The 53,729-nt window shown below is 37.5% G+C and overlaps 3 protein-coding genes across 5 annotated transcripts; all 3 read left to right on the plus strand.

Annotated features, from left to right (window-relative positions):
* The first annotated feature begins 25,228 nt into the window (after positions 1-25,228).
* On the plus strand, positions 25,229-26,506 carry LOC125218320 (putative carbohydrate esterase At4g34215). The gene is made up of 2 exons (XM_048119969.2): positions 25,229-25,955; positions 26,130-26,506. The coding sequence occupies exons 1-2, from the start codon at positions 25,374-25,376 to the stop codon at positions 26,400-26,402; spliced, it is 855 nt and encodes a 284-aa protein (XP_047975926.1). The 5' UTR covers positions 25,229-25,373; the 3' UTR covers positions 26,403-26,506.
* A 3,442-nt stretch (positions 26,507-29,948) lies between these two features.
* Positions 29,949-30,993, plus strand: LOC125201536 (putative carbohydrate esterase At4g34215). The gene is made up of 2 exons (XM_048099697.2): positions 29,949-30,614; positions 30,697-30,993. Exons 1-2 carry the CDS (start codon positions 30,045-30,047, stop codon positions 30,883-30,885), a joined length of 759 nt encoding a protein of 252 aa, XP_047955654.1. The 5' UTR covers positions 29,949-30,044; the 3' UTR covers positions 30,886-30,993.
* Positions 30,994-43,401: 12,408 nt separating this feature from the next.
* On the plus strand, positions 43,402-48,558 carry LOC125218394 (wall-associated receptor kinase-like 1). 3 transcript variants are annotated; one of them, XM_048120054.2, is made up of 6 exons: positions 43,402-43,956; positions 44,479-44,859; positions 44,991-45,509; positions 46,520-46,735; positions 46,840-47,016; positions 47,139-48,558. In XM_048120054.2, exons 1-6 carry the CDS (start codon positions 43,446-43,448, stop codon positions 48,338-48,340), a joined length of 3,006 nt encoding a protein of 1,001 aa, XP_047976011.2. In that variant the 5' UTR covers positions 43,402-43,445; the 3' UTR covers positions 48,341-48,558. The 3 variants fall into 3 exon arrangements, with proteins under 3 accessions (XP_047976011.2, XP_088921990.1, XP_088921991.1); XM_089065864.1 differs by having other exon boundaries at positions 46,361-46,735; positions 47,139-48,557; XM_089065865.1 differs by having other exon boundaries at positions 43,829-43,956; positions 44,558-44,859; positions 46,361-46,735; positions 47,139-48,556.
* The last annotated feature ends 5,171 nt before the right edge of the window (positions 48,559-53,729 follow it).

The raw sequence follows: 53,729 nt of genomic DNA on the forward strand, positions 1-53,729 counted from the left end.
GTTAAGTCATCAAATCATCGGCCACTAGCTATAGAATAGGTCCTCCAATTCTCTTCCGACCATCGTATCTTCTCACTTCACCCAAATTCCCTCTCATTTGTCTTGATATATAAAAAAAAATTGGACCCCAATTTCATTTTTCTAAAAACAACTTTATTTCTAAGTACCCAAATTGACAAAGATATTACATAGAAGAGATAGCTCTATATCTACTTGTCGGAACTTCCAAACTAATGCATTCATCCAAGAAATGAAGCAATAGACCAGGCCCTTCTTCCACCTTAGTGTGAATATCTCGTTTTATTATTACAATTGTAACTAAAAGAGTAATATTGAGTGATTAATAGAAGAATAAATCATGGATGAATAAAAAATAATTCAAATGAATACGTGGCAAATTCGGTCATCTCCTATATATTTTGCGCACGAACATTTTGTTGCCTCATCACGTGACCGCTACTGATCCACACGTGTATTTTCATTTAACCCTGTGAAATTGCGGTTTCCATTTATCAATTTCCTTTCTTTTATAAATTGCATTACATGATTTTTAGTAGTATAATTTTATTGCTAGATTCTATAATTTCATCGTCTATATAAAATTGAAAATACCTGTTGAATATGAAGTCTGAAAACAAGTTCATTTGTCCACGACCATGACAATCGTATAATTTATAAGTATTTAGGATTAATTCAATTCCTATTATGAATTGGACTAGAGTTCGTACGTAAGGTATGGGACTATGGGTATTGTTTTTAAAATTGAAACTAATTATGATTTATGGGTTTGGTTTACAAATTACAATTGGTAACTTTCAGTTATCTTAATCAATTTGTTACGGATTTCACATAAATATAGATTCAGTACAAAATCGAAAAGCATGAAATTTAATTAACGGTCAATCGATAACATATCGGCTATCATTTTCGATTCAGTTATCGTTAATCAAGTTACTCATTTAATCATCACAAAGGACATCCACAGTTTAGTGCCTTTTAGTTTTAAGCAATTAATTGTGTAGGTGCTTATCTCCATTTCCTGCATTCTTATACCCTAAAAAAACTTAAATTTAAGCACATAACATTGCTCTATTATTCTTATATTATTTTTTTATTATATATTAAATTGAAGATTTATGGATATAATGAATATAATTCATTATACAACTAAAATAAAAATACAGAATTAAAATTACACATTTTATTACTCCTTTTTAGCTATTTAATAGTTATTTATTTATTTTAAATTAGTTTTACTAATAGAACTTTATTTAAACTAGTTTACTAATAGAAAATAAAAAATTAAATAAGAATTAAAAGGTGTCCACATTTTCACCCTAAAATGTTTGTCGTAAATTGTATCGACTGGGTGCTTTTGCACGCATGGACGCTAAAGTGTGCGTGTTGAGAGCAATTGCAACGCCGTGCTTAAGCGTGGGGCATACTGATCCGGATGCTCTAATAATAGATATTGTGTGACATATTAAATTCGATTACTTTAATTTACGTATTTACGGTAGTTTGTACCTTTCAATCTCTTTCTACCAAGTACCAGCCTTACTAATAAATGCTTTTCCCCTTCAAATTAAAATTATTGGTTTGATTTCATTTGCACAAGTAGAAGTATAAAATATTCTCTCTATTCTTTTGATAAGCTGCAAAGAAAAGAATAATTCCATTTATTCTCGAAAACATAGTTTATTCTTAAAAAGATTCGTATGCTGATTTTTGGACATATTTAATATATATTAAATAAATGATTCACCTGTTGTGGATGGATAGACGATGCTTCCTCGCAACTCCATTTTATTTGGAAAATTGTTTAGAGCAGCTTTGTCTTTTTTTTAATCACCAATAGATAAACTTAGATCCACATGAAGCCAATTATTTCAGAGATATCAAGTACTATAATATTTGGATCTAATAACAATTAATATAATACTACTAGATTAAGTATTCAATTATTTTGTTGCTTTATTGGGCACACAAAAACATTGTGCTCCACTTAGTTTTAATATTTTATTTGTATTTTTCTTTGTTTTTTTAATTATTCCAAACGGCCACTATAGTTAAAGTGTGTTATTTTTGGAATAAAAATCTAAGTGCAATTAATCAAGATTGTAATAGAGCATCGTTAATAGGCAAATCGAAACTACACTTTATTTTCCCCTCATCAAATTCTCAGTCTCCGAAATTACCAATAATGTAAGATATTCAATCCATCGTTAAACATGATTAACAAAAATTAAAGTGTGCTCTCAGTGCAAGAAATACCGCATACTCGTCTCTAAAAATTTGTCACAATTGGACCCGACACAAAATTTTAAGAAATTTAATAGAAAATGAATTTAAAAAATTGATAGAATGCGGTCCTGTTTTTCTATATTAGTTTTATATTAATAAAACATGAATGAAAACGAGTTAATCAAATGTGGGGTGCATTATCAACAATGGTAAAATTAAAAGGTAATCCCTCCATCCTTGAAAATTTGTCACCTATTTCCTTTTTCGTCCGTCTCTAAAAATTTATCATCTTTCACTTTTACCATTTTTGGTAATGGACCCCACATTCCACTAACGCATTCTCACTCACATTTTATTTTAAAACTAATATATAAAAATAGGACCCACATGTCACTAACTTTTTCAATCCACTTTCTATTACATTTTTTAAAATCTGTACCAGATCAAATGGTGACGAATTTTGGGAGACGGATAAATTTTGAATACAGATAAAAATAAAAATAAAAATAAATAACAAATTTTCAGAGATAGAAGAAGAAGTAGTAGCATTTATTGAAAAACCTAAAATATTAATGACACGTGTTGCCTCAACTTTTATTAATCATTAGAAAAAATGAAAACGATATACTAGGTCCTTTGTTATTTATGATGAATTTAAATTATTTAATAGTACTCCATATTTCAAACTTTAATCATCCCAAAATCAAAATCTTAACCATGCTAAAATCAAAACCTTGTCAATCCTAAATCAAAACCTGAACTACCTAGTGAAATTTAAGGTCCAAGAAATAGCAATATTATTATTATTATTATTATTATTATTATTATTATTATTATTATTATTATTTTTATTACAAAAACTGGTAGCCCTATACAAAGTGCAATATATTATTATTATTATTATTATTATTATTATTATTATTATTATTATTACAAAAACTGGTAGCCGTATACAAAGTGCAATGAAAGGATATCAATCAAAATAACATTTTTTTACAAAAAGAAAACACCATTTTTTTCCTATTAATAGTTTTTGAATATTATCATTATAGGTTAAAATAGTGACGGGGCGCCCGGACAAAGGAGACGCGCATGTTAGCAAGTGCCACGCAGGCAGGTTAGTGAAGTTCCGACAAGCTCGCAGCTCAATGATGACCCATATCCAACCACGTCATAGGTTGTTAGGCGGGCCCCAGCAAAGCCGATTTGTCGGTTTGTTGCTCTAACTAGCCTAACCGCAGCTTTGAAAATTCCTACTCTCTCTCAATTATGTCTCGGACAGCTATAACGCACTCTTCTCACCACTAATTTCAAATCCCAATAAAATTCCCCATCTCTCATTATCTCTAGATATTTTTCTCATAAAAAAATAAAATTTTAATTGTTGGGACATTTTTGTACGAGCATTTGATCATGTTATTAATGTTCATACTATATTTCCTTTTAAACTTGTAAGAATGTGCATATATTTATTTATATAAATATATTTTCATTGTTGGTTATAGTAGGCATAATTAGATACTACTCCCTCCGTCCCACTTTAGGAGTTTCGGTTGAATTCGACACGGGTATTAAAAATGTAAAGGAAAGTTGGTGAAAAAAGATTGTGGAATGTGGGTCCTACCTTTTTATATTAGTTTTATACTCCCTCCGTCCCGCGTTACTTGTACTAGTTTCTTTTTTGGGCGTCCCAAGTTATTTGCACTATTTCCTTTTTTAACAAAAGACAAAACATCTAATCACGCTTTTTTTATTCTATCATTTACTTTACCCTCTCTTATCTTTCCTACTTTTTTCATCTCTCCTATTTATTTAATATAATTTCTTAACCTCCGTGCCCAACAGTAAACGTGCAAGTAACCTGGGACGGAGGGAGTAATAAAATATGAGTGGAAAAAGGTTAGTGGAATGTGGGGCCTAATATCATTTATGAAATATTCCAACCGGGACTCCTAAAGTGGAACGGAAGGAGTAGTTTTTTCACCAGTATGTATAAGTTCTGATTTATAACTTAAGAATAAATTAGATTTATCAAAAGTGGATTATTTTGCTAATGTAATACTCCTCGTATTTCATTAGCTGACATTTTTCAATAAAAACTCCATTTGATTAATACCAAACAAAAGACATGTCTTTGTTGGGATTATCGACGACATATTAGTTTAATATTGTCTATTTTCTGTCCATTTAAATTTATTTTTGAGTTAGTTCCATAAAAATCTCAAATTAATTGGGATTTTTAACACCATTTATATACTCTTAATAATTTCAAACACTATAAATAAATAAATCTATTTTTTGTCAAATAAATTAAATTTTGATTGTACAAAATTTGCAACCTACAAATTTATAACCCAACAGTCTTATCCAAACACTATAAATTTAAGTACAATATATATACAGCAGAGAGTTCAATGATTTGCATAATATTTAAGACTAATTGTTGCTCATGATGTGCCATACAATGATTGTTTGGTTTTCGACAGTTGTTAGTAATTGATGGGAGTTTTTATGGCTCATTCAATACTAGAAAGTGACATCAAATGTCATATATTGCATATAATAGCATTCCACTAACAATCTAACAATGACTCAAAAATCGGTGGGTGATGATTTATTTCTTCCATTATAATATTTTATTCACATTATATTTATTAGTGGATGATTGTCAATCATATACATATATGAATTCAATCTTTTATGATGATGGATGGCGATATTTTATTTTGTATTTCGACGGGTACTTAGTTTGAATTGATGCTTAATTTTCGTGAATTAGTCAAAACTTTATAACTAATGGATAAAACTAGTTATAATATTTAATAAAATGGGTATGTAGAAAATACTCACTTAATAAATATTTATTGCAAAAAAAACTAGGACTTTTAATATTATATTATATATTGATTAAGTATAAATAAATATAACAAATCTTTTTATAATTTTTAATTATAAATTGTGTGCATAATTTCCCTAGGTCTAAACCTACAACCAAAATAACTGTTTAGTAGATCCAATAATAGACATTTTTCCACCTTTCACATTGGTTGGTAATGATAAAAGTTGCACCACAATTTTCAAAAGTTGAGAGTTCCCAACTAAACCTAACCTTAAAAAAGGCAAACATGTCAATATCTGTATTGGTCTAAAGACTTTGAGGATAAGAACAAGTTGAGTAATCTTAACTGTGAAGTTGTTTTTAACTTTACTCTTTCCTTGATTTCACAAAAATCACAAGGTTTGCTTTCTCTACACCATCATATTAAGAAAAAAACGTAGATAATTATAATTATAAATGAAATAAGTATAAAAATTGTTTGTCCAGTTCGATATGATTGTATCTACGTCTAGACGTGAGGCAAAACCAAAGATTTTTTGCTACATTTGTCGTGGATTGATTATTTGGTAAATTGTTGACATGATCGGGAATTAATTAACTTCCTTTCATGCCCATACTCAACATACCAAACAACAAGGCCATAATTGAGTGTACGAGGATGATGAATAACGTAAGAATATTTGTTACTCATTTGTTTCTGGTTTCATGTATTCGTGGATTAATTTTTTTCCGACGATGATTTTAGATATAACATTTGTTTGTCTATTCACTAATTTCGTTGTTTTTTTTATAATGAATAGTCTACTTCTATGCACTTAATCCGCTCACCAATTTTCGGGGGCATTTCTTTTGTATAGAAAACAAGGCCATAACTCAATATCTAAGTAATCATTACTTATATCTAACAATTTAACTAATCATTAATCCCCAAATACCCAATAAATTCTACTTGTCCACGACTTTTTTGGCCTTTCTATATAAATTGGAACCATTCGAATTTTGGCTGTATAGCTGGAAGAAGTGTATTCTATCGAGATTATATGTTGATAAGATTGTTACCAAATAGAATTGTTTTGCTCTTGGGGCTATAAATTGACACCTAATTAAATTATTTCTGAAAATGTGTGTGATCCACGAGTGTGATTGAATCAATGATTAACCAGCCATCAAATTGATCAAAATATCTTGTGCCTCTTATAACGAGTTACCTAATTTAACACTATTACATAGGAGTATTAATTTTTTTTTTAAAATTACAGTGCTTATAAACATTTTAACAAAAAATATTACTCCCTATTGATCATTACAATAATTTTTTTTTAATCAAAAAACTAATACAATTCTCTCAAATTAATTTATAATAACAATATACACAAATTATTTCAACGAGTTATTTCTGACACCTCATTTAATATTTTTAATCGATATACCATGTTAAAATATTAGAATAAAAATTCCATGTTGAAGGTTGAAGAGTTGATTTTCTTGCTTGCTGTATCCTATCAATTTCTAATTACACACTTCCTAGATCCAGTAAATCAACTAGATCACAAGGTCTAGAGACTCACAAGACTGGAAGTCTGGTCGTTGGTACGCAAGCAAACCTTCAAAACCCTCAACCTCAGATACTAAACTAGCACAGGGAAGTAGGGATCGATCCCACAGAGATGGACTCGTAAAATACATGCGTAGAGAATTGGAAACTATTTTTGGGTTGGCTGCTGCCACGCATATTTTGGGTTGAGGAATTTAACTAAGTGAATTTGGAAATAAAGTATGCTATGCTAACTGCTAGATCTAGGCAAAAAATGAATTATGTATAAGAACTAAATCAAATCAACTACTAGATCTGGGACTTCTACGAACATCTCTAGACCAAGGAGATTAAAACAAGTGGGGACCAAACTCTGAAAAAGGTAAGTACGGACAGAATCGAATCTGCAGCCTAACTAACTAAAGCATCAACTGAAAATGACTTCATCTTCTTCAACGAACACAAATAAATGCAGAGATCGAGAAAAACAAACTCAGATGTAGATTGGAAACATAATTTTAACGGTAAACGAAACAACGACGGAAATCACACTACTAGACGAAGCAAACCAAGCAGAACAAAATCCCCATAATCTCATGCACAAATTTCACCTCCCCTGTTCAGATCCACACTTCGGATGCTAAATCCACTCCGGATCCAAGCATCCGAACAAAAATCCAACCGAACACAACTTCAATACCACGATTCTCGAATCTCCTAAAATATTCAGCAACAAATTCAAGAGAACATCTCAAATAAACAAACCAAAATAGCAAGCGTCATAATAATCAACACGAAATCCAACTTCATCAGGGCAAATCAAACGTAAACAGAACGGATAAACTGATTCAGCAACAAAACAACAAGCTCGACTTCCAAACGTGAAGTTCGAGACGGAACAGAGTAGTAAACAGAAATTAAGAGAACAATTGTTTCTTCGCCCTCAAGGGACGGTGGTGCACTGATACGTAATTCACGAAAACGAAAACCACCCCAAATTTCCCATTTCCCTAGTGTGTGTGCTAAGAGCGTGACTGTGTGTGGAGTGTAACCGATCTGCCATTCTTGTTGCGCACTCCTTTATTTATAAGCTTCGAGGTGGGGCCCAGCGAGGTATTGATTGACTTGATTGCCCTCAGCTTTTGGCTTCCTTCCTCTAGCTTTTCCTCGTGATTCCGTTCCTGCTCCTCGCTAGATATCCTCCTCCAGCATCTCCTGGATCTAGCGCTACACACACACCTGGCTTAACAAAACTTGTTAGATCCAGCAGAAATGTGATGTTTTTCACTACATAACCAATGCATGAAATTAGCCTTATCAAACTGCTCACACTTAAACCATACTTGTCCTCAAGTATAAAGACAAGAAGAAAAGAAGAATAAGGCGAATTTCAAGCATGGTTATCCCCTTGACCGACTCTACAGACTCTAGACAAAACTCCTACACCTAGACACAACTGAGGCAAAGCTAGACACTAAAACAAAGAGTACATAATCACATAGGATGAAAACATATAAACACATATGCATGAACTGGTTTCAACTTTTAGGCAACCGTCCCCACAAGATTAAGATCAATCCAACAGGCTGCACTCCTCCAAATAGGCCCTTTTCTCCCCTCTACCTAGCCAATCTGTCAGCTCGTCAAGATAGCCTTTTACTTCCCCAATTGTTAGATTCACTCGATCGCTCATTCCTTACCAGGGATGTTAGGACCGATTCTCTCTTAAGTTATTGCCAAACCACTGAAACCTCGGGTTATGAGAATTCCTCCTTCTATCCTCCGTCACTATCCCCCTTTTTTTCTTTTTTTTTTTTTTTTTTTTTCTTTCTGGACTTCGTCCAGCTTATACCTCCTTGATTTCCTGGACTTCGTCCAGCTTATACCTCCTTGATTTCCTGGACTTCGTCCAGCTTATACCTCCTTGATTTTTTTCTCTCTTTTTATTTCCTCCTCTGGACTTCGTCCAGCTTATACCTCCAAATTTTTGCGATTATATATTTTCTCCTTTCCCTTTTTTTTTATTATTTTTTTCTTTTCTCTTTTCCTTCAGCATTCAGTGGCAGACTTTTGACATGTGTTAGCTCTAAGTGTTATCACAGGCTTATAACTCACCTCTAGAGTAGGGCTTCACAACTAGGCAAGTAAAGGCATTTACTATCGTTCTTGCTTCATTCAGATTGGTTCGGCTTACTAAAGAATCAGGCTTCTAAGTTGGAATACCTCCTATTTTCAATTACTCTCCCTAAGGGAATCTGCCGTATTATATCCACTAGTTCATGCGATACAATCCTAGACCTACAACTCCTCAAAGCATAATAACACTGCATTGATTCCTCTCCCCCTCCCACTTCACTCAAGCTTGTCCTCAAGCCATCGTCGTGAAGGGGGGAAAACAGAGAATTCAATGCAGAATTAAACAACAATTTCACTTCTCACACTTAGACCGAGCAACGGGCTAAGTGGGAGAAGAATAAACCAACAGAAAACATAGAACTTCTCACACTTAGACCAAGCATTGGGCTAAGTGGGAGAAGATAGCATAAAACACAGCAACGCATGGAAATAAAACACAGAAAAAGAAACACAAAAACTAAAATTTACTTGGTCTGGGGAAATTGCTCATTTCTGGGGCTGGCTCCCGCGAGAGCCAGACGGTGGTGGAACACTGGGGCGGTTTGTTTTCACTTTCTTCTTCGCTGGTTGCTCCAGCTCTTCCTTTCCTTCTGCAGCTTGATCGAGTCCTGGTTTCCTCATTAGCATTTTCGTCCTCGGTGGATTTGGAACTTTCTCGGGAATAGTCGGGGTGGTCAACTGCTGGAATGGCTTGATCGAGGGACTGCTGTGGATGATCTTCTGTGCCTCGCCACTTGACCCAGGAGTCGACTTCGACTGGGTCAAGGGAAGCGTCTGATGCAGCCATTTCAACATCCGCGTAGATATCTCCACAGCTTCCGCCACTCTTTCACTTTGTTTGGCACATTTCGTGGCCAAATCTGCTACGTTGCTGCTCAGAACTTTTACTTCTTCCCGACTCCCATTGAGTTCCTTCCGTATTCCCCCGAGTTCCTTCATCATCTCCTTTTTCATCAGTTGCATTTCCTTTTTCATGTCCTGCACCTCCTTCCTAAGCTCTTCCACCTCTTCACTTGGCATGGCCTCCTCAGCTTCCTCCGGCTCCGCCTTCGCTTTATCTCCCAGCGAATAGAAGTAAGTCTTGTTGCCTTGAGTTTGCAACAAGCCCTTGTTGAAGAAGTAGTCTACGCTGAAAACCTCTGGGCGGTCGCACATCACGACCTCGGGAGCAAGCTCGGCGATCTTCACCTCAATGTTTCGTTGCAGGTAGGCGCCGATGAGGTGGCAAGTATACATGTGGCGTGAGGGATTGCTCGTCATCTGGTGACAGGCCTGAGCCAGCCAATATCCCAAATGTACCTTGATGCCATTGGCCATGCACCAAGTGAAATATAGGTCGGTGGTTGTAAGAGCGGCATTTGCTGTCCCCATCAGATTGTAGCTGATAAAAGTTTGGGCGAAACGAAGGATGCGGTCTTGGATATGAGAGGCCTTCGAGTAGCTTGACTTGAATGCACCCGCTTGAGAGTGAGTGAGCGACTCCCATGCTGACTGCACATTGAAACCGGGTGTGTGCTTTGGTAGCCCAATCATCCTCTCGTTCCACTCCCCTTCATCATCCTCCTCTGGAGTGAGCACCCCCATACGGAGTGACCATTCTCTGATGCTAATCTCATGTTCTTCGTTGAACATCCGGAAGGTAATGGAGTCTGCATCCAAGTCAGTAGTGTTTTTAAACCGAAAGGTGGAGAAAAACTCCCTCGCCAGATCCACCGGAACCTTTACTCTGCTATGCTGCAGCAGCCACTCAAAACCAATTGAGGAAATGCAAGCACAGAACTCTTCGTCGCTTGCAATCTTTACTAGTTCCTTCGGCCGATATTGCTTCCCAGACTTCGTCATCTTTCCCGTGCCACACCTTTCCTTGTAAATAGCGGCCCTCTTCGGATCGTCGAACTTCCTCATAGCTTGCAACAATTTTTTCGTTAACAACACCTTCGGGCGTCCAGCGATAGGCTCCTCCTCCACTTCCTCAGAGTCAGACTCCGGCAGGGGAGTCTGTTCGTCTTGATGCTCCGTGGAGGGTTCCTCGACCACTGGGGAAAAAGGTTCCTCGACCTCCTTGACGGAGGTAGCTTTCCTCGATCGGGTAGTTGCATGGCCTTTCCCTTTCTGTTTCTTCTCGTTTTCCAGACGGCTCTCCTCAGCCGTTGAGTCCTCTTGTGCCACTTCGTCAACTTCATCCAGTAAGCTTCTCCTGGTGCGCCTTCGCTCAGCCCTTTCGTCTACAGCGGGCTCATCTTTCTCTTCCGGTTCATCTACCAAATCCACAATTAAATGGAGCCCCTCCACGTCGGGCTCCTGTACATCAGTCTGCTGCATCTCCGCAGCATCCTCAAACTTCTCAGGGGTTGCCCCCTCACCTTCAACCATCGGGGTTGCCCCCTCAATGTAAACGGGGCTTCCCCCCCCAATATCGAGTAGAGTACCCTCCTCGTCGGCAGGGGTACCCCCTTCCTTCCCCTTATCACCCTCAAGATTAGGGTCCTCGAATTTTCCTATCTCTGTCTCGTCACCCTCAAGATTAGGGTTCTCAAAATTACCTGTCTCTGTATCGTCACCGTCCCCGCCTTCCTTTCCGTCCCTTTTTCCGCCGTCCTTTTGCCTACCTCCGACATCATCCGCCTCCTCTGGGACTATTTCTGTGTTTGTCGGTTCAGATCTACACGCTTCCGCCTCTCCTTGCAGCGCTTTCTCATGAGAGACGGAAGGTCGGGCTGACGAATCGTCTGGTACCGACGTCGGCACAGTGATCGCCGCGGATGGCATCATATTGGCAAAGAATAGGGCGTAGACCTCCTTCGCCTTTTCGACGCACCCTACCTTCTGCGTCAGATCGGCCAGCAAGGCCGGGTCGTAGACTATTTGTGGAGAATTTCCGGCGGGATTAGTGGATTCCATTACTCAGATCTGCAATTCAAACAAAAACTCGGCCGATTTGGTTAGGGTTTGTAAGCTTAGAGAGAGAATGACAGTAGAGAGAGGGAGGAGCAAGTTGTGAAATTATTATGTGGAGAGAGAAGGTCGGTTCGCATCTTTTACACAGAAGAGAGAGACGGTTGCAGGCATGACATCAGCGACCGTACTCCTCCATAATTGTCGGCATTTTGAATTTCAAATTATAACTTCCCTCCTCAACTGCTCCTTCATGCACTCTTCCTCTAATTGATTCCCTTGACCGCGACCTAAAAAAAATATGAAGACCCCAGACTCCTGGGTCAAGGTTAAAGTACGAGACATAAATCCCCTTTGAGTTTGGGTCTTCGAAAATATTTTTGGAAATTTTTGAATTTTTATTTTGTTTGGATTTTCTTTGTCTTCTAAAGCAATTAAACTATGTACAATTACCTTTGAATATTCTCGAATCCCCTGGATCAGTGTGTAAAAACATAACATTTCCCTTGACCCAGGAGTTCATCGAGAATATTCCTTTGTCTGGCTAAGTGATAACTGAGAGCGCACGTAGTGGTATTTCCTCCACTACGCATAGCTCAGAATTATCCCTATAGACTTTCAATCTATGGCCATTAACAAGAAAAGGGACCGAGTTAGGAGCACTTCCCTGGATTTCCACTGCTCCGTGTGCGCGGAGGCCAACGATGGTATATGGACCTACCCACTTTGACTTCAACTTCCCTGGCATTAGCTTGAGTCTGGACTGAAATAGAAGTACTTTCTGCCCCACCTGAAGTTCCTTGACCCGGAGGTTCTTGTCGTGCCAGAGCTTCGTTCTTTCCTTGTACCACATTGCTGAATCGAATGCCTCTAGCCGTAGTTCCTCCAGCTCCTGTAATTGCAGCTTCCTTTCTTCTTCACATGCCACAGACTTCATATTCATTTCCTTAATGGCCCAGTATGCCTTGTGCTCCACTTCCACGGGTAAGTGACACATTTTCCCAAACACCAACCTATAAGGTGACATCCCGATTGGTGTCTTGTAAGCAGTTCTATACGCCCACAAAGCATCGTCAAGGCGTTTACTCCAATCCTTCCTTGTGGTGTTAACTGATTTTTCCAAAATACTCTTTATCTCCCTATTAGAGACTTCAGCTTGCCCATTCGATTGGGGGTGATATGGTGTAGACAATCTATGATGCACGCCGTATTTCCTCATGAGCGCTTCTATAGTGCGGTTGCAGAAGTGTGTTCCTTGATCTGAGATAATCGCTCTAGGAACTCCATATCTGCTGAAAATGTTTGACTTCAGAAACTTGGCCACCTCTTTAGACTCACAAGTGGGCGTAGCCTTCGCCTCTATCCATTTGGAAACGTAGTCTACAGCGACCAATATGTAAGCATTTCCGTACGACGACGGAAATGGGCCCATAAAATCCATCCCCCAAACATCGAAAATTTCGCAGATCACTATGGGCACTTGGGGCATCTCATCTCGTCTCGAGATTCCCCCTGTCTGTTGACACCTTTCGCAGCATTGACAGTATTCAAAGGCATCCTTGTTCAATGTAGGCCAGTAGAATCCACTGTCTAGAACTTTCCTTGCGGTTCTCCTTGGTCCGAAATGCCCTCCACACGCCAAGGAGTGACAATGATGGAGTACATCTCTTTGTTCCCATTCAGGAATGCAACGTCGAATTATCTGATCTGCACACATCTTCCAAAGATAAGGATCATCCCAGAAGTAATATTTGGCTTCGCTTTTAAGCTTCATCTTCTGGGCCCGGGAGGCTTCCCCTGAACTTGGCACCTCTCCCGTGACCAAGTAATTTGCCAGGTCTGCGTACCATGGTTCTGCGTTACGTACGCGCTTTCCTCGATCAGATTCTCCTGGACCTGTTAAAACTAAGACAGATTCCCAGCTTATCGGTCTAGGTGGTTCGTCCATATAGTACAAATGTTCTTCGGGAAAAACATCGGGAATAGCCTCGTCCGTATCTCCTTGATGAATTCTACTCAAGTGGTCAGCCACTCGATTCTCTGTTCCTCTTTTGTCTCTTACTTCCCAATCAAACTCCTGTAGAAGTAGGACCCATCGAATTAGCCTTGGCTTTGATTCTTTCTTAGCTAGCAAGTACTTTATTGCTGCATGATCAGTGAAAACAATAACCTTTGACCCAAGAAGATAAGGGCGGAATTTTTCGAACGAGTAGACGACAGCCAACATTTCCTTCTCCGTAGTATCGTAATTCTTCTGAGCTTGATTTAGTGTCTTGGACGCATAGAAAATTACGTAGTTTTTCCCATCTATCTTCTGCCCTAGGACGGCTCCCACAGCGAAATCGCTCGCGTCGCACATTATCTCAAAAGGGTGATTCCAGTCCGGTGCCCTGATAATTGGTGCGGACACTAGTCTCTCCTTGAGCAATTGAAATGCCCTCTTGCATCCCTCATCAAACTCGAACTCCACATCGTTGTGCAGCAAATGAGTGAGTGGTTGCGCAATTTTTGCAAAGTCCTTGATAAACCTTCGATAAAACCCTGCGTGACCGAGGAATCCTCTAACTTCCTTTTGATTTGTAGGGTAAGGTAGCTTTGCAATCACTTCCACCTTTGCCTTGTCCACTTGTATTCCTCTTTCAGAGACCACATGACCTAAAACAATCCCCTCAGTTACCATGAAGTGACATTTTTCAAAATTCAGGACTAGATGTTTCTCTTGACATCTTTGCAGCACTAGGTCAAGGCTGGCTAAACAAGTATCAAATGAGCCTCCATATACAGTGAAATCATCCATGAATATCTCGATGCATACCTCTAGTAGATCCGAAAAAATACTCATCATACAACGTTGGAATGTACCTGGTGCATTACATAGACCAAATGGCATCCTTCGGTAGGCATAAGTTCCAAAAGGGCATGTAAATGTGGTCTTTTCCTGGTCCTCTGGGTTCACGAAAATCTGGAAATAACCGCTATATCCGTCGAGGAAACAGAAATACTGTTTGCCAGCCAGCCTCTCTAGCATCTGGTCAATGAATGGTAAAGGAAAATGATCCTTTTTGGTGGCTTCATTTAGTTTCCTATAGTCGATGCACATCCTCCATCCAGTGACCAGTCGAGTAGGCACCAACTCATTCTTGTCATTCTTCACCACTTGTATTCCAGATTTCTTCGGTACCATGTGAACCGGACTGACCCACTCGCTATCTGGAATAGAGTATATGATTCCAAGGGACAGTAGTTTCAGAACTTCCTTGAGCACTTCCTCCCTCATGTTTGGATTCAGTTTCCTTTGTGGATCACGCCGAGCCTTTGCCCCTTCCTCTAGTCTGATGTGGTGCATGCAAAGATCAGGGCTAATTCCAACTAGGTCAGAAAGTGTCCACCCTATGGCCTTCTTGTTCCTCCTTATTACTTCCAGCAGCGCACTCTCTTGGTCTTCAGTCAAGCGGCTGTTAATTATCACTGGACAAGTTTCTCCTTCCTCCAGGTATGCATACTTTAAATTTTCAGGCAAAGTTTTCAACTCCTTCTTCGGTGTGATGGCTTCCTGAGGTAAAGGGTTCTCCGCCTTACTTCTTGGCGCCATTTCCTCTAGATTCGCTCCCTCGTCTGGGCTCTTCTCCTGAACAGATCTGGCTGATTGGAATGATAGTGGCTGGTGGCAGAATGCCATGATCGCTTCATTGATCTGATCATCTGTCAAGTCCTGTGTGAAAAAAGTTTCACACCATCCTGTCACCTCCTTTTCTACAGTCTGGCTCAGCTCCGAATTGTCAAACTGTTCCTGCATTAGTTCAGTCTCAAGATATTCTTGGACTAGGGGGTTAATTACATCTACAACATGCAAGTTTTCAACATCAAGCGGTTTTTTCATAGCTTCTTCAATGTTGAAGGTGTATTTCTCCCCATGATAGTCCAGGCATATGGTTCCATCAAACACATCAATAACAGTCTTCGCGGTGCGAAGGAAAGGTCTCCCCAGTAACACCCCACTAGACTCAGCAGATTCATTACCCCTCATTTTTATCACATGAAAATCAGCTGGGTATAGGAAATCATGCACTCTGACTATGACATTTTCCAATACTCCCTCAGGCGATATGCATGTTCTATCGGCCAACTGAATCACTACTTTAGTATCGACCAAACTGACTCCCACCAATTTTTTATATATTGACAGCGGTAGGACATTTATCGAAGCACCTAGATCACACATGGCATGCTCAATTTTAATATCACCTATAGAAATAGGAAGAGTGAACATACCTGGATCTGTACACTTTGACGGCATCCTCCTCTTTTGTATCACGGCGGATACATTTTCTCCTATAACAATCTTCCCATCAGGTTTGGTTTTTCCTGCTATGAATTCCTTGATGAACTTGCTGAAGGTGGGTATTTTCAGAGCCTGCAAAAAGGGTAGGTTAATCTCCAGCTTACTAAATATTTCCACAAGGTCCTCAGTATCATCTTTCTTTTTCTTGGCTTCTCCTCGATATGGGAATGGTTTGGGTCGCTTTACTGCATTCGTGGAACTCCCTGCTGGGGCTGCACCTGTCTCCCTGCTTCCCTCTTTAAGTTCCAACTCAGGTTCTGGATCAAGGAAAAATGGGTCACTTAGTCGAGGCATAGATCCCCTTAAATCTCCCTCCTGGAGGTCATCCTGTATAGGAATTTCTCTGAGTCCAGGATCATCTCCTCGAGACTTCTGATTCCCCTTTTCTCCGTTCATCTGTGAGGGTGTCTCCTCGTTTATCACTTGCTTCGGTCCTTCATAGCCTTTCCCCGATCTCAAGGTAATTTGACTAATATTTGCTCGGTCTGGTGGTTTGACAGTGGCAGGCAATTTCCCTTCATTTCCCCGCATTTCGTTCAGCGACGTGGCCAACTGGGACATCTGCTTTGCCAACATGTCCATGGCAGACTTCTGCTCCTGCTGGGCATCTTGAATTTTGTGCACCACGTCATTGTTAGCCTGCATGTTATTCTGCATGTGTTGTTGGAAATTTACCAGGTCATGCACCATGTCATCAAGATTCCGCTGTGGTCGGAAACCTTGAATTGAACTGGGATTAAATCCTTGATTTTGATTGGTTCCAACCACCTGGTTCTGGCGAAAATTTCCCTGACCTCCTTGATTATTGTTGTACTGGGTTGCTGGACCTGGGTGACTCTGTTGGAAATTTTGATTGTTTCCTGAATTGTTCCTCTGATGCGGTGGCACATAAGAATTCCCTTGGTTGCTCTGGTTCCTGTTGTTCCAGTTATGCTGATCCCCTTGGTTACGGAAATTCCAGTTGTTCAGCCCCTCTTGCTGCTTCCCTGCCCAGTTAGAATTATGCTGTGGTCCTTCCTGATTCCGGCTGGGCCATGTCTGCTGGTTCTCCGCTGGACCTGGGTGTTGTGACTGTGGTTGTTGGTTCCCTTCAGCCCATCTGAAACAAGGATTGTCCCTCCATGGTGCCTCCTTAATCTTCCACTGGTTCCAGTTGGTATTTTGATTACTTTGATTCCAATTCCCCATTGCATTCACTTGAGCTTGGAAATCTCCATCGAGTGAGGGATTATTGTAAAATTGAAGCTGATGTTCCTCTTGACCTGGGTTTTTTTCCTTATCAGTCGACCCAGGGGTATTTTTCTTTTCAATGGCATTTAGCAGTGCCTTCTCCAGTCGATCTATTCTGTCTCTAACCTCTTCTCCTTCTCGTTCCTTAACTGTGTTCGCGGAGCTTCTCCTCATGATAGCACGCGGGCAGTCATACGCCTTCTTCGCGTCGATTAATCTTCCCAGAATCTCGCGTGCCTCGCTTGCCTTATTCTTGGTGAAATTCCCCCCGCTCGAGGAATTCATTAAGTCCTTGGACTCAGGATTTGCCCCTTCGTAGAATAGATAAAATGTTTCAGCCTCCGTCATCCTGTGATTTGGGCAAGCGTCAAGCAGGCCTTTAAACCGAGACCAATATTGGCTTAAAGATTCATCGTAGTCCTGCTTACACTCTTGAATTTCTTTTTTCAAAGCGTTTGTCTTATTGGACGGAAAGAAATAGTCCAGGAACTCCAATTTGAAATCCCTCCATGTGGTGATCGAGTCAGGTGGAAGCCTCAGCAACCAAGTGTTTGCCTCTCCTTTCAATGCAAATGGAATCGCTCGCAGGCGATAGTCCTCCTCGGTAGTTTCGTTAGGCCTTTTCTGGATGCTACATAGCTTACTAAACTCGTTCAAAAACTCATAAGGACACTCATTCCTCCGTCCAGAGAATGTAGGTAAAACGCCCAGCACATTCGTCTTGATCTCAATAGACCGCTGACGTTGATTTGACACTATGGCATGAGCTGGCTCTCCGTCGAGATGTGCAGTTAGCGAACCAATCTCTGGGTCTAGGTCCACTAAGTTTGCCATTACAGACTCCTCTTCCTCCCTTTCCGAATGCTCAGTTTCTGACGACGACCGTGAATCCTCTTTCCCCGATGAATTCCACTCTTCTTCACTCCCTGATTCAAACGGAAATGGATCTACAGTTGACAACCCCGATCTGGTAGTTATGGCGGATGTTGATTCCTTAACTTGCCACTTCAACTGCACGTTCCTTGACCAAGATGGGTTGCTCCAGATTCCTGACCTTGAGCCCTTGCTCATAAACTGCCAAAAGCGAAATTCAAAAGATTAAAACTATTTACACCAAATCTCTAAACACATAAACAAACTACGCCATCCATCCCCGGCAACGGCGCCATTTGAAGAGTTGATTTTCTTGCTTGCTGTATCCTATCAATTTCTAATTACACACTTCCTAGATCCAGTAAATCAACTAGATCACAAGGTCTAGAGACTCACAAGACTGGAAGTCTGGTCGTTGGTACGCAAGCAAACCTTCAAAACCCTCAACCTCAGATACTAAACTAGCACAGGGAAGTAGGGATCGATCCCACAGAGATGGACTCGTAAAATACATGCGTAGAGAATTGGAAACTATTTTTGGGTTGGCTGCTGCCACGCATATTTTGGGTTGAGGAATTTAACTAAGTGAATTTGGAAATAAAGTATGCTATGCTAACTGCTAGATCTAGGCAAAAAATGAATTATGTATAAGAACTAAATCAAATCAACTACTAGATCTGGGACTTCTACGAACATCTCTAGACCAAGGAGATTAAAACAAGTGGGGACCAAACTCTGAAAAAGGTAAGTACGGACAGAATCGAATCTGCAGCCTAACTAACTAAAGCATCAACTGAAAATGACTTCATCTTCTTCAACGAACACAAATAAATGCAGAGATCGAGAAAAACAAACTCAGATGTAGATTGGAAACATAATTTTAACGGTAAACGAAACAACGACGGAAATCACACTACTAGACGAAGCAAACCAAGCAGAACAAAATCCCCATAATCTCATGCACAAATTTCACCTCCCCTGTTCAGATCCACACTTCGGATGCTAAATCCACTCCGGATCCAAGCATCCGAACAAAAATCCAACCGAACACAACTTCAATACCACGATTCTCGAATCTCCTAAAATATTCAGCAACAAATTCAAGAGAACATCTCAAATAAACAAACCAAAATAGCAAGCGTCATAATAATCAACACGAAATCCAACTTCATCAGGGCAAATCAAACGTAAACAGAACGGATAAACTGATTCAGCAACAAAACAACAAGCTCGACTTCCAAACGTGAAGTTCGAGACGGAACAGAGTAGTAAACAGAAATTAAGAGAACAATTGTTTCTTCGCCCTCAAGGGACGGTGGTGCACTGATACGTAATTCACGAAAACGAAAACCACCCCAAATTTCCCATTTCCCTAGTGTGTGTGCTAAGAGCGTGACTGTGTGTGGAGTGTAACCGATCTGCCATTCTTGTTGCGCACTCCTTTATTTATAAGCTTCGAGGTGGGGCCCAGCGAGGTATTGATTGACTTGATTGCCCTCAGCTTTTGGCTTCCTTCCTCTAGCTTTTCCTCGTGATTCCGTTCCTGCTCCTCGCTAGATATCCTCCTCCAGCATCTCCTGGATCTAGCGCTACACACACACCTGGCTTAACAAAACTTGTTAGATCCAGCAGAAATGTGATGTTTTTCACTACATAACCAATGCATGAAATTAGCCTTATCAAAGGTCTATGGATCATGTCAAAAATGGAAATCAAACAACGAGATAATACTTTTGTTAGTTTTTAGATAGTTCGTGTATTTGATTGATTGTCTTTTGTATGAGATTATATTTATTTGGCTGATAATCAGAAAACACATGATTATAAATTTATAACAATTTATTTTACCTGAAAAAGAAGAAACTGCAAGTGGCGTTGTCGAAAAATTGTTTAGCATATCATGTAAACGCGTGATTCTCGTGGCATAATTTAAAAAGAAAAGATTCGGCAATAGTATGCTAATTAAGATTGGACTCTTTTCAAAACATAGTCCCTATAGATAGAAAATGATACTACATGAATTTTAATTTTAATAATAGTAATTGATTTATCATAAGAAAGTATAGTGTTTTGTTGTTTTTTGTTTAAAACTATTCTTTCATCTTTGAGTAGTTATGAGATCGCTCCTGTCTGTTGGTTGAGGTAGGTTGATAATGCAAGGAAGTGTGATATCCTTTTACTTTTGTTTCTTGTATTTGTTTGCTGCTTTTCTTCTTTTATAGATTTGGATCAATAGAAAAATTGCTTGAAACATCATAGAGGTTTGTCAGATTCTGATCCACCCAATAACTTTGAAAGACTATTAAAAAAATCATGAAGTTTGGATTCGTTTGCAATTATCTCTCAACGAAAAAATCTAGCATCTTGTTGATAGTTTTCAACCAAACAAAGCTGATTTGTGTATGAATAGGCAACATTCTTCAAGTCATTGGCGATGACGTCCACATATAATTTCCTGACTAGTATATCAAAAACAGTGTCACCGAAAAATTATGTCATGAGATAATTGCGAACAAATTCAAACTAAATTATATTATTCAACTAATTTTTTAAATTGTACTAGAATAGATTAGAACTTGATTAAACTTCTTGGATTTTCGGTAATTTGCCATTTTGTATATTTTTTATGTTGATATTGTTACTTTTTTATTAGTGTTTAGTATAATATATTAAGATGTACATACACTTAGAAATAGACTAAATTTTTATAGACGTACAAAATTGAAAAAAAAAAAACTATTTTTAAGAGAGGAGAAAGTATTAAATTTTAAAAAACGGCCGAAAGAGGAGGTCTAATCCGTCTCCTAACTATGATTAATATATACGCTAACCTAACTATAAACTAATTGTCAACTCAAACAAAACTATAAACTAATTTTTTTGTGGTTTACAGCTATCGCCGGTATCAAGTTTCAACTAAAAACTATCAAGAATCAAGATTAGTCCCACACGTTTCCACCAAGAATTTTAGGTAATTACTCAACATAATTTAATTTATTAGTGTATGTGTATTCAAATGCATTTGCTACTTAATTCTAGCGATTTTATTTTTGCGATAACCTCAACGCGGTATGATTAATTGAATCTGTTATAGTTTGTTTTTATTAGTACTACTCCGTCCACAAAATATAATCTTGGTGATAGATTATATCAACTTTAATAAAATTGATAGAGTAAAAAAGAAATTTAGAGATGAAATTAATTGAATTATTATTAGTGAAAAATGAATCTTATTTTATTCCGGAGAAAATTTTACAATAAATAAATAAACTAATTTTGGCATACAGGTAAAAAATACTCCCTTCGTCTGCGAATAGGAGTCCCGTTTTTTCATTTTAGTCCGTCTGCGAATAGGAGTCCCATTTTACCATTTTAGTCCGTCCGCGAATAAGAGTCCCGGTTCACTTTTACCATAAATGGTAATAGGGTCCTACCTTCCACTAACTCATTTCACTCACATTTCATTTGAAACTAGTAATATATAAAAGTGGGACCCCTAATGGCGGACGGAGAGAGTAACCGTGTTTAATGAAAATAAGTAGAGATAATAAAATAAATAACTGAAAAATAATAAAATAGAAAATATTAAAATGATTAATTTTTGTCAAAAAAAAAAAATATTAACAACAAAACAATTTATTATGGTTTAAAAACGTAAAATCGCCTCATCGTCTATTCAGATATATAAGATCTATAAGTTAGATTGGTTACTATTTTTTACAAATATCCATCCTTGTATAGCAATTTACATGTTTTTTTTCTTGTAAATGAATATATTTAGCAATAATAAAATAGGGTCAATGGGATCTTATCAAATAAGTTGATTAAGATTATGGGTTGACCCAATAAAGCGATTGAGTAAACGTGTTATATTTATAAGGTTCCACATAATAATAGTATTAGATGGGCCACTTTCTTCTTGCGTGGAATATTCTAGTAGAGTCCAATTTCACAAGCCTAAAGTGCAACATTTTTACCGCTATAACTCTCATTCTAGAAAATTTAAAATAGCCAATATATGTGCTCCGCATTTTATCCTTATATTATACTACTACTATATATCTGATATCGAATAATTATTTTGAGATTGTTATCGAAAAATTTATTTGGTTTGTAGCTACAATGAAACCACATTATATGATAATTGTCGGATAATACCTTGATGTGTGCGCTATGTAGTGCTCCTTAGTGATTTTCGTTAGAATATTTAGATTTTTCCATACGCTGATGTCGCTACTAGTTCTATTATATTTGCTTGACATTTTTTCATCTTTTAACATTTCTTTTGTATAAATACTTCATTATTTAATAGGATGCGCTATTGAACAGGATTTTCATAAATATCATCTTGTTAAAAAATTCAACAAATTATAATATCCCAAGTCCCAACTACAAACTTCCAACCTATGTACTATGAGGTCAGTTGCAGGTATATTAATTTTCAGAAATAATAACTTCTACTCTAGAAAATTCATACACAGGGGGAAAATGCAAGAGTCCTTTGACTAATATAGTATTCCAACTAATTATGTCAATAAATATTTCAATTGATACCTTGGACTTTTGATGTGTAATTGAAAGATATGAGACATTGACATAAATATTTGTTGGAATTTGAAATAAGTGGGGTTGTCATTGAAATAAATGCTATACAAAAATCCACAAACAGTTTAAGCAGTAGAGTTTAATGGTAATTGCTGAAAAGTTTGACTTTTGAACGATATTTTTTTGCTAAACGTCGTTTTGCAATTTTGTTTTAAGAGTATCTAAATGTACAATCTTATATTCCAATTTATTATTTAATCCATAATAGTACATGAGTTTAATCAAACTTCAAAATGTATCTTTCATCAAAGTTTGAAGATTTCATCAAACCTTGATAACCCCCAAAATATGTTTAATTCAATACTCCCATCATTACAAAATTCATACTCTCTGGCCACTATCAATAATTTTAGTAAAAGATATGGAGTGCAAGTTTATGAAATTTATCCTAAAATCTGACAAAAGAAATAGTGTTAAAAATTATATTTTAATTTTTATTTACAAATAATATGAGATATTATTTGTTTTCACTATCCAACACTCTCCCTTAAACTCTTCAAGGTGAACCATCGAGGAATTAGACAATTTTTTCTGATTGGGTTGGACCAGAACTTTATTAAACTAACCAAAATTGAAACCCAAATATACAAATGTGTAAGTTATTTTTGTTGTTAATTGTTTTCGACCAGCTATATTGATGAGTCGGTCGTTTTATTTTTGTTTCGACTCAACTATATTGTTAACCTGGTAAATTTCAACCCATCATTCGGCGACCGTTTTGATACCATGTTAGAAGTCCGTGAAATGGTTTCACTTTTCTCTTCCCATAGAATTTTTTTACTTGTTAACGTTATAATAAAGTTATACTAACGAATCAAAATGAATAAAAGATACTTACAGTACTAGTATTGATTATACTCAGAGCATTTGTGTGTTCAAATTCCTTTCATTTGTGTGAAATAATAACTGGAAATAGAGAATTGGGTACACACGATTAAAACTTGATCTAGAAATACTTTTAGTGATTAATAAACATCAATCGAAGACCTTACATGAAAAAAGCAAAACAAAAGAAAAAACTTGAGTTCTCGTACATATTTTTGTCTCACGTAATGTAGTTGGAAACAGCTGCATTTTCATCAAAAAGTTATCACAAATAGTGAAAAAGGTAACAAAGACAAGGGGTCGTTAATGAGGTGTTTGGCTTTATATTTTTTGGATTGATTCAAATCTTTTTGAATACTTGATTCCACTAGTTTGGTATAAATTGACTGTGACAAAAGCATGGATAAGATGCCAAGGCCATGGATTGTCAATTCATGAATTATATAAAAATATTTCTCACGTTTAGTTGAAATCGATTCTAGAAACTATTATAGTTGGATAAGTATGTCATAATAAAATACTTTAACATCGTACTCCAAATTTTACAAGAATATATGTTTCCCTATTCATTATGAGAACTAATCGGAGCCATGCAATTGAAATCGATGTGATTGGATGTACTAAAGAACTTGATCGCTAGGATAAGATAACAGTGCAGTGTGGCGATCGTCGCTAGCAATGGATGATAAAAAATTTAATTAAAGTGTACCTCAATCTCGAAGGATTGTGAAAGAGCTGCCGCTTCGTGAGATCGGGGACATCTCCAAACACAGTTTTATGTTATGGAGTTCTCAAATTTTCATGGGCTAACGGTCGGATCAGAAAGACTTATGAATAAAAATTAAAATGTAAAAGAACACACAATCTGGGACTAGCCCAAGCCAGGCCCAATTATACGTTATGGGTTGGGCTGCTAACAGAAATGCTCTTAATTGGGCATTTAATCTCTCGGAAAACCTTTTAATCTAACGATATGTGGGCCACTTATTTTAAAATTTTGATAAAACTCAAATTAGACCATGATCAATTCTGTATTTTTTCTTGTCACACTATTCAGTTTTTTAAAAATACTGTATTGACTAAAGGGGAATAATTTTACAATAAAACTATGCAGCAACAGGATTGGGACACAAAATTATTTTAATAATATACATATAATAATAGATAAATATATTTAATTTTTAAATACATTTGCATACTTATCATTCTCCCCATTTTTTTTATAAAATTATTAATTTATTTTAGGTAAACTAATTTTATTAAATCAATATTAAGTTTATTGATTTTGCTTGCGGGCCACATTACGGCTGTTAAACTAGCTCATATATTTATTCATATAATTAGAAGTCATGACAATTGTTTTGGACAAATTGTAAATAGAAAAGTTACTAAACTTTTACTTTTATAATGATAGGTTGCCCTCATATCAAAAGAAGTGCAATTGTTATAATCCATTCGAATGTTACATCTCAATAATCTCACACTCCCACTTGCTATAATAATTAGTATTGGAACTAGGTTTTCTACACTAAAAAATTCCCAACTTGAAAAAAATAAAAATATAATGTTAGAACTACTACAACGTTGTCTTTTGTTACAAATCTATGAGAAAACCATGTTACCTATGACAAATCACAAGTATTAATTCACAAATCAAATTAACCACCCTCCATTATTTAACACTAAATCCCAACTAAAATAAGAAGAAGTTGCAAATTTTTAATAAAAGATTCTACAAACCAAAAGTAGCATAATTGTGATGAGTAAGAAACAATGTTCCCTTCCCTTGAAAACATTCCAACATTAAGTAGCTCTGTTTTCTTGCATTTGGCTCTGCCTCCGCGCCAGCTATGTTTCTCCTCATCTTCTCCCTTCTTTTAGCCTCTCCGGCCGCCGCCGCGGCCGACAATGCCGCGGGGCCGAAGAGCATATTCCTCCTCGCCGGCCAGAGCAACATGTCCGGCCGCGGCGGCGTCATCAACGACACGTGGGACGGCGTCGTGCCGTCCCAGTGCCGCCCCGACCCGATGATCCTCCGCCTCAACGCGGCTCTCGCGTGGGAGGAGGCCCGGGAGGCCCTCCACCGGGACATCGACGCCGAGAAGACCTGCGGCGTCGGCCCCGGGATGCCGTTCGCGCACTTGGCGCGGCGGAGGGATCCCGGGATCGGGGTCATCGGGTTGGTCCCCTGTGCCATTGGAGGGACCAACATTAGCGAGTGGAGGCGCGGCGGCCGCCTCTACGGCCAGTTGATGGCCCGGGCCCAGGCCGCCGTGCTAGGCGGCGGAGGGCTGATTCGGGCGGTTTTATGGTACCAAGGCGAGTCCGACACCACAAGTCACGAGGATGCTAGGTTGTATAAGAGGAGATTGGAGAGGCTTTTTACCGATATCCGGTCGGATTTGCTTTCACCGGTGCTTCCGGTGATCCAGGTACGACAGTCGGGAATTTACCCGTCTCGTTATTTCGGTTCGATGTAGTAAATTTATATGTATGGGTAATTAGTTTAATTTTGTCTAGTTATTTCGGTTCGATTCGGTTCAGTTGAGTAAATTTATATGTATGGGTAATTAATGTAATTTGTACCCTTTTAATGATTAGTGTAGGTGGCGCTAGCATCGGGGTCCGGACCCTATGTCGATGTGATAAGAAAAGCTCAGCTCGAACTCGAACTCCCAAACTTGAGATGTGTAGATGCCAAGGGATTGGATCTCGAGCCGGACGGGCTCCATCTCTCGACCAGAGCCCAAGTCCGGCTTGGGCATATGCTCGCCGACGCCTTCCTCGGGATTACGGCTCCTCTACCCGTTCAAAGCAGTGGTGCTCACCGGAGGTGCAACAATTTTTTCCTTGACCTCTTTCTTAGATGGATTAGGTAGACATTTTTATCAAGAATAATTATTATTCAAACTAAATTGTATTTTAAGTTTTCAACTTCATTTCATCATACATATCAATAAAATACGAATTCTTTTTTTATCTATGAGGCGTTGCAGGTGGTTGGGTAAGTTTCACCATCAGTGTAATTGTGGTTGTACTATTGTAGTCAAGAATTGGTATTGAATTCACAATACAAAACGTTGGGTTGTCATTTTCTTTAATCCAACTTAGATGTCTAAGTATGGACTGGAAATATAATTAAATTTGGAAATTGTAAAAGAAAAGTTGTAAACCAAAAGTAATTGCTAAAGGACTAAAGTGTAATGAAAGAAAGAATAAGAAGCCTTGACAGATAAGCAAAGCTACACTCCACTATTAGTAGTTCGAATTGGATTTATATCTGTCTTAAATTTTCATGGTCTCACTATATAGAATATTTATTGAGCTCAGTTCAATAATTCTTAGATTCAAAATTGGTCAACTTGAATGATGATTTCCATTGTAGATATTTATTTATTACTATAAAATGACAAACTTTGTCCATCACAGATGTCTGGAAATTGTCGGGGTTGGCTGGAAACATATGGGGATTGTTATTTTGAATCTAAAATAAAACACAAATTATTATCAATAAAACTATACAGCCACATTATAACTTGCTACATAAATTTAAAATTCTAAATAATATTTAAATAATTTTGCATGCTTACTTTAATAATAAGGTATGTTTTCTTCACTGACAATACTATAATTACGTTTTCTTTCTATCTCTCTTTTACTTTAATAATTATGCATTAATTTTGTGTCATTTTAAATATTCACAATTTTATGAGACGGAGGGAGTATAAAGATTGTTATACTCTATTTTTTGCAAGATAGTTGACGTCAATAAATATATCACATTATGGAGAAAACTAAAAGTTGTTTCATTAAACATTATTTACTACTCTCTCCGTCCCATTAAAAATGAAACGTTTTCCTTTTTTGTTCGTCCCATTAAAAATGAAACGTTTCCTAAAATGGAAATAACTCTATCTCTATTTTTTCATCTCTCTTACTTTACTCTCTCTTCTTTCACTCACAAAACAACACTGCATAAAATCCCGTGCCGATTTCCAAATGTTTCATTTTAAGTGGGACGGAGGGAGTATAATTTGGATAGATTTGAATAAAAGTATAAAAGTGTGATACATTCCATTTATCCTTTGTAACTATAACACTTTTAAATTAGTCTCATTAAGGATAAGATAAGTAAAATAATGAATTCAAGAAATATTAATAAGAGAAAAAATAGAGAATATTACAATTATTGATTAATATACTATAAATGAAAAAATAAAATGCTAGTAATGATCTGTATTCAATTTAAAAGACTTAAATTAATGTTGGAACTTTTATATTAATGTTGAAACTTAAAATAAAGCTACAGTTAAATTTCAAAATAAGACTTAAATTATCATATACGGAGTAGAATATAAGCTGAAAATGATTTAATCAACAATTAAAAAAGAAAAAGGAAGGCCCATTCGCAGAGTCCATTTAGTTACGAAAAAGATCAGTTCTCTTTCTGAGAATAACAGCGCCGGTGAAAGTTCGGGTACCCGCGGGTACCCGAACCCGAAATCTCAAAAATATCATACCCAATACTCGATCCGTATATGAATTCGGGTACCTTAATACCCGATGCGGGTACTCGAACCCAACTAATCGGGTACCCATAAATCCGGAATTATTATATTTAAAATTTATTCTTTTATATAAATTAAATTGTGATGAGAATAGAAATTATTAAAAATCACACAATACTTATACTATTTATTGACTATAATTCTATATTATATAAAATAGACCTTAGACAAATAGACACTACTTAATTTTAAAATAAACTTTTTTTGGTATAAATTGAAATATAAAAGGGATTATAAAAGAGATTAAAATAACTTTTTAAGACATTAAATGAACATGTAAATAAAATGGAGAAATAACTAATTAACTATATATTTCCAAAAGATAATAAGTAAGAACATAAATAATGCAACATGAACCAAACATGAATGTAAAAAAGAGAGCAAACGGCAAAAAGAGAGCAGCAGCAGCGGCGTGAAGGAAACTTGAAAAAGTGAGGCATACGAAAAATTTATAAATCTACATGTGATTAAATAAAGTAACCCTAGATTTACCTTACGGGTCATAGGCCCTATACTAAATAAAAATATTTATCACAAATACATAATTAATCAGGTTTAATCGGGTATTAGTCGGGTACCCTAATACGGGTTTCGGGTATCCTAAACCCGAAAAATCCTAACATTAACTACCCAAACCCGTATTCGAATCCATTATTTCGGGTTTCGGATACCCATAACCCGTCGGGTATTGGAACTGGGTCGGGAATACCCGAAACCCGCGGATTAAATTTTCAGGCCTAAGCGCCGCCGCCCGCCTGGTTCTGGATATAGAGGATGGGGCAGAGACGTGAAGGCGGTGGGGTCGGCAGCTGACGGAGGGCATTTCCGGCCACTATCTGGCGCTGACGGTGGGGTCGACCGACCCCGCACGACCCCACCTAGATCCGCCGCTGATTACGTGCTACTTCCGTCCCCCAAATTTTGACACAGTTTACTATTTCGGTCCGTCCCTGAAATTTGACACACTTCACTTTTTACCATTTTTTGTAGTGAACCTCATATTCCACTAACTCATTCTTACTCACATTTTATTATAAAACTAATACTTTAAAAGTATGACCCACATCCCACCAACTTTTTCAACTCACTTTCCATTACATTTTTTAAAACTCGTGCCGGGTCAAAATGTGTCAAAATTTGAGGGATGGAGATCGTAACAAAATTCGGCATGAGGTCATTTCGAGGGTCCATGAAAAATTGTACTACTAACTTGCAAAATGAATATAAGTAAAATTTATTTTATTACCATAACTTGTTATAAAGTAAACACAGGGAGAAATATATTTTAGAATTTGGAAAGTCTTATCATGCTATGGTAAAATAAGTTTAATTGCTTGTAAATATATAAATTATTTCAAAGGTTATTAACTAATACTATTATTTTAAAAACAATACATGAGACTTTAAATTTTCTTTGGAATTTGACATGGTCCAAACTTCGTAAGGCCAACAACTCGATTCTCCAGAATTTGATGTCAAATGAAAAGGTATTGTTAGATTGATCCAATATCTAAGCAATATGTATTTTAATTAACGAAGGCTTAAGCAACTAATTCAAAATAAAATCACGACATTAAAATTTGACTCGTCTTAAAACTCTCTTAAACGCTCACCACTTTGTGCTCAAAATACCAAGAGAAAAGGATATGGTTGTTACAAGAGAAATTATGGTGAATAATCCAAACCTTTCATATATACGTGCTATATATAAATAGTGTTCGACAAAAATTTATCGTACATTTAAATATGCGATGAAATACATGTGTCTCGTGTTGGAACCACTAAAATAGGAGAATGAAAATAATTGCAAACTACTATTGTATACAATGGAGAAATATTCCAATTACTTCTCATTCCAAACCATCCAAGCATTCTTAAAAAGAGGCCAAAAAATAAAACTACAAGCTTAAGCCTCCTTTTCTCAATCTTGTTGCATTTTGTTCCGACCAAAATATGAATCCCATTGGTTGGTTAACCATTTTGTGTTGCTCAACATTTGTGACATGCCTTGACCAACCCCAAAACGTGTTCATATTGGCCGGACAAAGCAACATGGCCGGACGAGGCGGCCTTATAAATGGCGCGTGGGACCAAAAAGTCCCTGCAGAGTGCCAGCCCAGTCCGAAGATCCTAAGGTTCAATGGCAAGCTTGCGTGGGAGGAGGCCCACGACCCTCTCCACGTGGACATTGACCATAAGGTCTCTGGCATTGGGCCAGGGATGTCCTTTGCCAACACATTGTTGGCAAAGGACCCCACCATCGGAGTGATTGGTTTGGTCCCATGCGCAGTTGGAGGAACCAAAATAGGGGAGTGGGAGAAAGGGATGAAGTTGTACAACGACATGATCGATCGGACCAAGGCCTCCCTCAAGGACGGAGGGGCTCTCCGGGCTCTCCTATGGTACCAAGGGGAATCCGACACGAAGTTTTTGCAAGATACTGAGTCGTACAAGGCCAAGTTTGAAAAGTTTATTGCTGACGTGCGTGCTGATTTGCAAATGCCCACATTGCCTGTTGTCCAGGTACAATAAAATAATTGTAATTGTTAACGTTTAATGGCGGACAGAGGGAATCTTAGGCTTTTTTATGTTGTTAACGTTGTAGGTATTAGTGACATCTGGCGATGGTAAGTTCGTAGAAGAAATGAGAGCAAATCAGCAAGCGATCAAAGTTGCCAACTTGAAGCAAGTGGATTCGAAGGGGCTTGAGCTCATATTCGACAACGTGCATCTCTCGACCGTGGGGGCGATCAAGCTTGGGCAGATGTTGGCCGACGCCTTCCTCCAATTTTAGTCAATCGAGCCGCCTCGTCCATTGATGGTTTGGAACTATATATATAATTGAACGTGATGCATATGATGTATACGTTGAATTTTTGCAATAAAACATGTTCATCAATTATCAATATACTAACATAACTCATGCCTTATGTCACGATTGGATTTGAGTCCTAAGTTTTATGATCTCCAATATGATAAATTCAAAATTTAAGCTACAATCAATAAGACATTAATATGCTTTTAATGACTGTCATCGCATTTATCACTAGTTTCTATAACTAATCCTCTAATTATTTCTCTGGTAATCATCTTTATCTCTTGCTATTCCTACTCACATTCCGCAACTACATTTGGCGACACCAGTAACAATTGCAAGAAATATTTCATAATTACAAACAGTGTTTTAGACTCACAATGTAAAATTTTTGGCTTCGTCGCTGACTACAACAACAAAAACTTCCATAAATAGTGACAAATTGAAGTGTATGAAAATCGATGAAGCATGTTTAGTAGTAAAGATTAAATTGATCCAAAATTATACTCAATATTGAATTGGCGTGAGATTAATGTTATTCTTTCAAACTAACACCATTTTATAAAAACTAAAACTTATATAATCCACAATATTGCCGTTTGCTCGATCATGTAGGGATCAGACCACTTGGGATTCGCTAATTACCGGGACCTCTTTTATTGATTGATTCTGAGATGGCTAATCTCAGAGGTACAAGCCAAATACAACCGTGGTATCTTGATTACACACTAAGTACAATGTTACAAGCAGAAAACCCTAGACTACGCTTCAGAACTCCTTGGTTCTTGAGAGTCCATCTTTTCTGGTTGCACCTGCACACTTCGTAGCTGAATTAGTCACACAAGAAAGTTGATCCCGAAGGATCTAAACACAAAAGAGACTAAGTCAGAGAATCGGGCCACGAGTGGCTTAGGTCACAGCAGTGACTGCACTAGGCCTCAGACCTCCCCAATCCTCACAACAAGTCACAAAGGAGAGCACCGTTGAACGAATCCAAACCAGAGATTAGTGGAACCCTAGATCTCACCGGTCAACGTACACCACGGCCGTCTCACACGTGGACTTACCCACACAACTCCAGAACACGGCCAAGAACACAGATCCCTTACCACACACTCCAAGCACTTCGGGATTGGTCACTGACTGAAGACCAAACCATAGAAAGAGAAGGAAACCGAAGAAGTTGCCTAACACTCAATCTACACGGGTAAAACTCTTAGGAACTGAGAATCATCGGTGGAACAGAAAGCTCGAAAGAAAAAACCCGGCTAGGTTCGCCGGAATCTTAGAGAGAAGGAAGAGAGAGGAGGCGGTTTCTGGAGGCAAGAGAGAGAGAGAAGCAAATCGAATGAGAGAAGTCTAACAGGCTTCTCTCACTTAACAAACACAACACTCATCCAACGGCTGAGAGCCACAATCCGCGTGGAGTTGCCAGGTGTCACACATCCAGCCGCTCTGGATAAGTAAACGGGCCAGGCTCGATTTAGGCCAACAATTAATCACATGGGCTCAGCATGGACCAGCCCAATCAATTAATAAAGGAAGCCCAAAGCAAGGAGTCCAATATTCAACATTCTCCACCTTTGGACTACTTCTGGAGAAACAGGGGAGAGCCTTGGTCTACTGCTGCTTCGTCATTGCCTACAAGGCATTCCTATCACCAATGAACACAAGTTCAGTAGATAGAAGATGCCAGGTTGCATAACAAAACACCAGATGGTACCCCAATTAGTTTTGTAGGACTTAAACTGCCTTGTGACTTCACAGAGTCAACAAGGTCTTTCCCCGGGACATGCAATGCACATGCTCAACCAAAATCAAAGTGCAATTTTTTGATGCATGACAACAACTTGTCCACAGAAAGACATTTGGTACCCATATCAGCAGGGTTATGATCAGTATTCACTTTTTGTAAAAGAACTTCACCTTTTTCCACAACATCTCTAATAAAATGGAACCTAACATCTATATGCTTAGTTCTATCATGGAAAACAGGATTTTTACAAAGTTGAATGCAGACTGACTATCAGAGTACAACACAGGAGCAGACTTAATAAACTTGAGTTCAGAAAGAACTCCCTTTAACCAGATTGCCTCCTTCATAGCCTCTGTAATGGCTATATACTCTGATTCTGTTGTAGACAGAGCTACAATGTGTTAGAGTTGTGATTTCCAACTAACACAAGACCTGCAAACCTGAAACACATAGGAAGTTGTGGACTTCCTCTTGTCCTTATCATTTGCATAGTTAGAATCAACAAAGCCACACAACTCAACACCTTGATCATGCTTAGAAAAACACAAACCATACTTAGAAGTATTTTTCAGATATCTAAGCAACCACTTAAGAGCTTCCCAATGCACTGGACCAGGGTTAGACATGTATCTACTTAAGCAAGAAACAACATAGGCAATATCAGGCCTAGTGCTAACCATAAGATACATCACAGAGCCAATAGCATTAGAATAAGGGACCTTTTGCATAGCTTTAACCTCAGATTCAGTTGTAGGACAAAGGTCCTTACTTAGCATAAAGTGAGCAGCTAAAAGAACAGAAGCAATTTTAGCACCAAGCATATTAAACTTTTCAAGAATTTTTTGCACATAAGGTTCCTGATGAAGGACCAGAGAAGAGGACTTCCTATCCCTAAGGATATTGATCCCCAAAATCTTTTTAGCATCACCAAGATCTTTCATGTCAAAATTTTCACATAAGGCACTTTGCACATGTTTAATAGACTTAATGTAAGGACCCATAATCAACATATCATCCACATACAAGCAGGCATCAAAGGTACTCCTAATGAAACCTAACTTCTGCATGCATGTATTAAACTTAATATTCCACTGCCTAGGAGACTGTTTAAGACCATACAGAGCCTTTTTAAGCAAACACACATGATTGGGAAAGTTTGGATCCACAAAACCCTCTGGTTGTTTCATGTATATGGGTTTATCCAAGTCACCATGAAGAAAAGCAGTTTTGACATCCATTTGCTTTAATTCCCAATTAAAATGAGCACATAAGGCAAGCATCACTCTTACAGTAGTAAACTTAACCACAGGAGCAAAAATTTCTGTATAATCAATCCCTTCTTGCTGAGTAAAACCTTTGGCAACCAACCTAGCCTTGTACCTCAACCCCTCAATCTCATCTTTCAATTTAAACAGCCACCTGCAATCAACTACAGAGGCACCAGGGGGCAAAGGCACAAGGATCCAAGTATTATTGACAAATAGAGAGTGGATTTCCTCTTGCATAGCTTTAAACCACAAATCCCAGAACTTGGACTTTTGAGCCTGCTTAAAGGTTTGAGGCTCATTTCCATCAGATTCAAACACATTAAAAGCTAGGGCAACCAAATTTACAAAAGAACCAAATCTATCAGGGGGTTTACCAACCCTTCTAGCTCTATCCCTAGTTAACTGATAATTGTGTAAATCTGGATTATTATTGGGTTGTGGCTCACCATCAAAAACATTTTCAGGGTCAGGGTCTTGGTTTTCTAGAGGCTCAGGGGGTATAGGATCTGGGTTGATAGGGGAAGAGTTCCACACCTGCTCCACCTCAGTGGAAGCATCACTGCCCTGGGACTCCACCTCACTTGAGGACCTCTCCTCAGATTGCTCCACCTCACTAAGAGGTTCACCATCTGAGGATGGAGAAGCAGGGGACCTGGGGACAACACAGGGGAAGTCATCTTCATTGAAGACAACATCCCTACTGACAACAACCTTGAAACCAGGTTCATCCCTAACCCACACCCTATAACCCTTAACACCATCAGGATAGCCAACAAAAACACCCTTTCTTGACCTTGGGTCTAACTTGTCAGTTTTTGAATGAATAAAAGCACTACACCCAAACACCCTTAGGTGTGACAGATTGGGTTTTCTACCAGTAAAAACATGCTCAGGGCATCTGCCCTTAAGAGGAACAGAAGGGGATCTATTTATCAAATAACAAGCAGTGTAAAGAGCTTCACCCCAAAACTTTTTGGACAACCCACTTTTGGACAGGAGACACCTAACCTTTTCAAGTAAAGTCCTATTCATCCTCTCAGCAACGCCATTTTGCTGAGGGGTGTAAGGGGTAGTTTTATGTCTCCTAATCCCAGTTTTTTGACACAAAGAATCCATTTGAGCATTGCAAAACTCAAGGCCATTATCTGTCCTAATGGTCTTGATACATTTTCCAGTTTGATTTTCAATTAAAACTCTCCAATTTGAAAAGGTTTGAAAAACATCAGACTTATGTTTTAAAAGAAAACACCAAACTTTCCTTGAAAAATCATCCACAATGGATAAGAAATACACAGGTCCAGAGTGGGTAGTAACTGAGGCAGGGCCCCAAACATCCATATGCAAGTACTCTAAGACAGCTTGACTAACATTTTCAGTCACAGGGGTGGGAAAAGACACCCTGTGCTGTTTTCCCATCACACAAGTTTCACAAAAGGGGAGCTTATTTTTGAAATCCAACTCACTCAAAATATCAGAATTTTTCAAAAGTTTTAACCCCTTCTGACTCATGTGCCCAAGTCTATTATGCCACAGTAAAGCCTTATCCATTTTACCCAAATTTACACTATGATCATAACTAGTTAGAGGCTTAGCAGTACACACATACAGATTACACTTCTTCACAGCTTTAAGCAGGCATAGCACACCCTTACAGATCTTCATAATACCCTGCCCCCACTTACCCTCAAAACCCTCAGATTCAAGACAAGAGCAAGACAACAGATTATAGCTCAGATCAGGCACATATCTCACATTTTTCAAAGGCAGCAAGTATCCATTCTCAAACTTTAAAAGCACAGTACCAATGCCAAGAATCTTACACTTCTTGTCATTAGCCATAGACACAAAAGCATTTTCCACAGGTTTGAGAGAAGTAAAAGCATCTTTGAAAGGACATATGTGAAAAGTGCATCCAGAATCAATTAGCCAGTCATTCTTGGTGAAGAAACACTCAGAGGCAGAGTTTACAGAAAAAACATCATGGTTCATAAAACAAACACCATCTGCACCATCATCCCTGGCCAGATTTGCAACAGACTCCATCTGGTTATTACCATTTGGATTCTTACCTTTCTTGGGTCTAGTAAATTCTGCCTTGTAATGACCCACTTCCCCACAATTAAAACATTTTCTTTTAAACTTAGGGTCTTTACTTTTAGACCTAGACCTGCCTCTGTTTGACTTCTTACCATTCCCAGAGGAATTACTGCCATCCCCTCTAGATTTAGACCTCCCTCTCACATTCAAAGCCTTAGTTTGAGAAGATTTAGGGTTAAAGTTTTCTTTAAGCTCCAATTCTTTTGACTTTAAAGAACTGATTATTATGTCTAGAGGGGCACTATCCCTTCCATACTTTATAGCTGCCTTAACATCACCATAAGTATCAGGGATAGCATTCATGAGGGCTATGCTGGTATACTCATCAATGGTTTTATCTCCAGACCTTTTGATGTCCTGGACCAATTTTTGAAAAGTATCAATATTATCATCTATGTCCTTTGAAAGATCCAATTTAAATTTAAAAAGCTTTTCCAGGAGATACATCCTGGAGGACATAGAAGTTTCAGTATAAAGGGTATCCAGCTTAGCCCACATCTCACTGGCACATTCAATAGCCCCAACCTTTCTAATCACAGAGTCAGAGAGGTTGAGGATAATTGAAGACCTAGCTAACTCATTCATTTCAGCCTTTTTCTCAGCAGACATATTTTCAGGAAGGACCCCTTCAATGGCTTTAAAAACCTTTTGCTGAATCAGAACACATTTTACCTTTTGTTTCCATATAACAAAATCATTTTTTCCATTGAAGGGGACAATGCCAACTGGCTGGGTCATTTTGAGAAAGATTTTTACACACACAAAAGAACTCAACACACCAAGGGCAAAGCAAGCAACTCTGCTTTCACAGTTAGTGGATTTAAACAAGTAACAGTCAAAGAATCCACTAGGAACAAAGATGCAGAGATTTTTCATGCAGCAATCACAGATGCAGCTAGCAGCAAGCACACACACAGGCAACACAACTCAAGGTGATCCCAGACACACAAAGATCAAGTCTAGGTGAGTTCCTCCCTATCTGTCACGTGTACCCCGGCAGGAGGATTTCCCAGTTCGCAATCACCCAATGTATGGGGGCGCAGGGGGTCACTCAAGGCAGTTAAGGCACAGGGTGGATAGGTAATTTACTCAGGACACAGAAACAGAGCTCTGAGATACACACCTTGAGTAAGAAAAGGAAAAACAAGCAAGCAGCGGAAGAAAAGAAAGCTGTAAGCACCAAGATCATGCAAGAAGATAAGAGCACAGAGCCTAGACCGCGGCCAGCGGTTACTACCAGCAACAAAAGCCCAAGCGTGGGGTTCTAAGAAAGCAGTAAAGAGAGGTTTAGCCAATATACCAGAGCGGTTACCCTTCGTTAAGGTGTAACCGTCTTACCTCAGGGCCTATACCGGAGGCCGAGCTTTACTCTGACGAGCCCACCTCCTTAATTTGCGACCCGGCGCGCCCAAGTGATCCCTCCGTGGCTCTGATACCACTGTAGGGATCAGACCACTTGGGATTCGCTAATTACCGGGACCTCTTTTATTGATTGGTTCTGAGATGGCTAATCTCAGAGGTACAAGCCAAATACAACCGTGGTATCTTGATTACACACTAAGTACAATGTTACAAGCAGAAAATCCTAGACTACGCTTAAGAACTCCTTGGTTCTTGAGAGTCCATCTTTTCTGGTTGCACCTGCACACTTAGTAGCTGAATTAGTTACACAAGAAAGTTGATCCCGAAGGATCTAAACACAAAAGAGACTAAGTCAGAGAATCAGGCCACGAGTGGCTCAGGTCACAGCAGTGACTGCACTAGGCCTCAGACCTCCCCAATCTTCACAGCAAGTCACAAAGGAGAGCACCGTTGCACGAATCCAAACCAGAGATTAGTGGAACCCTAGATCTCACCGGTCAACGTACACCACGGCCGTCTCACACGTGGACTTACCCACACAACTCCAGAACACGGCCAAGAACACAGATCCCTCACCACACACTCCAAGCACTTCGGGATTGGTCACTGACTGAAGACCAAACCCTAGAAAGAGAAGGAAACCGAAGAAGTTGCCTAACACTCAATCTACACCGGTAAAACTCTTAGGAACTGAGAATCATCGGTGGAACAGAAAGCTCGAAGGAGAACTCCGGCTAGGTTCGCCGGAATCTTAGAGAGAAGGAAGAGAGAGGAGGCGGTTTCTGGAGGCAAGAGAGAGAGAGAAGCAAATCGAATGAGAGAAGTCTAACAGGCTTCTCTCACTTAACAAACACAACACTCATCCAACGGCTGAGAGCCACAATCCGCGTGGAGTTGCCAGGTGTCACACATCCAGCCGCTCTGGATAAGTAAACGGGCCAGGCTCGATTTAGGCCAACAATTAATCACATGGGCTCAGCATGGACCAGCCCAATCAATTAATAAAGGAAGCCCAAAGTAAGGAGTCCAATATTCAACAGATCAAATATGGGAGCTAATTCTTTAATAACTTTGTATCGAATTTCATAGATTGGCATTATTAATATCGAGAAAAGGTACGTATATTGAAACTTTAATTAGGTAATCGCCATTTGGACCTTTTAATAATAATTTAATGAAAGTTTAGCTTCACAAAAAGACAAAATGAGAAGGCTTATTTCTAGAAGTCTCTACGTAACAAACATGACTCATCCTATTACGTGTCCAAACTACAAATTTCCTTACCTTAATTTAAGCACCACAATTTTGTACACATATAACACATACACACACATTCAATAAATTGAGGCATCTAAATTCTTACATTAAATCCTAGTTACATAAAATTTGAAGCTGAAGACTCATCTCATGGATACTACTACTACTACTACTAAGGTAAGTGTCTTTTTTTTTTTTTTACATTAGTGTGTGTGTAATTATGGTTTTGCACATGTTTAGGGTAATGAAAGAGTTAACGATGAGGGAGTGGTGGAGAGAAAAGTGGAGACCGTCGACTTCCGGAAGCCGGCGGGAGCGGAGGAGCCACAGCCGGAGAAGGTGGCGGTGACTCATCTCGTTCACGACGACAACAACGGCGGAGCGGCAGCTAAAGTGGCTGAGAAACTGCCAGCTGTCAGTGAGGCCGTCGGTGACACTATTAGCAGGATGCAGTAATTTAAATTAACTACTTATTGAATACTAATTACTATGTTAATTATATGAATGTCTTGTCTTTTGGTGTTTTAATGCTTGATTTTTATTCATCTTGGTATATCTAATTTGGCTTTTAGGAGTATTAGAAAATGAACACTTCAAAGATTCTTATTTGCATATCATAAATGAAAATATAGTTATATAATTTGGATCGACCGGAACTCACACTTATATTATCAAAATATTCATTAACTAATAGGGTCTATTATGAAAAGGAAAATATGCAAGTAAAACATCTATGTCTGATTAAGGCAGGTGGGTACCTCGGGCCCAACTGTGACAAATTGGAGTTGAGCCCATAATATCATAAGTGCAAAACAAAATATGGGCATGGGATATGAAATTCTATTTTTTCTCCCTAATTCTATTTTTTTCAAGTTACCATACATGATATGAAATTCTATTTCGAAGTAAGAAAAACACTCGAATCGACTTTATACCTAGGATATAAAAGCCTATGTGAAATCCGAGCTTCGACCAAACCTGCCACTGTGAAGAAACGGCAGACCTTGCTAGCACACACTGAGGGCAGCTAGTTTGAGCCGTCACCCAACACCCTTTCACCATATTTTCAACATCATCCCTACTAAACCTTCCCCACTCCACTTGTGATCTATTCGAGACCGATTTGTGCATTTCGTTATACTTCAATCCTATATATCTCTTGGCTCCTGGAACCACCAACGATACAGAACATAGCGTTGCAAGGAAGAGGAGCATGAGCGCGGAAGCTACCATCTGTTGATATAACATAGACCCCGAGCTAAGAATCTGAACAATATGAATATACACATTTCCAGCAATAGTGATGACTAGAATGCCTAAAGCCGCCATGGATAGCACAATATCGTTATTCTCCGTGGAGCCCAAAGATGTCATGAAATTATTCATAGCAGTCGCATCAAATAAAGGCTGCTAAGCCTCACGAGTTTATCGTTGGAGGTGAGGTCTAAACTCGTTAGATCCACGGGGAGCTTCATGGCTACAGCTAGAAGTACGAGGGAGAGAAATACTTGCAGGGAAGCCAATACTTTTTGCTTCTGAAGCCAATGCAAGTGTGCAGACGGCAGAAGCTGCTTCAATGTACATGCCTATCCATGGCGTTGTTGCGTTGGGGATGAAGCCATGAGGCCGAGAGCTAACTCTATCGGCGATTTCTATCTGATTTTCTCTCTGTTGTTTGCATGTAGCATGGACTCTTATTTAAATCAACATACTACCTCCGTCACCCAAAATTTGCTACACTTTGACCCGACACGGGTTTTAAGAAATGTAATGGAAAGTGAGTTGAAAAAGTTGGTGGAAGGTGGGTCCTACTTTTAAAGTATTAGTTTTATAATAAAATATGAGTAGGAATGAGTTAATGGAATATGGGGTCCATTACCAAAAATGGTAAAAATGAAGTGTATCAAATTTTCAGGTACGGAGGTTGCAATATTTCAGTATTCCATTTCTTTGGCTTGTTGAGACAAGACTTTGAAATTAATTTTTCAGTGATGTCTTTGTTGCCCTGTTCTTGGTCAAAAATTATTATTTTTTCTTAATTTGATTGATTTTCTATTATGATTAGAAGGAAACTTGCTATGACACGAATGTGGTGGAGTGGAATCATGCACTTTTTTCCAAGTCTTGCAAGTCTCATTGATAGAGACACGTGTGGGGAGTTTTAGCAAGAACGTAATTATGGCTGAAAATTGGAATTGGCAAACAAATTGTGCAGGAAAATGGGCTTTCCTATTGACAGAATTTTGACAATGGGCCCAAAACGAGAATTCTCGGGTACTTTTTTGACAATGGGCCCAACAATAAGACCATTAATTTTTTAACAATGGGCCCAACATATATTATTTTGCAGCTGAAATCTAAAGCACTCGGTAAACAAAAAAAACAGAAGAAAGTTATAACCACGCTTAATAAGAAACATGTTGAGACTAAAAATAGATAAACAACATGAAAATTACTACTACGGGCCCAACATATATTATTTTGCAACTGAAATCTAAAGCACTCGGTAAAAAAAAACAGAAGAAAGTTATAACCACGCTTGATAAGAAACATGTTGAGACTAAACATAGATAAACAACATGAAAATTACTACTACTACTACTACTACGTTGTTGTTGAACTGTCTCTTGATAATGTTGAAGCAGATGCCAAAGGATTTTCAGTATTTAGCTCAATGGACGCCATCCACTCGTCTAATTATAAAAAAATAAGAAATTCTTAAATCTAAATAAAAACACAAATATTAAAGAAAAAATATAAAAGGACACTCTTCACCTTTATTTAATGTTTAATTTAAATGCAATAACTTCCTAATTCGGTTTAAATAAGCAAAAAATAGACTAAAATTAAACTAATGACAAAACCAACTCTTGCACGACCTGACGACCATTTCCCATGCAAACTCTTGGTGGGCTTTAGATGTTAGAACTAAAGTACTCTCACGTGGGCTTTAACAAATCGGCTCAGAAACTATCACGGTATTGGGCCCTTAAGTCCCTGGACCATACGTTATTCAGTAGTATTCCACCTGTCTCCTAAAAATAGAAGTTCTTTCTTTTTTGGTTCGTCCCTAAAATAAAAAAATTTTATATTATGAAATTACATTCTCTCTAATGAGGTGAGACCTATTGTCCACTAATACACTTTTCTTTCCACCTCTCTCTTACTTTATCAATTTTGCATTAAAACTTATGTCATTTCAAATGTTTCCATTTTAGGAGACGGAGGAAGGAGTATTTTATAGTATTAAAAATATGTGAACATAAAATTAGAGACTGATTAGCGATTAGCTGACTAGAATGTAAAATTACACGAAGCAATTCTAAATCGAGTTAGAGTTCACTACTTTGATGTAAAGGAAGAAAGAAAATTATGTTTAAAACAAGCTTCAACTTGCCCACTTGGCTTCAACCTTGTCAGAGACCATGTTGTTGATTGTGTAACACACTGTAACACTCACTAAACCTTCTCCCTTTGACTTAGTCATCGATCTGCATAGGCCATAGGCCATTACCATTGACTTAGTCATCGATCTGCATATTACAATTTTGATTCATAAAACCTTTCAATAGAAAATTTTCCATCATCCATCTTTGTTGTTTCTCCCTTTGTTTCCTTATCTCTAGATATAAATTTTTGACAAATAACATCCACAAATAAGAAAAATAATAAATAATGCCCAAGTGACCAAGTCATGGATCTTTTACTATAGAATTTCTGACAAAATTATTGTAGACTTGACAATTACAATTTGAGAACTATTTATTAGAAAGGAAAAACCCTTAACAAGCATAACCCTAATGAAAACGCGCCAGAAAACGTTAATCTAACTAGAATTCCTAAAAATTCTCTACCTCTATTGCTAACCTCATCAAACTTCATTTGTCCTATAATCCTATTGGTGTTGAATCATATTCATTTTTAGGCCATCTAATTAGAATTGAGGCATTTCATTTTTATAGCAAAATATATTGTTTTTAAGAAAATCTTCACGTCCAATACCAAAATATTTATGACAACGTAAGAGGTGGTTCCAATTACAAAATCTCCGTCAACTACTAGTCAAAGGTCAAGAAACAAATATACGTGGTCCCGGAGGAGAGTCTTCTATCTTCATTCATCCCGACCACCTCGAGTCTACGAAGACCAAACATTTACTAGTCTTTTTTGGTATTGGACTTGGTCGTTTGTAAAGATGATGTAGGAGAAACCCTTTTACATATTTTTTTATTCATACAAAAATTTAAATGAGTGAACTACGAAATTAGTAACTAGAAAATGTGGCTTGCACTTTTTTAGTATCCAACATTTACGAAATCACATTTTCAGTCAAAAAGTTCAATATATTATATTCTAAATTCAGTCCTGATTTTTACTATCTACCATTCAGTTCTTGTGGGGCGTATTTGTACATTTAGCTTTTTGAGGAGGGCACCTAAATTGTGATTTTTGAATGTTTATGTACTTCCGTTGTGATTTTTTAAGGACCAAAAATCTTTGTGATACTATTAATTCTCAAAGTAAATTATTTAAATCTTTGCCGTGCTATTTAAAAATGAACTATTTAAATATTTGTAGTACTATTGAAATTATTGCATTACAATCGTGAAATTAATAGTAGAATTATGTATTTGTAATACTATTAATAGCACGAAAATGGAAATAAATGACAAATTTTCAAGAACGGATGGGTAATATTTAAAGACCAATATCTCATAGTCGTCTCCAAGGTCAAGTAATGAGTTGTTATAAGCCAAGCTTTTTTTTCATGATAATTATACACTTTTCATTCAGCTAATATGTCGCCTCTGCAACTGATCATCTTTATCTTCCTACTTCTCCCACCATCACTACTCTCCACAGCTTTACATGCCAAACCGGGATGCCATGACCGGTGCGGGGATTTACTCATTCCATATCCATTTGGAATTGGAAAAAATTGTAGCCTCAACCCTTATTTTGACATCAACTGCAATAATTCCACAGACCCTCCAAAAGCTTACCTCTCTATATTGAAAAAAGAAGTGATTGAATTCAATGAAACTTACATTCGTCTCAAAAACCCCTACATGATTTCAGCTTGCTATCATCTCTCAACCGACAATAAACATAGTATGACTGTGAACTTGTCGGGAACTCCCTATATTCTTTCTTATGAAAACGTGCTCACTGCTATCGGGTGTGATGATATGCTGCTGCAATCCAACGGAAGTTCCACCCTTGGCGGCTGCTCGGTGTTTTGTGCTAACAAGAGTGATGCCGGCTTCGGAGATTGCAACTTCAATGGTTGTTGCCATCAATATCTCGACGGTAATTGTGTTTAGTTTTGTTTTGATCGCAATCCAAGTGAAAAAAGTAAATATTTTAACATTACAATAACTCGTACTAACAGACTAACAGTCTCTTATAAATTTATGTACAATTAAGGATTAATTGATTGTATTCTCTAATTAATACATGATCTCAATATTTGAAATATTTCAATTCCATCTCAATATTTCAACCTATCATATACTCCCTCCGTCCCATGTTACTTGCACTGTTGCTTTTCGGCTCGTCACAAACTCCTTACACTATTTATAGTTTAAGTTTGAATTAATGCATTTAATTAATATGTTAGTTTAAGTTAAGAGGTCCTTTATTAAGTGATGTCTCATTACACTTAAAATTCTAATTTTATTACACGAAAAAATCAATCGCAAATTTACGGCCTAAAATGAAAAGTGCGAGTAACAAGGGACGGAGGGAGTACATTCTAATCTTATTATTTTGCATGTCCCTACCTACTTTTTTTTTTTTTTTTGTGGTCTCCAAATTCCCTAACTATTTTAGGAGAGGAAGGACGTTTTTTGGAAGCAGAACTGATTGACTTGAGCGGAAGATCACAACGTAAAAAGCTTTTACCGTGCAGCTATGCCTTTATCCAGGAGATGACAGAGAGGAATGAAACTGTATTCACATATCCTTTGTACTATCTGAATAACTCAACAGCATTGTTAAATGATGACTGGGCATCAGCATCAAGGCCACCAGTAGTGCGCTTGGACTGGACCGTTGGGGCTGAGAACTGCAGTCGAGCTACGAATTCCAGCACTTACGCATGCCTAGACGAAAGGAGTGTTTGTGTTGATTATAACGATTATGATACAGGATACACATGTAGCTGCGTGCAAGGGTTTGAGGGAAATCCTTACCTACGTGGAGGATGCCAAAGTTGGTTTTTTTTTTTCTCCCTAATTCTATTTTTTTCAAGTTTCCATACATGATATAAATGAAGTTAATTTCTAGTATATACGACGTTTTATGAAAACATGCATTCGCTATCTCATTTGCTACTCTGCCAGCAATAATTCCCTCTTCAAGTTCAATTGCCAAACGTGGATGCATGGATCAATGTGGAAAAGTATCGATTCCATTTCCATTTGGTGTGGGTCCAAATTGCTTCTTGGAGCCATCTTTTGAAGTTGTTTGCAACAAGGACACCCACCCTGCCACACCCTTCCTCCATCTTTTGAACGCTGAAATCGTTGAGCTGAACTCATCAAAAATTATTGTCAACTACATGAACATATCTTCAAATTGCTACAATAGGTCAGGCTATCAAGTTGGGTGGAGCTTGACAATTGACTTGTTGAAAACGCCATATAGTTTATCAGATGACAACTGGATCACCACCATTGGCTGCAATGTTATGCTTAACGGGGTTATTGGAGAAGACAAAAGAAGTTCTATTCAAAGCAGTTGCACAGCCATTTGCTCCGACAGTCTTGAGATCTATGATGATGGTGGAACTTACGCAGATTGCGGCTATGGACCAACATCTTATGCAGATGATGGTTGTTGCAGGGTACCAATTCCAAGAGGTAATAATAAGTTGATGCTTCATTTCTATAAAAAGAATTCAATAGATATTATGGGTAAAGCATTTCTTGTTTGACACAAAATCTTACGTAGTGTTCTTTTAGAAAGAAAATAAAGTTTGAGATATAATAAAGCATATATATAAGGATATTTTTCATTTTAGAAATTGTGTGGGATGTCCAAAACAAGAACACAAGTTACTTTAAGTGGCTTCTTATTACACCGTACATTCTCTACAACACATTCTCTAAGGGTCTGATAAGCTCAAGATATAGTTTTAAAATCTAGTACTCCCTCCGTTCCCTCATAGTTGAGGCAGAACTTTTCAGCACGGAGTTTAAGAAATGAATGTTGAGTGTGTTAAATAAATAGATAAAAAAGTAAGAAAGAAAAAAAAGATAGAGAGAATAAAGTAAAAAGTGAATGAAGAAGAGATAGTAAAGTAAGAGAGAGTAAAGTAAGAAAGAGGAAAAAATTATTCCCTTCGTTTCTCCATAGTTGAGTCATTTTACCATTTTGGGAATTTTCTTCATAGTTGAGTCATTTCCATATTTGGTAACTTTTTTCTCTTTCTTACTTTACTCTCTCTTACTTTATTCTCTCTATTTTATTTACTTTATACTTTATTTTCTCTACCTTTTCATCTCTCTTACTTTTTTATCTATTTATTTAACACACCCAACATTCATTTCTAAAACTCCGTGCTCAAAAGTTCCGCCTCAACTATAGCGAAACGGAGGGAGTACTATATATGGAAATGACTCAACTATGAAAGAACGGATGGAGTACTATATGTTATCTTAACTAGAACATGTTGCAGTTATGAGTGAAATATGTGTTGGATCATTTGCAGGTATAACTTACCTTGAATCAAATTTGACTCATCTCAGTGAACTGCCGACAAGTGCTAATATTTATTGCAGTTACGCCTTCACAAAATACGCTAAAAAAATGATTCATAATGGTCGTTATTATGAACATATTGAGGAATTTTTGCTTACGAATAACTCAGACATGATCCCACTAATCAATGCTCACCCGATTGCGAGCATGGCATTGGATTGGAGGATCGAAAGGATGAATTGCAAAGAAGCACGGCAGGATCTCGCTAACTTCATATGCAGAGATAATAGTGATTGTGTTGATTTTGATGCTACGCTTGGAGGGTACCTCTGCAATTGCTCCAAAGGATACACAGGCAATCCCTACCTCAGTCCAGGGTGCCAAGGTTCAATCTTTTGCCTCGTTATGCTATATATAATGATTTGTGTGTCAATTCCCCTACAGATATATGCTTTGTCAAATTACAACTTGTGATTATGTATCAAGCAGATATTGATGAATGCAAGGATAATTCAACTAATACATGCGTCTCAAATTCAATTTGCGAAAATGTTCCGGGGACATTTCACTGCTTGTGTCCGAAAGGTTATATTGGTGATGGGAAAAAGGATGGCACCAGTTGCATTCCGCAGCCGCCTTCCAAAACCAAGATCAATATCTTGATAGGTAACAATATAATGTTCCAACTCAAATATCAATTAGATATGCTGCTCAGATATGCTGCTGCTCACTGAGTTTTACTTATTTCTAAAATTTGTTAATTTTCTCACTCTTAAGTATGCTTGTAGGTATAGGCTCTGGATTGGGGTTTCTTCTTCTAGTTTCAGTGCTCTTTTGGTTGTATAAGTTGTTGCGAAAGAGAAAGGAAAGAATGGTAAAAGATAAATTCTTCAAGCGAAATGGTGGTCTTCTCTTGCAACAACAGACCAATGAAGGTGCACTTGGAAAAACAAAAGTTTTCCCTGCAAAAGAGTTGGAGGTGGCTACGGATAACTTTAATGGGAGCAGAATTATTGGACAAGGAGGGCAAGGCACTGTCTACAAAGGAATGTTATATGATGGTAAGATTGTTGCGATAAAAAAATCAAAGTTGGTCGAGGTGAATCAGTTGGAACAGTTTATAAATGAAGTGGTCATACTATCACAAATCAATCACAGGAATGTGGTCAAACTATTGGGGTGTTGTTTGGAGACTGAGGTTCCTCTTCTTGTGTATGAATTCATGCCAAACGGGACACTTTTTGATCTAATTCATGATCCAAGTAGTGAATTTCCATGTACATGGAACACGCGGTTGAAAATCGCAGCAGACATAGCAGGAGCAGTAGCGTACTTGCACTCTGCTTCTTCTGTGCCTATCTATCACAGGGATATTAAGTCTAGTAATATCCTCCTTGATGAAAAGTATGTTGTCAAAGTATCAGATTTTGGAACATCGAGGTCTGTTGCTACAGATCAGACTCACATAACTACTCTGGTTAAAGGGACGTTTGGATATCTAGATCCAGAATATTTTCGGTCGAGTCAATTCACAGAGAAGAGCGATGTTTATAGTTTTGGAGTAGTTCTAGTTGAGCTTCTTACAGGGCAAAGGCCAATATCTCTTGATAAAACAGAAGAGGAAAGAGGCCTAGCGACTCGGTTCCTTGTATGCATGGAAGAAGAATGTATGGATACGATTTTAGATCCGCAGGTTTGGGAGCACGGAAGAAAGGAAGAGGTGACCCTAGTTGCAAAGCTGGCACAAAGATGTTTACACTCGAAAGGGAGAATGAGACCAACTATGAAAGAAGTTGCCACTGAATTGGAAAGTTTTAGGATGTCTGAAATGTCGAGTGGTGTTAATGTTGTATCAGAAGATGTGAGATCTTTGGAAGATATGTCTGCGATGATTTCAGACACTGAGTACACATGGACCTACAGTTATAAGAGTGCTTTCACATCATCATCAGACACACATCCGTTAGTGTTATCTGACAGTGCATCATAATATAGACGCATTTGTAGTAGACTCAAATAAGATGATCAAGACTTGGTTCTATGCAATCTTTGAGATTATTTACAATTGTTTTTAAGTTTTTTTTATCAAATGTTGTGGATCTTTTAGATTTGTGGTTTGTTCCTAGGGTATTTAGTTACTTAATTTTTTGTTATTGTGTTGAATCGATGTTTAGAGCATGTTTTTCTATTACGATTTAATTTTTTATCTCGATTTAATTTTTATACTCCCTCCGTCCCAGTTTTGGAGTCACATTTTGCCATAAAAGTTCGTCCCAGTTTTAGAGTCACATTTAGAATTTTCCAAATAAGATGATCAAGACTTGGTTCTATGCAATCTTTGAGATTGAAGATTGGAATATTTACAATTGTTTTTAAGTTTTTTTTTTTATCAAATGTTGTGGATCTTTTAGATTTGTGGTTTGTTCCTTGGGTATTTAGTTACTTGATTTTTTGTTATTGTGTTGAATCGATGTTTAGAGCATGTTTTTGTATTACGATTTAATTTTTTATCTCGATTTAATTTTTATACTCCTTTCGTCCCAGTTTTGGAGTCACATTTTGCCATAAAAGTTCGTCCTAGTTTTAAAGTCACATTTAGAATTTTCCATATTTGGTCATACAATTTTACCCCATTGGTCATCAAAATTACATCAAAATGTCATTATCTACATTAAAATAAACCAAAACAAAAATAAAAAACCAAAAAGTCAAAAAGGGACTCACCTTCAACTAACTCACTTAATTTATTACATACTCCACTATCTCACTTCATCAATTACACACTCCACCAATTCCTTAAAACACGTGCCATAACTAAATGTGACTCCAAATATGGGACTAAGGGAGTATTTGTTTAATGTCATTAGTCTAATTCACATCCATCTTATAATGTGAATAAACATGAAAATATACACCAAATGATTCCATCTCTAATCCACAATTAACGCCCTGTAATTTATGACTGCAAATAGATAAAACAACATGAAAATTACTACTACACTGTTGTTGAATTGTCACTTGATGATGCTGAAGGAGATGCCAAAGGATCTTCAGTTACCAGCACAATGGACGCCTTCCACTCGTCTATCTTAGCAGCTTTCTCCACATCTAAACTCGGAAGCTCACGTTGCTGCAGAATTTCAAAAATCTCTTTCACACTTTCTTCCCTTTCTTTGATCAATGTTATAACCTGCACTAGATTGGTGAGGCACGCTGCAAATATATCCGAGATGGTGATGAATATACCCTCTAATAGCTCGTCACCATCTTGGTATTCGCCATCTCCCATTCCTAACAAGATCGTTTGAGCAATCCTGTACATTGAGTTAGCAGCTATAACTCTAGCAAGCTAGTTTAGAGGGTTCTCCATTAGAAAATCTCTCGTTTGAGCCGTAAATTCTGTCACAATCTTTGCTGCCATGTTAGAAAGATTTCGCAGTGTTTCCTTCTGCGTTGTGCCTCTCACTCTCGCGTTCTTCAAATCCGTCTCATCCCATCTTTTGTACAATTCAACTCCATCCCAAACCACAACTCCTGCTTTTCTGATATTTTCTAACTCTCCCGTTATGTCTAGAGTTTCCTCAATGAGCTTCACAATGGACAAGCCCTTGCTAACACTAGCTAATAACTGTTTAGCCTTCTCGTCCGCAAAGTTGAGAAGAGCAACTGAAATGGCTGTCAAAGTCACAAAGGGCAGAGACCAACAATTCGGAGGTTCTTGAGATTGCAAGCTTGCATTCTAATCTTATTAATTTGCATGTCACTACCTACTTATTAATCTCATCCTATTACGTGTCCAAACTGAAGTCTCTACGTAACAAACATGACTCATCCTATTACGTGTCCAAACTACAAATTTCCTCACCATAATTAAAGCACTACAATTTTCTACATATATAACACACTTTCAATAAATTGAGGCATCTAAATTCTTCAATTAAATCCTAGTTACATAAATTTGAAGTTGAAGACCCATCTCATGGATACTACTACTAAGGTAAGTTACCGTTTTTTTTTGAGTAAATGCCAAAATTGGTACTGAACATATGATCATTTTACTTTTTTGTCTTAAACTTTATCTTTCGGATTTTTTGGTCCTGCACATATGGAAATTTGATAACTTTAGTCCTCCGTCAATAATTCCGTTAAAAACTAACGATTAACGATGACTTTGATCAAATTAAACTGTTAATTCTGATTTCTAATTCACTAATTAATCTCCTAATTATTTTAACAAATATATATTTAAAATCTGCAAATTCCTGCAATTATAGATCCCCCTCAACGACAAATCACCACAGTTATGCAACTCCATCTCCTGCAACAACTCACTTTCCTTAGCCAAGCAATTTAACATTTTAACCGGAAGGGATCACCTCCTACGTTATATTCTACATTTGCTAATACACCATTATAAAGTGGACATGTGGAACCCATAATTATGGTAGAATCTATTTTCAATACAACCTCTCCCATATTTCCTCCCTTTACCATTTTTAATCTAAATGTGTTAACTCTTTTTATAAATAATTGTATTAATTAATTAGCGTTTCTATATTTTTTAACACGAAGAGAATTATACTTATTACGATATCAGTTTACGAATTATGAATCTATTTAAACCTAATTAATTAGCCACACGATGTCTTTCTATAATCTAAGCAAATACACTTGTTTATACATGAATGTGTTCTTCTTTGCAAAGAAAATAATGTGAAAACTTATGATATATATATAGGTGTGTGATCAAATACTAACTAAGTTACGGTAATAACTAATAACTAATATCAATTTTGTATGTTAAAAACATCAACACAAAGACATAAATTTATCAAGCTTCTTATGTTGGTAAAATTATGTCTTTGTGTTGACATTTTAAATTTACATGTTGTATTGATATAATTATGTCTTTGTGTTGATAATTTTAACCTACAATATTGAAAGTTATTAGTTATTATTGTAAATTAGTTAGCACACTAACACAACCCTATATATATATAGGGGTGTATTCAAATTAATGTGTAAAAATCTGTTAAAAAGGAAAACTAATCTCATCCATTGATTAGGTGTGTTCTGATGGTTGATATGGAAGCCACGTGGAATTTAAAAATTAATAAAATAATCGAAAAGGGTAAAAATGGTAAAGCACAATTATACATGATTTTTATACATGATGTAGTTATATTTGTACATTATGTTCTATTAGTACATGATGTTAATGTATGAAAATTGTATTTTAATGTACAGGGCTCAAGCTTAAATGTACAACATACCCATGATAATGTAACAGGGTATGAATTCGTGGATGGAAGCTATACTATATAGCATCTACGAAATTCACAAATGCATACCCCGGCGGAAAGTGTTGTATGAAATACCAGTGATAATGCACGATATACCCATGATAATGTACAACATACCAATGATAATGTACCGGGGTATGAATTCGCGAATGGAAGCTATACTATATAGCATCTACGAAATTCACAAATCCATACCCCGTCGGAGAGTGATGTACGAAATACCAGTGATAATGTACGATATACCAATGATAATATACAATATACCCATGATAATGTACCAGGGTACGAATTCGCGGATGGAAGCTTTACTATATAGCATCTACAAATTCACAAATCCATACCCCATCGGAGAGTGATGTACGAAATACCAGTGATAATGCATGATATACCCATGATAATGTACGATATACCCATGATAATGTACGATATACCCATGATAATGCACCGGGGTATGAATTCACGGATGGAAGCTATACTATATAGCATCCACAAATTTATAAATTCATACCCCGTCGGAAAGTGATGTACGAAATACCAGTGATAATGTACGATATACCAATGATAATGTACAATATACCCATGATAATGTACCGTGGTACGAATTCGCGGATGGAAGCTTTACTATATATCATCTACAAATTCACAAATCCATACCCCGTCGGAGAGTGATGTACGAAATATCAGTGATAATGCATGATATACCCATGATAATGTACGATATACCAATGATAATGTACCGGTGTATGAATTCGCGAATGGAAGCTATACTATATAGCATCTACAAATTCACAAATCCATACCCCGTCGGAGAGTGATGTACGAAATACCAGTGATAATGCACGATATAACCATGATAATGTACGATATACCCATGATAATGTACCGGGGTATGAATTCACGGATGGAAGCTATACTATATAGCATCCACAAATTTATAAATTCATACCCCGTCGGAAAGTGATGTACGAAATACCAGTGATAATGTACGATATACCAATGATAATGTACAATATACCCATGATAATGTACCGTGGTACGAATTCGCGGATGGAAGCTTTACTATATATCATCTACAAATTCACAAATCCATACCCCGTTGGAGAGTGATGTACGAAATACCAGTGATAATGCATGATATACCCATGATAATGTACGATATACCAATGATAATGTACCGGTGTATGAATTCGCGAATGGAAGCTATACTATATAGCATCTACAAATTCACAAATCCATACCCCGTCGGAGAGTGATGTACGAAATACCAGTGATACTGCACGATATAACCATGATAATGTACGATATACCCATGATAATGTAGCATCGTATTACACATCGGGCCCAAAGTTAACATCATTCACCAAGGGTTTAGTAGTCCATGGGGCTAGGGTATAGTACCATCATATTAACATAACGTTCACTAACCGGTGGAAGTTAGATCCAGTCCCCTAGGGTTAACTCATCCATAGGGCTAGGGTATAGTATCCACAAAATTACCCTAGTGAATGTTGTGTTACTAAGTCGGTACTACACCCTAGCCTCATGGATTACTAAACCCTTGGAGAATGGATATAACTTTCGTCACTTAGTAAAAAATTTATAATCTACATTATATAGAAGGGGCATATACATTAAAACACATTAATGTACATTATTAACACATTAATGTACAAATTAAGTTAATGTACTAATCCATATAAATGATGTAACAGTAATATACCCAAATTGCTCTTTAATGTACGAAACTGGTATAATAATGTACGGCGATGCTTTTAATCAAAGCCATTGGATTAATAGATCCAAGGACTTATATTAGTCCTATGTTTTATACTAGGGGGTGATAAGGAGGGTAATGCACCCCTATATATATATATATATATATATATATATATAGGATTGTGATCAATTGAGATTATTTAGGCTAATTGAGAAATGAGATACAATATCAGCCACTCATTTTTATTAAATGAGTGGTCCAGATTTTGCCACACAATAAATAATTTTAGATTAATTTAATATGAAAGGGTATAATGGTCATTTCGAGTTTTAATTTCACTCTCTCTGCAGCTTCGCAAA

The sequence above is a fragment of the Salvia hispanica genome, chromosome 2, assembly GCF_029641045.1.
Source record: "Salvia hispanica isolate PSC_SH4W2 chromosome 2, Shi_PSC_v1, whole genome shotgun sequence".
In the NCBI taxonomy this organism is placed as follows: Eukaryota; Viridiplantae; Streptophyta; class Magnoliopsida; order Lamiales; family Lamiaceae; genus Salvia; species Salvia hispanica.

Coding starts and splice junctions, on each gene's coding strand:
- LOC125218394 (XM_089065864.1), top strand. CDS start 43,446: ATGTCGCCTCTGCAACTGATCATCTTTATCTTCCTACTTCTCCCACCA. Junction 43,957..44,478: donor TTGCCATCAATATCTCGACG/GTAATTGTGTTT, acceptor TAACTATTTTAG/GAGAGGAAGGACGTTTTTTG. Junction 45,510..46,360: donor CAGGGTACCAATTCCAAGAG/GTAATAATAAGT, acceptor GATCATTTGCAG/GTATAACTTACCTTGAATCA.
- LOC125218320 (XM_048119969.2), top strand. CDS start 25,374: ATGTTTCTCCTCATCTTCTCCCTTCTTTTAGCCTCTCCGGCCGCCGCC. Junction 25,956..26,129: donor CGGTGCTTCCGGTGATCCAG/GTACGACAGTCG, acceptor TGATTAGTGTAG/GTGGCGCTAGCATCGGGGTC.
- LOC125201536 (XM_048099697.2), top strand. CDS start 30,045: ATGAATCCCATTGGTTGGTTAACCATTTTGTGTTGCTCAACATTTGTG. Junction 30,615..30,696: donor CCACATTGCCTGTTGTCCAG/GTACAATAAAAT, acceptor TTAACGTTGTAG/GTATTAGTGACATCTGGCGA.